The sequence below is a fragment of the Dicentrarchus labrax genome, unplaced genomic scaffold, assembly GCF_905237075.1.
Source record: "Dicentrarchus labrax unplaced genomic scaffold, dlabrax2021, whole genome shotgun sequence".
In the NCBI taxonomy this organism is placed as follows: Eukaryota; Metazoa; Chordata; class Actinopteri; family Moronidae; genus Dicentrarchus; species Dicentrarchus labrax.
Window position 1 is genome coordinate 26506991 of NW_026136713.1, and position 60307 is coordinate 26567297.

General features: G+C 41.0%; 4 protein-coding genes and 1 long non-coding RNA gene across 12 annotated transcripts; 1 reads left to right on the forward strand and 4 right to left on the reverse strand.

Annotated features, from left to right (window-relative positions):
- Positions 1-4910: 4910 nt before the first annotated feature.
- Positions 4911-6685, reverse strand: LOC127374702 (uncharacterized). 2 transcript variants are annotated; one of them, XR_007887203.1, is made up of 2 exons: positions 6443-6685; positions 4911-6050 (listed from the first exon to the last, which is right to left on the reverse strand). It is a non-coding gene; the product is annotated as an uncharacterized LOC127374702 (long non-coding RNA). The 2 variants fall into 2 exon arrangements; XR_007887202.1 differs by having other exon boundaries at positions 4911-6055.
- si:dkeyp-113d7.1 (uncharacterized protein LOC407709 homolog) lies at positions 6672-13699 on the forward strand. Of its 5 annotated transcripts, none has more exons than XM_051419994.1 (5): positions 6672-6782; positions 7753-8436; positions 9769-11307; positions 11348-11392; positions 11465-13699. In XM_051419994.1, the coding sequence occupies exons 2-3, from the start codon at positions 7978-7980 to the stop codon at positions 10855-10857; spliced, it is 1548 nt and encodes a 515-aa protein (XP_051275954.1). In that variant the 5' UTR covers positions 6672-6782; positions 7753-7977; the 3' UTR covers positions 10858-11307; positions 11348-11392; positions 11465-13699. The 5 variants fall into 5 exon arrangements, with proteins under 5 accessions (XP_051275954.1, XP_051275958.1, XP_051275955.1 ...); XM_051419998.1 differs by having other exon boundaries at positions 11582-13699; XM_051419995.1 differs by having other exon boundaries at positions 9769-11281.
- Positions 13700-14522: 823 nt separating this feature from the next.
- Positions 14523-32531, reverse strand: LOC127374556 (keratin, type I cytoskeletal 13). 3 transcript variants are annotated; one of them, XM_051420039.1, is made up of 8 exons: positions 32142-32522; positions 19546-19674; positions 17936-18018; positions 17103-17259; positions 16720-16881; positions 16497-16622; positions 15770-15990; positions 14523-14871 (listed from the first exon to the last, which is right to left on the reverse strand). In XM_051420039.1, the coding sequence occupies exons 1-8, from the start codon at positions 32442-32444 to the stop codon at positions 14790-14792; spliced, it is 1263 nt and encodes a 420-aa protein (XP_051275999.1). In that variant the 5' UTR covers positions 32445-32522; the 3' UTR covers positions 14523-14789. The 3 variants fall into 3 exon arrangements, with proteins under 3 accessions (XP_051275999.1, XP_051275997.1, XP_051275998.1); XM_051420038.1 differs by lacking the exons at positions 14523-14871; positions 15770-15990; positions 16497-16622; ... (2 more) ...; positions 17936-18018; positions 19546-19674 and adding exons at positions 28124-28331; positions 28492-28640; positions 28738-28812; ... (2 more) ...; positions 29745-29901; positions 31777-31859 and having other exon boundaries at positions 32013-32531; XM_051420037.1 differs by lacking the exon at positions 32142-32522 and having other exon boundaries at positions 19546-20100.
- An 8911-nt stretch (positions 32532-41442) lies between these two features.
- LOC127374563 (keratin, type I cytoskeletal 13-like) lies at positions 41443-45933 on the reverse strand. The gene is made up of 6 exons (XM_051420050.1): positions 45532-45933; positions 44620-44702; positions 44218-44536; positions 42250-42375; positions 41899-42119; positions 41443-41617 (listed from the first exon to the last, which is right to left on the reverse strand). The coding sequence occupies exons 1-6, from the start codon at positions 45910-45912 to the stop codon at positions 41521-41523; spliced, it is 1227 nt and encodes a 408-aa protein (XP_051276010.1). The 5' UTR covers positions 45913-45933; the 3' UTR covers positions 41443-41520.
- Positions 45934-53887: 7954 nt separating this feature from the next.
- On the reverse strand, positions 53888-58332 carry LOC127374561 (keratin, type I cytoskeletal 13). Its single transcript, XM_051420048.1, has 7 exons — positions 57896-58332; positions 57205-57287; positions 56515-56671; positions 55685-55846; positions 54949-55074; positions 54637-54857; positions 53888-54068 (listed from the first exon to the last, which is right to left on the reverse strand). The coding sequence occupies exons 1-7, from the start codon at positions 58286-58288 to the stop codon at positions 53966-53968; spliced, it is 1245 nt and encodes a 414-aa protein (XP_051276008.1). The 5' UTR covers positions 58289-58332; the 3' UTR covers positions 53888-53965.
- Positions 58333-60307: the final 1975 nt, after the last annotated feature.

Below are 60307 nucleotides of genomic sequence, written 5' to 3' on the forward strand. Positions count from 1 at the left end.
CTTCCTGTTCCCTGGAGTTTTCCGTGTACAGCGTGGACGGTCACTGAACGTAAAGTGAACTTTTTTCTACGTTTGTTTTTTATTGTTTTTAATTAAAAGTGTTTCTGGGTTTTTTTTGGACGATCTTTTGTGTCGCTGACTCGTAAACCGGAAAAACCAACAAAGGAAGATAAAATTCATCAGTGGCATCGATTGTTTGAACTCTGAATGTGAAATTTTATCCTTTTTTTTATGTTTGTTGTACAATTTTGACTCTTCGGACAGAACTGATGATGACGAAACGAGAAAGAGGAAGATGTTTAAATCCTGATTCCTTCTTTCTTTACTTCCTTCCATCCTTCCTTCCTTACTTCCTTCCATCCTTCCTTCCTTCCTTCCTTCCATCCTCCCTCCCTCCCTCCCTCCCTCGTTCTTCGGCTCAGTAACCTCACGTCGACACACAGATACCTCCTGACAAACAAACCGGACCACGCGCTTTCAGCTGGAAGTTATCTTATGTTTTTAAAACGATGTTTTTTTTAGCTTCAGCTGAACGATTTCTTTTTTTTACTTCAGTTAGTCTGAACTGTATGGAAGCCCATTACTGCCAGGAAAAAATATAATTTAAGACAAAAAACATTTTTTGGAATAGAAATATGAAAATTATATAATACTAAGTGGACATTTTGACTTAGTATTTAATTATTGTCCTGTAAGTATTTTTATTGTTCTGCCAGTAAAAGAAATGACAGATGAAATGTTAAGTAAAAAAATTGCAAACGAAAAATAAAATGTTTGATTTTATTCTGAAGGTAAAAAAATTGCTTTTATTTTGTTATAATTATAAGATACCGATCTAGTGATTACAGGATATTTTGAATAAAAACGTTTATTTTACATTTGTTTTGATTTAATTGAATTACAGGACAAATAATCGACTCTCATTTTAACCTATTTCATAAATTTCATTCATAGAAGTCATTTTATTTTTTATCATTCCTAACTTTGCAAGTGGCAGGAATGAGCTTCCATATACTGACCAGATATGAGATTATTAAAGGAACGAGGGAAAAATGTAGGTTTCCTGAACGCCTCACACAGGATCAATTACAAGCTTGAACCAACAGGAAGTTTAATGTTTTTTATTTCTTTTTTTAACCCAAATCCAAAAGGTGACTTGTATGTATGGAGGCCTTATCCTGCCAAAATACATTTAAAATCTGTAATGATAAACATACAAACTCTCATATTAAGGGACAAAAATTAGCTAATAACTTCCTCACATAGTTACAAAATACATTTTATTTTTACAATATATTAAATCAAGTTAGAAACGTACTAAAGGCTACTTCTGGTGACAGTCGATGTTACATTTTTACTCTGTATAATATTTTTATCCATTAAAATATATTTAATGGAATAAAGTTCAGTGTCAGTGGTCCACAGTGAGAATTCTCTTTAACTCGCTTAATTTAAGGGTTTATCTCTCGACTCCAACCGGACTCTGTTCACTTTAAGTGTATTTTTTATTTTAATCATTCCTACCTTTTCATCTGTTTGTGCTAAGAGCCTCAGGGGTACTCTGTACTCACCGGCTTTATCTTCTGTAGCATTCGTACATCAGGATGAGACGGAGGGATGGACGGACCCGAAGGATTAGATAAAACTATATCAGTGGCGTATTCTGATGAACTTTGATGTATCGATGTTGTTTTCCTGCTCCGCGATGCTTCAGCGCGAACAATCAGCAGTTTCCATCGTTTTTACGCTTTGTAAATGTGCGATTTCTCTCTCTCTCTTTTTTTTTTTTGAACAAAAGATTTTAAGCAATATGAAGCCAAAACTCTGCTGAGCAGCCGGAGTTTGATTTAAAGTAGAATTGTAGAGAAAAAAAAAAAAAACAACAAAAAAAACAAGATGTAACAAAAACAAGAATTAAAATCTTGATTTTGGTGGATAATGAATCTATGGAAGCCCATTTCTGCCAATCCTGTAAAGTTTCTCATAATATTTACAGACTCCTTTTTTCCCTGTCAGTTTGACAGAAATGGGCTTCCATATGAACCTGAGTGTCCTTGGGGGAAAATCTACTTTAATTTGATAATATTGACGATTAACTTGCTGTTTAATTTCCTGTCTTTGCCTCTGAATGCTGCTTTAATAACTCGAGCTTGTTGTCTGCTAACATCTGAATTACTCAACCACTTTTCTGCAAACGCTTCGTTTATTCGTTGCACTTTCAGCCTCCATACATGTTCACATACCTCATTTAAAACATTTCAAGTGTTTTATTTTGTTCCTGTTTCCACACAGACCTCATTACCTCAGTTAGACGTTCAGCGTTGATATTTGACTACATTTATGTGTAATTTTTTATTTGTTGTTTCATTTTGGATGCGTCTCAGTGTTTTTTTTATTTTATATAAACGCTGTCGGGTTAAAATAACACAGAACTGCAAACGCACAAACATACTTCTCAGGTTTAAAGATGGAGTCCTTTAAGATTATATATTTTGTAAATAAAAAATATCATCTTAAATAACAATTTTTCACATGAGTATGGAAGCCCAGACAAGGAACACAGATGAAAAAATTAGGAATGTGTGCTCGTGTAGAAAATAATGTGGAAGTTTTGAGCCAAACTTTAACAGGAAACAATAACTAAAATAGAAACTCAAATTTTGTCTTACAATCTTAAATTTTTGACTTTCACTTTTCATGAGTATTTTTATTCATCTAACTCTTTTGGGCTTCCATACTGAACTGTAAACAGCTGGCTGATGCTAAAATGCTAACGGCTAACATTAACTGAAAGGTGAATATGGGTTTTGTCCTGACAGCAGTTAACCACTCGATGCTCCTGCTCTTGTTTACAAAGTCATAAAGGAAAGAAACGTTTCTGGTCGACGAAAAAAACTAAAAAAGGGAAAATTATGACGAGAAATTTGTTCTTGAGACTAAAATCAAACCAAACACTTTCAAACTCAGTCAGAAACGCTCAAAACGGTTCTTAAAAATTGACTAAATGTTTCTGATTTTTAAAAAAAATGAATACCAATATAAATTTATTTAACTTTTGCATACGGAAGCCACAAGAGGACATCATATAGGATGATTTTTGATATATTGTTATCAGTTCTTATGTGTCGTTGACATAAAAATAAGTTTTCTCTATTTCTATTTCTAATTAAAACTTATATTTACTCGACGATCTTGATGTTGCAAAGAGCTTCTAGATGTAAAATTTCTATAAATCTGTTGATTCTGATATTTAATATAATTACGAGAGAATTTCATAATTAAACATTTTTATCTCATAATTGAGATTTTTCTGAGATTGTTTCTCGTCATTTAAGAAATATTAAATTATGTGATACGAATACATTTTCTCATAACTGACAATAATAATTTTAATGTTTAAAAACTTTGATCTCATGAGAAAAAAGATGTCTTCTCTTCACGAATATTTTCTCAGATCTTTAAAAACTTGAGTCATAATTATGTGATCTTTTATTTAAGTGACGCTAAAATCATAATGAGAGAATTATTTTTGTAAAAGCAATATTGTAATTACACAATCGTAAGGAAGGCTGGAGAAGACGTGTTTTCTCCTAATTAACACCTAATATCTAATCAGTAGAAGATCTCATAATTACAACTTTATCTCAGAATTATGAGGTTTTTTTTCTTGTAATTTAAGAGATTTAAAGTCATAATTATAGGGTGCGGATAAAAAATATTTTTAAAAGCTTTTCTTTTTATTTGTGAGGTATTAAGTTTTAATTATGTGATTCAGATCTTGTGATTATATTATTATTATAAAGTAAAAATAATTCTCACCAGATCAGTTCTGTCCTAACATTGTTTCTGAAGGAGGTTCGAGGCGTCGGTTCGTAACGCAACAGACGATATTTTATTGGAGCACTGAGACGCATTCATGTGTACATATCAGAGAAAACATCTTGACTCCTGTTGTTGTTGTTGTTGTTGTTATTTTATTGTTTGTTGGTTTGGCGGTTTTCTGAAAAGTGGTTGTGTTTTTCCCATGTGGAGAGAAGAGACTGTTATTTCAGTTGAGCCCGGTTGTTGAACCGAAGGAGTGAAAAGAGCGAAAGAAAGGGAACGAACTCTGCAGTCGGAGCTAAAAAGTTTTGCCGTGAAGAGTTTCGCTCGGAGCCCAGAAGGAGCTCGACCTGTGACGAGACCGACCCTGAAGGGTTCCTCAAAGAAACCCTTCGGTTTGTATGAGTAAAGCTGGAGTTTGTGAAGCTCCAGACGGGGTTCCTCAGGGAACGACCCGAGGGCCTCGTATTGTTGGGCCTGAGGGGATGAAAGGGATGTTTCATTGTCTGTAAGCAGAATGTATGTTTGTAAGGACGCAGGGAAACTAAAAGTTTGCATCCTGGACGGTTTTTTATTTGGTTTTAAATCTGTTTCTACGACGGACTCGCTCTTGTTTTTGTCAAAGAAAGTTCATCTCAGTGTTTTGGATTTGATGCAATACTTTTGATAACAATGTGCCCTTTTTTTGTAATTCAGCAATCTAATTAAAACCAAATCTAAAAAGAGTTTCCTGTTTTAATAATGACACCGTTTTAAAGAAGTGACGCAGAGAGTCGGAACCTTCTCGGAGTCGGTCAGAATCGATTTGTGACCGACGTCCGTTCTGAGTGAATTATTGCCAACATCTGAAGCAGTGAGTAGATTCACTGTGAGGCTGTTTCGTGCCCCGTGTTGATCACAGCAGCACCGTCTGAATGTCGTTTACAGTTACAGCTGTCTGCCATGATGATACGATATGTGCTGATGAAGGTGATGGTGTTTCTTTTTGTTTTTATTACCTGTTTTAGTCTTTGAGACCAGGTACTTTTTAGTGTTAAAATTCAAACAAAACCAATAAATGTTCACAACTACCAGCCGAGTCTGAAGAGTCTCATTTTACTGTCTGATTTTATTGTTTATAACCATCACAAACACAATATAACTGCTGCAGTGGTTTTATTCTGGGTTATAATATGAATTCTCTCTCTCTATCGAGATATATATATATATATATATATTACTGTATGAGGGTTAATTAAACTAAAGCACAATAATCAAACATTAAGTCTGAATAAAGGAATAAAAGGATCTACGGTGGCTGTGAAATGCTCGGAAAACATCCAGTGAGTGTTTGACTTCACATTTGAATAAATAAAAAATGTGTTTTACCTGAAGTGAGAACGCAGCCGAATTATTCCTCTAAATCTTCCATTAATGTTTCTCCTGTAATATTTATTATTTATTGTTCTATAAATAAAAAGTCTTAATCATCAGGGACACAAAAGATTTTACTCTCTTTATTTGACTTATTAACATCTGGACCACATTGGACCAGGTCCAGATCAGAAACCACTATAGATACACTATTATTAGATTATAAGTCTTTAAAAAGACAACAAAAGTCGATTTCAGTGTTTCGGGGTTTCAGGATCACGCCGAGGACCCCTGGTGGACGAGAAGAGAAGAGCAGCGTCTGAAATAAATAATTTCTGTCAATTAAAGGATTTCTCAATAAAATTTTTATAATTGTGACAAAATATAAATGTGAAGCTTTTCATAAATTATCTTCAGAGTTTATTTGCAGACTCAAACGTTTATTTATAAAGAATTTATAATGTGTTCATTGTTTTACTAAAATAAAAATAATTACCTGTTAAACACATTCATCAGGTTTCATTTATTAAGTGTTTAATGAATCGTATAAGTTAAGATCAATTAAACATCTCTTTAAATTTCTGCTTTACTGTTTAACAAACAGGAGATTAAGAAACTATCAGGAAGCTTCATTTACAGTTTTCATCGAGTTTAAAGTTAAAATGAACAAACTGGCTCTACAGGTGAGGAAGGTGAGGAAGGACTCAGGAGGTTGAACAGTGTTTTCTGTTTGAAAGAAGAATCAGAAGAATAAATTAAACAACTGGAAAATATGACATATTAAGGAATATAATCACGTACCGAATCCTTTTTTTGTTACGTCACATTGGCAGAAATGAGCTTCCATAGATTTGGTCCTGGTCCTGGACCTGGACCTGGTCTTGACAAGTAGAATAAAGTTTTCACAAATATTAAAGTGGGTTTCAGCCAAAGTTTAAGTTATAACAGTTTCAGTTGTTAAATCTCCCTTAAATCTGACTATGGAAGCTCATTAATGCCAATATAACAAGATAATAAAGTGATTATAAAGAGAGGGTTTCTAATATTACATTAAAATATTGACTCAGCATCTTAAAATAATGACTTTGAGAAAGTTTCTCATTATAAAGATATTTTAGATCATGTTGGCGTTAATGAGCTTCCATAAAACTTAATAATAAATAAACATATAAAGTTGTTTATATACACTAAACCACCTTTATTTAAACAATCGTCTATGAAACGAACATTATAATATATTAATTAGTTATTAATAAGCGTAATTGACCTGTTGTGACGTCAGTGAGCCGGATCAGCGCGTGCTGCTGAAACAAACGAGCGCGAGGTGACGGTGATTCCGAGCGCGCGCCCGCCCGCCCCGTTCGGGTTCTGCGCGCGACACTCACAACTATACCCACCTACTACCGTTGCCGTAGTTACCTTCATACCCGCCCGCCCGTGCACGAGCGGCCAGTGGGCAGGAAGGAGGGAAGGAGGGGGAGGGAAGGAGGGAGGGAGTTAGCGGTAGAGGGGAGGAGAGGCGGCGGGTTGTTCTGCCGAGGTGGACGTGGCGGGTCCGGCGGAGTTAGCTACCAGCGACGGGCAGCCATGAACCGGACCACCCGCAGGTAACGTACCGCCGAACCCCGCCGTCCCGCTCGGTGTCGGTACCGCTGCGTGGCTCCGCCGCCGCCGTTGTTCGGTTTCCGGATTGTTTTACCGCCGCTTTCTGCCACAAACCGACCGAGAGTGAAGCTTCACACTCGGACTCTTTTGTGCTGTCAGCCGCTTTCCCGCTGCGCGCAGTCCGCGTCAGAAAGCCGCTGAATAGTGCGCAGGGAGCCGCGGAGGAAGCCGCCGCTGTCCGCCTCTTCCTCCCCGCTTCACTCTCACTTTCTGCCCCTCATGCTAACTGCAGCTAGTTAGCTTAGCAGCGCCGCAAACGACGTTAGTGTGATAAACAAGATGGCCACTGGCTAGCTCCGTTAGCTACATGGCATCCTGCCCTGTCTTTGTACGGCGGTGCTGCGGCTGCTAACGAGCTCCCTCCGCCGCTCTCCTCTCTCCGAGCGCCGCCAACTTCCTGCGCGCTGACAGCGGACATCCTGGAGCCAGCCTGCGGGTTCCTGCGGGTTCCTGCGGGGGCTGCGTGGCGTCTGGAGGAGGGATACCTGTGTGTGCGTGAGGAGGGTTACCTGTGTGTGTGTGTGTGTGTGTGTGTGTGTGTGAAACTGCTGCTAAAGTTATACAGTTAAATATAATCAATAATCAATCATCTGCAGAGTGAATATAAAACTACATAAACACCAAAAACCAACAAATAATAAAAATCCCTTTCTTCCGACGTAGCTGATCAGTTGATATTGATGATGTGTTTATTGATTGATCGGTAATATTCAGGTGATAAACAGGTGGTCCACAGTGAGGAAGTGAGCGTCCAGGTAACTTCAGGTGTAAGTCTTCAGTTTTACCTGGATCCGTCTGTCGTCATGGTGATTTACTGTCAGCAGGCTCACACACCTTACAGTCGACCCGTTGTTCTGAGTGTTGGAGTCTGAACCTGAACCAGGTGTGTGCCGTCCCCCTTTCTGTCCGCAGGCTGGTCCCAGTCAGCTGTGGGTGGTGACATCAGCACGACGCCTCGCCGACCGCTTGTTGGATTCCCGGAGGAGACTCAGGGACGCGTCCCCGACCTCCCAGCTCCTCCCCTCAGGACGCTCTCTTCAGGAGGAGGAGGAGGAGGAGGAGGAGGAAGGTGGACTCTTTAACCTTCAGGTGTTTGATCGGACTGCGGTGAGGAGGATTAGCTCCGCCCCCCTCACCATGACAGACTTGGAGGCCGAGTGTTTGAGCCTCGGCCTGCCCCCGGAGTGCGGCTCCCCCCCGCCCCTGGAGGTGGACTGCGGCCCGGGGCCCGCCTCCTCCGCCCCGACGCCCACTCTGGCGCTCCTGTCCTCCGACTGCCCCACGCCCACGCTCAGCTCGCTGGCGGCGGAGATCGCCGAGCCGCTGGTGATGCTGCCGTGCGTGAAGAGCGAGCCGGAGGACGGGGACCTGGAGCCCATCCGGACCGTGGACCTGTCCGAGATCCAGCCGCTCTCCACCGCCGAGCTGGGCCAGGACCAGATCAAGATGGAGATCAGCGGCCTCGACTACATCAAGTCCGAGCATCACGGTCACCACGGCAACCACCACCTGGGCCACTTTCACCATGGCGACGTCGCAGAGCTGGACTACAAATCCCAGTACGAGCCGAGCTCCGTGTTTGACTACATCTCCCAGGTAAAGACACACACACACACACACACACACACACACACACACACACACACACAGTCACACACACAGTCACACACACACAGTCACACACACACAGTCTCACACACACACACACACACACACACACACACACACACACACACACACACACACACAGTCACACACACACACACACACACAGTCACACACACACACACACACAGTCTCACACACACACACACACACACACATCACACACACACACACAGTCGTCACACACACACACACAGTCACACACACACACACACACACACAGTCACACACACACAGTCTCACACACACACACACACACACTCACACACACACACAGCACACACACACAGTCACATACAGTCACACACACACACACACACACTCACACACACACACACACACACAGTCACACACACACACACACACACACACACACTGATCCTGATCCTGATGAGTTCAGTGTGTCTCCAGCTCTTAAGATCAATAACTGATGGCTGTAAATCCTTTTAAATAATCAGCTTACAACCCGAACGTACACACACTGTAACAGGATATAAATACATACTGTGGTACCGTGGTTCTGTGGTTCTGTGGTACCGTGGTTCTGTGGTACCGTGGTTCTGTGGTACTGTGGTTCTATGGTACTGTGGTACCGTGGTTCTGTGGTACTGTGGTTCTATGGTACTGTGGTACTGTGGTACCGTGGTTCTGTGGTACTGTGGTACTGTGGTACTGTGGTTCTATGGTACTGTGGTACCGTGGTTCTGTGGTACTGTGGTTCTATGGTACTGTGGTACCGTGGTTCTGTGGTACCGTGTGTAGAAAGATCTGGACCCAGCTGTTGATGTTTTGGGTTTCTCCTTTATTTGCTGTCATACGAGACAATGACATCATCACACGAGACAATGACATCATCACACTAACAACCAGAGTGACAGCTTTAAACACTGTAACATTCCTTCAAAGTAAAAGCCTGATTTAAGGTATGTTAATCAGCCTGTGCTCACCTGGTTTCACCTGTGCTCACCTGGTTTCACCTGTGCTCACCTGGTTTGGCCAGGTGGTTCGTGCCAGTTAGCAGTGGCGTACAGCTGCTAGCTAGCATCAACAGCTTGCTATCGTGCTAAGCTAGCTCTGTTTGAATCAGTTATACACAGATGATAATACCAGTGATCAATAACTCGTGGTTCTCTATTGTTATTGGAATTATTGGCTGCTGGTGATGGTTGTTATGGTAACCGAGCATCCAATCAGTGATCTGCTTGAATTTCAAAATAAAAGTGTTTCCGGGCTTTCTGCTTACCTGTTCTGTCTGTGCTGCAGGTGACGGACACTCTGGACTACATAAAGTCCGACCACCATGTGGACCTGCAGTGCTACTACACCACAGAATCCAACATGGCCGCCCACCTGCAGCACAACGGCCTGGAGTCCATCCACATGGCCGAGCTCCGCACCGAGCTCAACAAGCTGCGGCCCGACGCGCTGCTCATGGACGGCATCGGCAAACTGGACCCCGAGTTCGGAGGGGGGACGCTGTACGAGCTGCAGCCGGCGGCGGAGGGCAAGACGGCGGCGGAGGTGGCGGCGGCGGTGAACGGGCAGGGCAGCGGCGCCGCCGTCACGAGCAAAACCCAGAGCCCGACGGTGAGGAAGCCTCGCAACATGCAGGGGGAGAAACCGTTCTCCTGCACGCAGTGCGGCAAGAACTTCAGCACGCTGGGAAACCTCAAGACTCACCAGCGCATCCACACCGGCGAGCGGCCCTACACCTGCTCGCAGTGCGGCAAGAGCTTCGGACAGGCGGGAAACCTCAAACGACACCAGCTCATCCACACGGGCCAGAAGCCGTACGTGTGCGCCCACTGCCCCAAAGGCTTCACCAAGGCCGACGACCTGCGCTCGCACCAGCGGCTGCACACCGGCGAGCGCCCGTTCATCTGCGTCACCTGCGGGAAGAGCTTCAGCCAGTCGAAGGAGCTGAAGGCTCATCAGCTGAGCCACACGGGCGAGCGGCCGTTCTGCTGCCAGCACTGCGGCAAGAGCTTCAGCAAGGAGACCAGCTACCGCAACCACGTGCAGATCCACACGGGCGAGAAGCCCTTCACCTGCTCGCAGTGCGGGAAGACTTTCAGCAACTCTGGCGTGCTAAAAACCCACGAGAAGATCCACTCGGGCGAGCGGCCGTTCGGCTGCACGCAGTGCGGGAAGAGCTTCGGCCGCCTCGGCCACCTGAAGGCCCACCAGCAGATCCACACGGGGGAGCGGCCGTACGCCTGCCCGCACTGCGGGAAGTCGTTCAGCCAGTCGGGTCACCTCAAAGCGCACGAGCAGATCCACAAACGAGAGCGAGCGGACACGGCGAGCACCAGCAGCAACGGCAGCAGCACCATGGGCAGCGACAGTAGCTAGAACAGACTGCGAACCCTTTAAACCTCTCGGACAGACAAAGTATTATTCCTCTTTTTTATAAATATATATAAATTGTTTCCTTTTCAGTTTTTCTTACATTTTCATACCTTTGTGCTCTTTTGCATCGTATACGTGGGCCCGGTGGACCGACTGATTTGCTCTTATGCAAGTGTCTGTGTGTGTGTTGATGTTCTGTGTGTCTGTGGGTGGGTTGTAGATAATCTTTGAACTGGTCCGTCTCAGTACCAGTACTTATTTTGGAGTACTTACTGATACACAAGCACAAATACTTCATTATGTTTTTATTACTGAAACAGACCAGCAGCTCCTGAAGAACCAGGACCCGGTTCACGGACCCGGTTCACGGACGCGGTTCACGGACCCGGTTCAGTGACCCGGTTCACGGACGCGGTTCACGGACCCGGTTCAGTGACCCGGTTCACGGACCCGGTTCAATGACCCGGATCACGGACGCGGTTCACGGACCCAGGTTCAATGACCCGGTTCACGGACCCGGTTCACGGACCCGGACCCGGTTCAGTGACCCGGATCACGGGACGCGGTTCACGGACCCGGTTCAGTGACCCGGTTCACGGACGCGGTTCAGTGACCCGGATCACGGACGCGGTTCACGGACCCGGTTTAGTGACCCGGTTCACGGACCCGGTTCAGTGACCCGGTTCACGGACCCGGTTCACGGACTCGGATCACGGACCCTGTTCAGTGACCCGGTTCACGGACGTCGTTATGGCCGTTTCCTACAGATTGATGATTGTTTTTGTCTCAGTCACGTTTGTGGTTCTGATCGCGCTCCGTCGTTTTCTGGGCTCCTCATTGACCCGTCATAAGCCCCGCCCCCTTTTTGCTCTGCGCTCCAATAGCAGTCGAGCTACTTCCTCCTGTGCGGTACTTACATATGCTACATGCTAAGCTAAAGTTAGCTAGCGCTATGCTAACATTAGCTAACCTAAGATGTGGTTGTCTGTGCAACATAAATTAGCTTAGCATAAAGCATATAGCATATTAATAAGTACAGGACAGGAGGAAGTTGACCGAGGCTAGCTCGACTGTGATTGGAGCAGAGAGCACAAAGGGGGCGGGGCTTATGACGGTCCGTTATAATCCGACTGATTAATGAGTTTTCAGTTTTATTTGTAAATCAATAAATCAATAAATCAATAACAGAAGTTAACTCAGGACACTTTAACATTTATTTTAGTTTCAGAATCATTTTAATGTTTATAGTTTAAATGTCTGATAATAAAATATCAGCTGATACAAACGTAAATAATCATCAATAATATGACTTCTCCTCTTCTCACCGATCAATCACCGACCGATACGTCTGCTGATCGAACTTATTGATCACCTCTGAAAGTAACGCACCGACAGATATAAGAACAATTTAACTCCAGTATTCTGTATCAGATCGATCTGTTTACATGTCTGATGATAATATTCCACTAATGTTCCTGTTTACACGCAGCTGTACGTTCTGATTCAGTTAACCCTCAACAACAACAACAACAACAACAACAACAACAACAACAACACTCCCATTGGTGGGAAGGCAGCATTATATATTCACTCGTATCCTCAAACCTGCTGATATCAGGACTTTATAAAGTTCACCAGTCGCTGTGTTTCTGCGTCCTCACAAACAAACAAACAAACAAACAAACAAACAAACAGTTGGCTGGTTGTTTACTGACTGTAAACAACCAGAATAATCCCATCAGTGAGGCCTCGGTAGAGAGATCCAATCAGAACATAACGTTTACGTGAGTCTGATCACGTGTTGAATATTGTGTTCGCACTAATATTGATTATTGATTATTTACTTTGATCAATAAAACAACTTGATATCATGAAGATCAGCTCGTTAAAGTCCGCTCACTCGCTCTAAATGAAATGTGGTTTGTTATAAAGGAGGAAGTGACAGCGGTGTGCACGTGCTCAGTAGGGACCTTATGTTCTGGTCGGAGCCGCAGTGGATCAACTTCCTGTCGTGGAAATAAACGTTTAATTCATCCGGATATAAAAACACTCTACAGCTGCTTTTCCTCGCACTCGTTCGTCAGAGGCAGAACGATCAATTAGCAAAATAAAATGACCAAAATCAGCCAGAAGAACATCCGGTGATGGACCGGATCCCCCGGAACCTGCTGGACTCAACAAAACCCAACGTTCCCCTCGAACAGCGAACGTTGGAACTTTTATACGTTTACGTTTTATTGCTTTAAATCTGACCCGTCAAACACGATGCTTCTGGGAAACACCCGTTTACTCTCACAACTTCACTTTAACACCAGAAACCAGCTCGGCCTTCAGACCCAGTTGGTGAACCGGGTCCTGGTTCAGAACCTCAGTACGCGACCGCAGTACTTCTGCCAACCGTGAGTCCTCATCGAGCACTCGCTGCCAGTTTACTAGTGTTCTGCGTACAGGTGTGGGTGCTCGCAGGCGTAAAGCTGTTACTGTATTAAGAATCTGATGCTATAATTTTTATATTTCTTAGTGACCAGTATTGATTATTGATCAGGACTCGCCGCAGTGATCTTTTTTTTGTTGTTGTTGACGATAATCTGCTGACGACATTCCTTACAATCATTCCAGTATTTTCTGAACTCAGTTTTCAGTCTGGTTGGGATCCGACAGGACCAAAACTCATCAGCACAACGGAGCCCAACAGCGTCCAGATCGCTCACTGTGTACAAATCTTCTATTGATTATGTCATTCCTACAAAATATGAAAATACACACAAAAAAAAACAGCCGCAAAAAAGACAAAAGTGATGCAGCATCTTGTACTGGAAAAGACTTATTAAAGAAACTAATGACACATCGCTCTGTTTGCTTTCTTTTGGGTGTTTGAGTCTGAATCAGTGGGGGTCTCAACCTGAGGGTCGGGACCCAACTGAGGGTCGGGAGCCCACTGTGGCCTTCTTGATTTTAAGGTTTGTAAGAAAACTTATAAAATACAGTGACAGAGCTTCAGTCTCTGATCAGTTATTGAGTCATTGAGTTCACTGTTTGTGTTCATTGATCATTAGAAGATAAAGATGGAGGCAGAAGTGAAGCTACGTCAGTTTTACAGCTGAGCTCTGAAGTTTGTTTTGAGGTTTTTGATAAAGTCAAAATGTCGACGCCTGCTGGTTAAACGGTGGTATCACACCTTAATGTGAGGCGCTCCCACTTCTCTCATCACTCAGCTTAAACCTCCGGGTCCGTTCATTCACTATCCTTTAGTTTCCAATAATAAATCAATCAGTGGTTTAAATGGAGCAGCGTGTTCTTCAGGGGAAACTCATTGATAATAAATAAATATTGATAAACAGCAATAATTACTGTAATTTAACAGATAATTACTTTATTACAGTTCTATAATAATCCAATAATAACAGCACTCTGCTGTAAATGTAAGTCTGATTATTGTATTATAGCAGAGTTCACCTGGATTTATAGATCATTGTTTTACACTGTAAATATCTTTAAACATTAAAAAGACAAGAAAAAAAGATTTTATGTGAAATTAAATCTAAAAACTGAATTTTAACTATAGAAAATGACTATTTTTATTTTTACGAGTCAGTTATTATTATTACTTCTGGGGTTTTTTTTTTACAGTGTTTATGCAGCTTTTCCCTCAGAAACATTCAGACACGTTCTGTTGACTTTAGTAGACTTTTATTTGAATTGAAGCATCAGAAAGAAGGTTCTTTAAAGTCGGCTCAGACCTTCGAGGACGCTTCATGTTTCCCCTCACAGACCCAACAACCTTCAGGGCGACTGAGGTCTGAACGACAGCAGAAAGTAAAGATAATGAAGCCGGACGCAGAACAGAAACTGTCGTTCCCGATCTCTCGTTCAGCGCGCAGGAAAGGTTGAGGTTTGACTCCTCCTCCGGGGGTCAGACAGACGGGTGGTCGCGCTCAAATGGTCTCCTCGATGACCTTCGTGATGACTTTGGTGGTGGTGGTGGTGGTGGAGGAGGAAGAGGACATGCCTGAAGATCTGTGAGAGACACGGAACAGGAAGTTAAAGTTATGGTTGTTAGCAGTGTTAAAAATGTAATCTGATTACAGTCACTAGTTACCTGTTGTAGTTAGTAACAAAATCCAAGTATCACAATATTAAAGTAACTTATTTACTTTGGAATTACCTCAAATATGTAATTAAAGACGGGAAAGATCAATAAGAATAATTGATAACAGAATGATGTGACCATAGAAAAGCAAATGGAAAGAAAAACTGCTAAATAATCCCCATTTTTACTAAATGTATCTGTAATCTGATTACTGAGTAACTGCAGTAAATTACAACTGGTTATAGTAATGATTACATCATACAGTTTCTCCCCCAAAAAAGTTGAGAAAACTAATAATTTAAAGGTAACTGTCGTCACTAAATGTTGTTAAAAGTTTGAAGTTGACCTGATAATAATAATAATATAGTTTTCTTCTTAGTGAATATAAAATTAATATATTTTTTAAAAATGTTTGAGTCGTGAATCTGATTGTTTGAAAATGAAAGAGCTGGATTTGTAAATATTAAATCATCAACGGTTTTCTGATTTTTTTAATTTCAGACTTTTTGTTTCATAATCTTTTTTTAAAAATGTTTAAGTTTTTTTCAAAATGTACTTACCAAAGAGTTTGATTTTAACCTAAAATGCTAAAATGTTAATGGTTCACAGATGAAATAAAATAAATGGAATTTAGAGATTATTATATAAAATAATTTAAATCAGACTTTGAAAATGGATTACCAGAAATGTTTTTCTCACTTGCCTCCCAGAGCTTCCGTACAGTTAGAAAAGCCTGAAGTTATAATTTCCACTTTATGTCTGAGAGTGTGTTAAAACAGCGACGTCTCACTCTGACGTCGTTTCAGTCCGACTCTCTGCTCTTACCCGACTCCCTCTCCGTCCAGCAGCCTCCTGTACTCGGCGATCTCCAGCTCCAGACGGGTCTTGATGTCCAGCAGCATCTGGTACTCCTGTCCCTGCCGCTCCAGGTCGGCCCTCAGCTGCACCAGCTGATCCTCCATGCTGCTCACCTGCATCTGGTACCCGCTCAACTGCATCCCGTAGCGGCTCTGGATGTCAGCGAGTGAGGCTTCAAGAGACATTTTCTGCAGGGAGGCAACAATAATAAACAACAACAACAACACATCAGGAGGCGTCCAGATAAACAGAAATACTAATAATAGGGTAGTAATGACTAGCTAACTAGCTATCTAACGATTAATTGCCTGTGTTGTATCGCAGCCTCTCTGTGGTTTGTTTCCATAGCCGGTCTGCTCCGACTGAAACTGCTGTTTTTATCGTCTACGTCGGTGAATTAAGGATTTATTTCCACCAAACCAGAGTTGGTGATTGTTGGAAACACTAACAGAGACGCTTTAATGAGTTTTATTCTGGTTCTGTCCACTTTAATGAAGTTAACAGTTATCTACAAGATAAATTCACTGGTTTTATGAAAGGAGTCTTGTGGGCTGCAGGGCCTGGAGATGCTGGTCCTCTAGAGCGACACCTAGTGGCGGCGAATGTCATATATATATTTATTTAATCTGTAACATATTGAGTATAAATTGTGTTTCAGAGTTAGCATTAGCATTAGTTAGCGGTGTGCACTCACCATGCTCATCTGTGACTGGAGCTCGATCTCCAGAGACTGAAGCTGACTCTTCACCTCCTTCACCTCTGTGGTCGAAGACTTCAGCGTCATCTCTGTGGTCGCCACCTCCTGACTGATCATCTCCGACTGAGAGGAGGAAGAGGAGGAAGAGGAGCAGGTCAACCAAAAGACATCAAACAGTTCAGGTTCGCTGATTCTCTGAGACGGAGGTTTCCGTCCCCACCTTGGTCTGGTACCAGCCCTCCAGCTCTCTGCGGCTCTTGGCGGCGACGGCCTCGTAGTGTTCTCTGATCTCCTCCATGACTTTGGTGAGGTCTTCCTGAGGAGCAGCGTCCACCTCCACGTTCACCTGACCGGTCATCTGAGTTCTCATGGACAGCAGGTCCTGCAGGAGGAGGGAGGGCGGAGGTCAGTTAGGTTTTACATTTTCTAAAACCCCGCTCTTTTTTGCTCTGTGCTCCAATCACAGCCGAGCTAGCCTCAGTCAACTTCCTGCTTACCTGTACTCATGTATGCTATGTGCTAAGCTAGTCAAAAGACAACCACATACTGAAGATGGTTTAAGGATTAAAGAGACAGTCACATTCTTTAGATAATCATCGGTACCTCCTCGTGGTTCTTCTTCATGGACACCAGCTCGTCCGCCAGGCCGTCGATCTGCATGCTCAGGTCGGTTTTGGCCACGCCCAGTTCTCCCAGCAGCATCTTCAGCCCGGCGATGTCGGCCTCCACAGACTGACGCATCGACAGCTCGTTCTCGAACCTGCACACAGTTTGTTACGATGTCAGAGGGTCAATAAGAGTCTGACCCTGCAGAGCCTGTCGACGTTTATTAGCCTCCGTAGAAAACATCTGTACCCAAATTATATCAATAATTATATTAAATTTATATCAATTATATTAAATTTATATCAATTATATTACATTTATATCAATTATATTACATTTATATCAATTATATTAAATTTATATCAATTATATTAAATTTATATCACTGGAGTGTTTAAAACAAACTGAATAAACAATAAAAATTATAAAATAATTATTCAAACAAAACAGAATCAAATTTAAGGTTTATAGAAAAGTGTTTTAAGTAAATTTAGTTTGTTTTATTTTTTATCTCTCAAAATGTTTCTTGAACTATAAAATCTTTGTTTCTCAGCTTTAAAAGGTTTTTTAATATTTTCTTATTTTCTAATCATGTTATTTTTCAAATGAATCAAAGATTTAATTTTAATTTTAAATTGTTGCAGTTGAATCACAATAAATCCTCCTGTTGTTTCCCTCAGCAGCCAGCAGAGGGCGTCCTGCTGCTGCTCATAACTGCTGATCAATCAATGTGCTGTTATTGATTATTGAAGTGTCTACAGCTTAAAGGGGAGTAACATTAAAAAAAGGTAAACAAACAAACAAACAAAGGTAAACAAAGAGATACTGACTTCATTCTGAAGTCGTCCTGAGCCAGCTTTGCGTTGTCGATGCTCAGCATGACGGTACCTTTGACGATGATGGCGTCCTGGATCTGTAAACAAACAAACAACAAACAGAAAACAATGATGATGTCAGAGGACGGAGGAACGATCAATTTAACGTTTGATCAATAGCTAAATCTTCTGTCACATGAACAAAATCACTTCCTGTTGACCAAATAATGCTGTTTCTTTGCTGTCCACCATTTTATTTGTCTGATTCTGATTCATAAACATGTAAACACACAGAAAGTATGTTTGTGTGTCAGATATAGAAAAATGATTGTATGTGCGAACATATTAAAGTATAATAATTATATATAATATATAATATAATAAAATATATAAGAATGTAAAGTAAAAATAAAACACAAATACAGATAATAAATAGAAAATTCAAAATTAAAACATTGTATGAAGATTAAAGTAAGAAATATGTTTATTTGTGGATTTTATTTGTGTCTCCTGCAGCCAATCAGATTTCACGTCATCATTTCACACCCACAGGACTCCGACCAATCACAGCACATCGTTTTATGACCCTAAAAACTGGATCACTTACACCTGGATCAGGTGTGGTCCACATCCATCCGATCACTGGGAGCCCTGATTCATATTGATGTTTTATGGAAAGCAAGAGCTGCCAAAGTTGCAATATTTTTTTGTCGATTTTGGAGTATTGATTAATCATCAATCATCACTGATTAATCAGTTGATTATTATTATTATTATTTTTTTCAAAACACTCAAGGTCCACTTACTAGCTTTTTTTTATTGTTTTCAATTTGCAATGACATGAAACAGAAAAACAGCAGATTCTTTTGGTGTTTTTTCTTCACTGGACGACTTTAAACTTTTCATCTATTATCAGATTGTTGCTGAGTTTTTGGGTGTGGCAGCTTCACCTGGATCACTTACACACAGGTGTGGTCGACCTATTTTTACACAGACATCCATCTGATCCCCCGGAGCCCCGATTCACGCCTCACTGCCTCAAATTACAGAACTTTAGCCCCGAACGTTGAGCTGCTTATGGAAGCCAAAAGCTGCCAATAACTAATCCTCAAGTTCAGGGGTTAACAATCTTATTATCTCTTCCTTTTGCAACATATGTGTCCTGTTATTGCAAGAAGAAAAATAATTGATTGTAATTCTGGCCACTTTTTGATGGTGTTTGCTTACTGGTTCGATTTTGACTCGACTTTATTTGTTGTTTTTTGTTGAGCTTGTTATTTTTTCTCATTTTTTTGTTTTTACGGAAGTTGAGAGTTGCCAAGATCAAAAGTTAATTTCAGTTATATAGCTATAGTTTGAGTAAAATATTTATTAAATTTATTGAAATTCTGGCCACTTTTATTTTTCCTCTGTTTTTTTGCTGATTAATTTAGATGTTAGATTTTTTATTTTCTTACTGGATTTTTTTTGTTGAGCTTTTTCTTATTTAACTTCTTTTCATTTTTACGGAAGCTGAGAGCTGCCAAGATCAGAAATGTTTTGATTACTTTTATTCTGTGGTCACATTCTGAAAGGATGGACCTGAGCTTACCAACACCATTTCCCATGCTGCCCCTCTTCCTCACCTTGCCGTGCAGTTCTGTGATCGTGGCGAAGAAGGCGCTGTAGTCTCTGGTGCTGGGTCCAGTCTTGCTCTCCACAAACCCCCTGATCTTCAGCTCCAGCTCGCCATTGGCCTTCTCCAGTGCCGCCACCTTGGCCAGGTAGGTGGCCAGGCGCTCGTTCAGGTTCTGCATGGCGAACTTCTCGTTGCCGATGACACTGTCGTCCATCGCCGCTCCTCCACCGAAGCCTGCGCCGCCACCGAAGCCTGCACCGCCACCAAAGCCTCCACCTGAACCAAACCCTGCACCTCCACCAGCTCCACCACCGAAGCTGTAGCCGCCACCACCGCCGGCAGAGAAGCTCCTGCTGGCCTGGGAGACCCTAACACCGCCGCCTCCTGCTCCTCCTGCCATGCTGAAGGAGCTCATGCCACCATAGGATGCTCGCCCCAGGCCCATGCTGCCACCGCCGCCGCCCATCATGGAGCTCCTAGAGGAGTACATAACAGAAGTCATGGTGCTGATAAGGAGGAGTCTGTCTGTCTGTCTGTCTGTCTGCTCCGGTGGAGGGAGGAGAGGAGAGAAGTGAGGAGAGACAATCAGTTTCCTCCTTTTAAAGGTGCTCAGGTGGGCAGAGCTGCAGGTGAAGGGTGCAGTCAACCGGACACACCCCCCCACATGAGGAATGTCACTGTGCTGAGGACGATTTTGAAGTACTTGTACTTGACTGAAGTATTTTAATGCAGCTTTATACTTCTGCAGGACATTCAGAGGGAAATATTGTACTTTTACTGCAGTTGTTTCAGAAATATTGAAATAATTGATCAATATCAGCTCCGTCTCATCTGTTTCGACCTTTAGACGACTATGATGTTTGTACTGACTCTGCTGCTGCTCGGCTCACATTTCACTGTCAATGAAAAGAGTTTATACCTGAAACTCAACTCAGATCTAAAGGAGCTTCTGTTGGTTTCAGTTGATAGTTTTAAATCTCATTTGAGGATACATTTTTACAGTTTGACCTTTTTTTGTAATTTATTTTAATTTAATTTAATTAAAGTTCCACCTTGCAACATTCAGGAGGATTTACTGTCAGAATAATCAGCAACTTCTGCGTTGTTTCGTTACGTTGCATTACTTTATGTTGCTTTACATTGTGCAACTTAACGTTACTTTGCATACCTTTAAGTTGCATTGTGTGACTTTAGGTTATGTTACTTTAGGTTGCATTAATTTGCATTGCAGTACTTCATGTTGCATTGTATTACCTTACGTTGTGTTGCATTGCATTGCTTTGCATACCTTTTAGTTGCTTTGCGTAACTTTACATTGCTTTATGTTGCGTAACTTTACTTTACGTTACATTGTGTTACTTTATGTATGCGTTGATTGGTGCAGAAGTTTTTATTTCATAAAATTTGAGGGAAAAACAGGTAAAATTTCCCATATTTTATTAAGACTTAATTTCAGTACTTTTTTAACTTATTACGATAAGATACTCCAAGAAATGCAGAAGCAAAAATACCAATGTAGGCACTGGAGGACCATCTCTGCAGAGTTCAGAGGGTTAACTAAAGTAAAGCAGCAATATGACGGTGTACAAATACTTCATTAATACAATACTTAAGTACCAAAAATAAAAGTACTCATCATGCATTACATTACATTATTTTATTATTGGATTATAAATAGTAATGCATTCATGTGCTTTAATATTGCAGCTGGTGAATGTTTTTATGACTTAATAGTCTGCTCATACTTTAATATATGATCATCTTTTATTAGTTGATGATGTTCTGTTTTAATAATCTGTAAAGTAAGTCAAACTGTAAAATAAAAGTAGTATGCAGTATAAAGTACTTCTCCCCCTCCCCTCTAACACTTCGTTCCTGCTGGAGTTCAGTTTTCAGAGCTGCAATGACAGAAAGGCCTCCTGGCATCGAGCACTCACCTGTCTGACAGCGTCCTACCTCAGGTGCGCTGTGGGAAAACGCCCCCAGCTGACAGAGTCAGTTTGTTGTGTCGTCATGGTGACCTGTGGTATGTGTGCTTTGGTGTTAACCATTTGAACCCTTGGTTTATGCTCCCTTTATTAATAGTACAGTGACCTGCAGTTATTGTCAGAATAAACTGTTCCGTACATGCAGAGACTCCTTTAAGTAAACAGTGCTGCAAAGAAACTAAGAACATTTACTCGAGTACTTTTGAGGTACTTTTTTATGCTCAAATCAACGACACTTCAGAGGCAAATATTACGTATTACTGCACTACAGAAAATAAAAAGCTTCAGACTCACACAGGTGGAAGCTGTTAGTTACTCTTTATAACTGCATTTGAGATCATTTTGTGGAGAGAGTTGGGGGAGCTGTGAGGAGGAACGGCCCTGCATTTGTAATGTACACTGTTATATCATCACTTGCTCGAACCCACCTTAAATATTTGGACCGCAGCCAAAAAGAAAAAACAGAGAGCAGCTCTGCTACCCCTCTTTCCATATATCAACACTGACAACCTGTCAGCATCTTAAACCGCCGTTAGACAGCTGACAGCAGGAGCCTCTCTGTAATTTAACTCATCGTTTCAACTTCAACAAGTCTAATTGATTAATTCATGGTTGCAGCTGTAGAAGCTGTTGGGTGCTGATAGTGAGTTCGTACACTGCAAAAAAGGAATCTCAAAAAAGTAAAAACAAGCCTTGTTTCTGGGAAATTAGTCAATGTTTTGTCCAAAAAGAAAAAGTACTCAGGTTTTGATAGAATCTGTCTGTGTCTTAATAAGATCTTACGGCTAATATTGAGGTGGATTTAACCAGTAACAACGATGGTTGCATAATATCCCAGCAGAGGAACCAGATTATTGTCCTTATTTTCAGAGTAAGAGCACTCACACAACTTCTCAGTTTAAGAGAAAGTCGTCTGGTCCCAGTGTTGGAAATAAAGCAGCTGTTTGTTTTTCATTGTTTTAATAAATTTAATTTAACACAAAGTCACAGATTTTTACTCCAATGGTTTCTTGATTTTTCAGTACTCAGTAGTATTGACGCAATCAAAGTTTCGGATCCAGCCTTGATCCTGCATTTAGTCAGTAAGAGGGTCCCAGAATAGACCCCTGGGGGACGCCACAAAAGAGAGTCTTTAAATATGAATCTTCTGTCCATCAAAACGTAAAAGCCACATGAACTCTGATAAAGCGAGTGTGTGTTGGATGTGGAACTGTTAAGCATTTTCAAAACACAGGAATCGTGGGGGATGTAGTAAGAGCGTTACTCTCCATCTGTATTTGGATCAAACCAGATCAAAAGTGTAAGAACGAGATTAAGCAGTGTGTTTTTTTGCTCTGTGATTAGCTGTAAATATTAGCATGCTTGGCTAACTAGCTTACTGCTGTATTGTTCTACAAGCTGATGTTTTCTTCCTAGGATGACAAAGGTGTCCAAGAATAAGGACTCACATTGCATAATTCTATTGTTTTCTCACCCATCTATGAGCCAGTATTGAAGCAAAATCTGCTCTTCTTCAGTTTTTTAAACATATATTTACAGATTTTTCATGCAGCAGTATATGAAACAATAGTTTTTTTAAAGTTCACATGGACAGTAACTTAGTAACTTAATAAAAATGATTTTTTTACATTATTTTACATTGGACATTCACAGGCTAGAAAAAATCTGGAAAATAAATCTGGAAAACTCTGTAAACTTGCAGATATTTTTTACAGTGTAGATTCTGGATGCTACCAGAGTTTAACAGTTTGTGCTTCTGTGACTGTATTGGATTTGAAGAAGTTTACACTCAACGTTTCCATACGCTGCAGAACAAGGCTGATGTAGCTTCAGGGCTAATGTGGTAGCGTGATATCACATACCCTGCAATTAGTGCATATCTAAGATATTACAGTCCTCATTTTAAAACAAGCTTGAAACCATAAAAGTTCAGCCAGACATTGAGTTTTCACTCAACTCATGGACACAAAACTGCAGAAAATCAGCAGAATAAAAAGCTCAGAGTCAGAGTGATCTGTGCCGTTCACACTGAGTAAAGGATCCGATTCGGGCCACTCTCGCCTGCAGTTACAGTATGCGTGTTCAGGTTTAATAAACAACCGCTGTGTGTGTGTGAGCCTTAATCTGTTCACTGGCAGCACTGTGACTTCTGATCTGAGGGATGAAAAGATCTGATTGATGGGCAGCGATCTGCTTTCACATGTACCAGCCTCCACCCTGCAGCCAGCGCAGCACTGATCCCTGAATGATGGGAGTGAAATGTGAGTTTATGTGTCTCTACACGTAAGAGTGCAGGTATTCCCGTTTTATTATTTATATATGGACTTTTATACCTGCAGGTAGACGCTGCTGGCTAACTCTGCTCCGGGTTTAAATTGATTTATAGAAAGGTTTCGGTGATGTTCACAGGGGGAGTTTAAACACTGCTAGTGTAGCAGCAGGGGGACCCAGCAGGGAATACTGCCGGGGGGCGGGGCCCGAATGAGCCACAGAACCGGAGGTTATAACTAATACAGTAATATCAGAAACGTGTGACAATCAGTCGACTATAAGCTTTATCTAACGACTGCTAAAGCTCCTGTGCCTCCACTGTAAACACCGACACTCTCTTGTTCAAGGGCTCAGCAGAATCAGGTTGCATTACTCATCAGGTTTTGCAGCTCGTTTGTCTCCGCTGGTTTCTGGTAACTTTTCAACCTCCAAACTGTGACCACACCTCAGCTCTGAATGAAGCTTAAGCTGTATAAACCATCTGCCAATCAACTCTAACAATGAGTTCACTTTCCCTCCGAAATCTAAAGCAATACTGAGACTTCCCGCAGCTCTGAGAGATTGATTGATTGATTGATTGATTGATTGATTATGTCACTCATTCATCCAGTAAACAGCCTGAATGTGGTCCAACCTGATGTTTGAGCTATGTGCTCTAATTCACTGCACTATAACTTTCTCTTGTTCAGAGCCTCGTTCACCTGCTGGGAGACCCAGCGGAGGTTCTCAATACGTCGCTGTTAATCTACTGTTAATCACACAGGGACCCCAGAGACCACATCCTATCTGATGAGTTCAGATCAGAATCATAGAGGTGCTGACCCAGAGCGACTGGATATGAAACCTGCAGAGCTGGAGGACATTATTCATTTTAATTTGACCTACAACAATCTGAGAGCTGACTGTGTAAGGCGCTCGTTATCTCAAGAAAAAGGTAGAAAGGAGCAATATGCTGCCAGCTGAACAATAAAAGAGAACATGAAGAATCCAAACTGACAGTAAAATAATAACTGGTTCTGTAGCTGATCAGGAGTCCAGAGGGGATCATTAGGAGTGATCTTATGCTGAACAGTGATTGGCTGATGTTGGCCGTATGGTGAACTCTCAGCAGTAACAGAGGAATCTGACATTTACTGTTTCATTGATCATCACCCCCCCACCCCCCACCCCACTGCCGCCTCATGTTATATCACCTTGCTCATAAATCAGAGGGTTTTCAGGTTCTGACAGCGAGCTGCTGAGGGCTGATTCCTCTCTGAGCTGCTCCCACTGCTGAGTTTTACAGTCAGATAACTGACAGCAGAGGTCACATCTATCTGCTGCTGCAGGGAAGTTACCATACAGGTGACATCAGCCAATCACTGCTCAGCATCAGATCACGCCTAATGATCCTCTGGACTCCTGATCATCTACAGAACCGCTTCCATCCAATGTCTTCTGATGCACCTGATGACTGTCAATGAAACATCAGTTTGGATTCTTTGTGTTTTCTTTTTATTGTTCAGCTAGCAGCCAATTATTTCTGAGAAAAAGCAGCAAAATCACAGATAATATCTGCAGGGTTGTAAAATGATTTATACATTTAATATGGAAGCTACGGAAGCTGAGAACAGACGAGGTTGCAGTTTGTAGTTATATTATATTATTATGATTATTATATTATTATGTTGGTGAGGGTCCCTGGAGGTGCTGCAGATGTATATGTGTGTTATTATCACACTGAGGACACAGACCGGTTGTATTCAGTCACATTATGGGATCAACTGACAGTTTTAACTGTTGGAATTAAAAGCAAACAGGGAGGTTTGTCTCCTCCAGGCTTCCGTAGTCGCTCAGCTTCTCTCCTGCAGGGCAGAGATTACTTTATTAGCTTGTTATTGAGTTTCAGTCGGACTGAATTCACACAGAAACTGTTTCTCTGTCTGACTGCATTCAGTCATCAACACCGACAGGAAACAAACACCTGTAAACAAACAACAAACATCTGTGAACAAACAACAAACATCTGTAAACAAACAACAAACATCTGTAAACAGACAACAAACATCTGTGAACAAAGATCAGTAAACAAACAACAAACATCTGTAAACAGACAATTTCAAGCCAATTAAAAAAGAAACACTGTTCAACGCTTTAAATACCCTGTGAAAGAAAAACTCATACATTTTATGGTTTTAACTCTTTAAAACTTTTACCTTTAAGTTTTTAAATAAACTAAAAAAAGTTTTGCCGACCTAATAATAATCTGTTGTTGAGATAATTCAGTCTTCTTTAAAAAACGTATTATGTTATTATTAAAAATAGTAAGAAAAATTCTGCATTTCAACAATCTTTCACATTTTTCATTATTTGCACTGTAAAAACACGGTGAAAGCGCTCCTTAAACAACGACCACCGTTTAGGAACAAGAGTCTTTGTTCAAGGAACGTTATCTGAAGAGGTTGTTTGGAGCCACCTCTGGGTCACTGATGTTATAGCTCGAAGCTGTTTACACATATAAAACATAACAGGTTTCCAGGCTGGGACACTGGTTCCTGGATCCAGCTTCCTGTCAATCAGTGCTGTAAAAACAGAGGAGCTCATTTTAAATAGACCCACCCCCATTGATCTCACTCAGTGGAGTTGCACTGATAATACAGCACAGCTCTACTTATTAAAGTCCATCAGTGGACACTAAACACTTTCCATACTGAATTTAAGCTGCTCCAGGCCGACACTATAGAGGATCTATAAGGGATCTTTTGTACCTCATGCAATAAACTCAATGAACAATCTGCACTGAAGACCTCCCTCCTGCTGTTCACCTATAAAATTAGACTCTATAAGTGTTGCCCTCTAGAAATATTTAGTTTCTTTGTTTCCATGAGAAAATCCAATCGTGCGATCTGTCCTGAGACCTTCTGACAGCATCGAGGAGCCAAAGCAGGACGAGAGCTTTTGTTTCTAATCCGTACAGAGACGCTGAAGGAGGGACGCCCAGAGGGGTCAACAGGGAACATCTCGCCTGTAATGAAGGTGGGAAATGAAATCCCTCCTGATCCCGGGCATGAAGCAGCCTGCAACACTCACAGCGTTTTTAAAGCTCCAGTGGAGCTGCAACAAAATGCAAAATAGAAAAAGGTAAAAGTGTTGGAAAGAGGAGGAGTTCATGTCTGACGAGGACCAGCAGGGGGCAGCATCGCTCCACATCTGGGTTTGTCTGTCATGAGTCAGTTTTATTCTTCTAGAGGCCTGAAAACGATTTAATTCAATGAGTTACAACTTTATATTAAAAACTAATGAGTTAAATGATACATAAATATATAGATAATAATATATTTTATACTTTAATGTGTTCACATATTTTATTGTTCAATGCAAAAGGATTTTTAATACTATATAAATATAAATACTGTTATATAATGTGTATAAAATATTGTTTTTGTTGATTTTCAGCCATTTTCTACCAATATATAATCAAACAGTTGGACCAGCTGACGTTATCTCCGTCAGTGTGTTTATCAACACAGAGGAGTTTGTCTCCAAAGGGGGGCGACGTCTCTACAGTGCAGAGGTCACAAGTTGGAGCTGTTTCCTAAATGATTCAACAATATTTTCCCAAATAAAGAAAAATGTTGAGAAAACCAAAATCAGAAATACTTATTAATACGATCGGAAGGAAATAAATAATCATATTTAATATATTACAATATTTCATCATTTTAAAAGCAACTGTCTTTAAATTCTTAAGTTTTAAGTCAAACTATATTAACTATAATAATTTAGTCAGTTATCAGTTAATTTAACTGTTTATTATATTGACAATTTTAGTAAAACTAACTTGATCAGGTAGCTTTAGTCATTTTAAGTCTCACTGACTTTATTAAAGTATTAAATCAGGAATGTTTTTGTTACAAAATAAAAAAAAAAAAGAGTGTGTTACTTAAAATGTTTTTTGAGTTAAAATAACTTTAATAAATTCGTATTACAGCGAATAATTTACCTATGCTTTAGAAACACACACATCTTTAAGTTTAAGCTTTAAGTAACAAAAAACTTGCTGTTAGATTAAAAATGTAATATTTTCAATTGCAAAAAATTAAGTTTGTTTGTTTCTAAAACTCAAGTTTCTACAAAGAAGAAATCGAAATTACCTCAATAAAAGACTTTCTTTGGTCTGTAGACCTGCTGAGTCTCATCATCAAGATTTTAACAGTTTTTAAAAATTAAAAGTAGACGTACAGGAAACCATTTATAAAGAGTTTGTTCATCTCACAATGACTGACTCAATCTGACCTCTGACCTATTAGTAACCATAGCAACAGGACACACACACACAAACACAGATTTTATTTGGACTCTCGTTTTATTTATTTTTAACGTCAGATTCTCATCAGTGAATGATGATGATTGGCTGTCGCCCCCGGCAACGTCTCAGCGGTACACAGCGGAGGAAGAGGAGGAGGAAGAGGAGACAATCTTCCCGTCGACGACCTCCTCCACCACTGTCACCACACGCTTGGTGGTCGTGGATGATGAAGTGGAGGTGCTGATGCTGTGGACCAATCAGAGAACAGAGTCAGAGTCAGATTACTTCCTGCTGAATATGCGGAAGATGAGCAGGGCCAATTCTGAAACATGTATTTAAGTTAAAAGAATAAAAGCTTTCTGAACCAGGTTTTATCTGTAACCTCCTCAGGTGTGATCGCTCTCACCTGCTGCTCGCCTCTCCGTCCAGCAGCCTCCTGTACTCGGCGATTTCCAGCTCCAGACGGGTCTTGATGTCCAGCAGCATCTGATACTCCTGCGACTGTCTCTCCAGGTCGGCCCTCAGCTGCGTCAGCTGCTCCTCCAGGGACGTCACCTGCAGGAGGAGAAGAAGAGGAAGAAGAAGGTTCATCGAGTAGAAACGTGAAAAACGCTGAGTCACTTCTTCAGACCGACAGGTGGGAGCTTCTCACCTGCATCTGGTACCCGGAGAGCTGCATGGCATAACGGTTCTGTGTCTCAGCCAGCGTGGACTCCAGCGACGCTTTCTGCACAACAAACACATAAACTCGGTTTACATCCTCAGTAAGAAACATTTATTTATTTCCAGTTTATTATTGTTGTCGAATATTATTATTTCTTTACCATCTATTGAAATCCTGCACTTTGTTTGAATTGAACTGGTTTATATTATATTAATGGGAGTGGAGGGACTCGTGTTTAGTTTGTCACCTTAAAAGTCTAAAGTACGGAAGACAATTAGCGCCACGTGTGAAAAACGTTGATGTTGGATTTTCATGTCCTACAACAACTTTGATGACCCCAAAATATAACGAAAAAACTAAAGCTAAACATTTTAAAACAATAAAAACTAAACAGAAAAATCTGGAATGAACTTTATAAACAAACATTACATTTTTAAAAATTATTATTTATTAAATATTTAAGAAAACAAAAATAAAAACAATAATAACGTTGACACTCACCATCCCCAACATGGACTGCAGCTCGATCTGCAGCGACTGCAGCGTCCGTTTGACCTCTGTGATTTCTGTCTTTGATGTCTGCAGGGTGACCGTCTGAGTGACCACCTCCTTGCTCAACGCCTCCGACTGCACACACACACACACACACACACACACACACACACACACACACACACACACACACACACACAGGTTCAGTCTACACCTCGACACAGGAAGTGATCTCCACAGGAAGTGATGTCACGGCGTTACCTTGGCCTGGAACCAGCTCTCCAGCTCTCTGTGGTTCTTGGCGGCGATGCCCTCGTAGTACTCTCTGATCTCCGCCATGACCTTCGACAGGTCCTCTCCTGGCGCCGCGTCCACCTCCACGTTCACCTGACCGGTCATCTGAGTGCGCATCGCCAACAGCTCCTGCAAACACAACCAGAGTGTCACTGCGTTCACTTACTCACTCAGTGATGAAGATGAGCCTCCTCCTCCTCCTCACTGACCTCCTGGTGGTTCTTCTTGAGGAAGATCAGCTCCTCCTTCAGACCCTCGATCTGCATCTCCAGGTCTGACTTCGCCAGAGTCAGTTCGTCCAGGACTCTCCTCAGGCCGCCGATATCGGCTTCAACCGACAGACGCATCGCCATCTCGTTCTCGAACCTGCAGGAGAGGAAGAGGAAGAGGAGGAGGAAGAGGAAGAGGAGGAGGAGAAAAGCATCAAACATCAGCACATAAATGAGCTGTTAACATCTGGATTTATTTTTAAAATAACTATAAATAACTTATTTATTAATAACATTAATATTACAGTTTTTTATTAAAATGTGTTCAAATCATCTCTGCTCCTTAGATTCTTTCTGATCGTGTTTGAACATTCAAATTATCATTAATTATTATTATTAGGGATGTCCGATAATATCAGAGGGCCGATATTATCGGCTGATATTCACTAAAAACTTTAATATCGGGAATTATCGGTATCGGGTTTTTATAACCGATGTTTGTTCTGTAGGCTTCAGCATTTCCGAGCCTGCATGAACGCAGCATGGGACGTTTACCGGCGCGCGCTAGATGACGTAACAACAACAACAACACTAGACTGGTTGGTTGCTAACTGTGGCTAACAAGCAAACAATTTAAAGCTGAATGATTTTAATATTAACACAAAATAAGTTCAATGCACCTTAAATATTTCACCCTGCTCTGAGCTGTTCCTTAACCAAACTAACAATTGGCTTAGAATTTACATTAGCACTCCTTCAGGTGAATAATACAATTAAACACATTAACCAAAGCTAGCGATTAGCTAGCGCTTAGCGTTAGTGCTCTTTTCAGTATTAATACAATGAAAGTTGAAGTTGTTCTTTTATTTTCCACAGACAGTGTTTACATTTGGAAAGCCATGTTGCATTTATGTATGTATCCAGTGTGTCGGGTGGCCATTCATCCAGCTTTAGGCCGGACAGTCCGGTTTTTAAACCCCCTGTGGACACTCGTTTGTCCTCCTTTTGAGAAAATCACTAAAAAGCCTTCTGACACATTACCTCGTTAGTTTAATACTTATTGGCTAAAAAGCTGTCAAAATAAATAATTTCATTGGTTACATTTTCATGTCCTGACCTACCAACACATGGCTAATTTTAATACTCAAATGAGCCATGTTTGATTCGATCACCCACCAGGCTGTCAATCAAGCTCCCAGGGACAGAGAACATAAGGTGAGCTAACGTCAGTTGTTGGACTGAAACTCTGAAAATGCTCATACTCAGATGTAGATAGGTAAAGTCTATACATCTGAAACAGAAGGTGCTGCATTTGTTTACCCTTTATCTATCCAGATAAAAACAAAAGAACAGTTTCTGTATGATGGTTATTAGACCTATGTAATCTGAATTGGAAGGGCACGTTGTCATGAGCTGTATCTTGTATATTTATTATTAGCTATGTGGTATGTGTATGCACCTTTATGTAATCTGGTGGAAAAACATTCAAATTTAAAACCGGATCATACCAAACAAATATCTGCTTGTGTGTCCCCGTGTATACAAAGTGTCCTCCTTTTTGATGTGAAGGAAATGGCCACCCTAGCAGTGGGGCATCACAATAAAATGAGGCATAATGTGTTAATTCCACAACAGGAGATATGTTTGGTGTAAAAAGCCTGCATATATCGGTATCGGGTGATATTGGTATCGGAAATTGAGAGTTGGACAATATCAGAATATTGGATATCGGCAGAAAAGCCAATATCGAGCATCCCTAATTATTATTATTATTAATCTAATAATAAATATTATTATTAATGATCATTAATTACTCTTAATGAGTCCTTATTTTTAGAGCGATAATGAAGTGGAATCATCCTGTAATCGATCAATGAAGTTTAAAGTTGAAAGATTTCCTTTACTGGAAGGTGATTGACAGGCGAGGCCCTCAGCTGTCAATCAAACTCACACGTGGTGTGTGTGTGTGTGTGTGTGTGTGTGTGTGTGTGTGTGTGTGGTTTGCATGCTGCTACAGTTTCTTGGTACTCACTTGGTCCTGAAGTCCTCTGCAGCCAGCCGTGCGTTATCGATGCTCAGGTGGATCGCTCCATTCGTTCTGACGGCACCTTGAATCTGACATCACAGTGACATCATCATATCACTCACAGGTCAGAAACAGAACCAATAATCAATATCTACACCCAAAGGCCCCGCCCACTGAGCTCACTCTCTGGCCCTGGCTGACGTTGCTGCACCTGCACCCGTGAGGATGAGGAGGAGGTTTACCTTGGTGGTGATGTCAGCGATGGTGGCGAAGAAGGCGCTGTAGTCCCGGGTGGAGGGGCCCACCTTGCTCTCCAGGAACTGTCTGATCTTCAGCTCCAACTCGGCGTTGGCCTTCTCCAGGGAGCGCACCTTGGCCAGGTAGGTGGCCAGGCGGTCGTTGAGGTTCTGCATGGCGAACTTCTCGTTGCCGATGGAGCAGCTGTCCACGCCGCCGGACACGCTGTAGCTAGAGGAGGACGAGTAGCCTCCTCCAAAGCCGCCGCCACCCATGGAGGCCGAGGAGATGCGCACCCCGCCACCTCCTGCTCCTCCGTGCACGCTGCCGGCCCTCATGGAGGAGATGCGACCTCCGCCGCCGCCGATGCCGATCATGGAGCCGCTGGAGCTCCCCATGGAGGACCGCATGGACATGGAGGAAGTGCGAGAGATCATGATTCTGCTGTGGCTGCCAGAGACGACACAGTGAGGAGAGTGAGGAGAGTGAGGAGAGTGAGGAGCACACGTCTCTCGCCTCCTATTTAAGCCTCCTCCTGCCAAAGAGTTGTCAGTCACCCTGCAAATACCATGATGACAGGTGAGGCGGGGAGCCAGGTAGTGGAGGCCTGTTGTGGGCGTGGCAGCGAGGGATGGTCATGGAAAAATGTAACCTTCAAACCTGCTTATTGATGTGACAATGATGGCTCTGCTCAGCGCCGGGGGGGAAGGTCTCCACAACCTCCAGGCCTCCTGCGACCTTTCAGGATTCAAACTACCGAGCTGGAACTTGTGTAAATGAAGCCGTCGGGACAAGCAGAGAAAGTTCATTCAGGGAAGTTTACTGTCGGTAAATGTCAGCGTGTGGAATGAGCGTGGGCGTAATTATACAGTAACACCGTATAATGATAATAACAGCCGGTAACGTTGCATCCTCACAAACAAAGAGTGCGTTTAATCTGAAGACCTGCAGCAAATCTGTGCAACTAATAATGAAATATTCTATAATGAAAATACAGTTGTTAGGTTTCTTTAATATTTCCTCACTGTGAACCAGAACTGTTGGGTATAAAGTTTAATGTTAGAACTGTTCAGGGTCTGACTGATGCTAACCTGCATATGTTGGACAATTAGCATAGTTAGCATCAATAATCAGCTATATGAACAATATCTCAGCAGCTGATTGGCTGATTGGGACAATAAAGAAGGTTTTGGGGTTATTGAGGATGATGAATCTATTTCTGACATTTTAAAAAGGGGGCGTGGCTTAGGAAGGGTCAACTGTGAGGAGTTTGCGTTACTGTACAGCATGAACGATTTACCATATGTTTATATATATATTTACTTATACCACATAGAGGATGATGATGTCTTGCAGAGTTTCAGTTGAGTTTGTCTGTGAGCGGTTGGTGCTAGAAGTCATTTATCATGTTATGCTGTGTATAGTAAACCCAGTCACTTTGCAAACATACACACTGAACTTGACCCGTCTGAGGACAACGGCGCTCCAGCAGCGTCTGTCAGCTCGCACTCAGATTTCAGTTGAGCGTGAAGTCAGACAAAGACGAACTCATCAGAGCTGATCCTGAAACACAGGACGGTTGAATCAACACCACCTCCGACTGGATCAACAGTCTTCAGTTAATAAGAATAATAATAATAATATTAATAACATGTGTACAGGCTCTTTTTAATTTCTCTCTCTCGGGCTGCTGAGGAGGGCGAGCCTCCTCGTACCACAACAAAAGGATTGTTTGAGTCTGTAGTTGTTTATTGAGCTGAACATGGACGTAATGACGACACCTTCCCAAAAAAATACGACCCTTTGTTCATTTAATCTGAGGGAAGCTGTTACATAACACATACACAGTGCTATTCAATGCAGAGGTAGTAGTCCGAGTGCCCCCGGACGCTGAAGGTGTGATTCCAAACACCTTAATGGTCCAGTAGGTAAGTTATACACAATTATGACTCATGTGACATAAGTTTAATGTAATACAAAATTCTTATTTTGCATTTCATAGAAGATTTAGGGTTGTTAGACTCTGACCACCTGAACTGGGACAGCATGCAGCGCCTCCTGCTATCTATCTTCTATATATTGACATATATTGTATTATAATGTACATACGACTCAATGTTAAGGGTTTTTTTGGGGGAAAAATCATGTTTTTGAAAACAAACAAGGGAATAAAGGAACAGTAATGAATCATGGAGGTGCAGAATTGTCCTGTATTAATAAATAAATTAAATAATTATCATCACTGTCATAACTTCCAAGTATTTTCACACCAAGTTGGAATATTTTATGTGTGAGAAACCAAGCAAACCAACTGAATCGCCGTCTGTATTTGATGACCTGGGAATGAGAACGGGCTGCAAAGTGTGTAGAAGTTAATGCTGTGGTCAGGAAAGGCCCGATCTACAGCTGGTGTTTGGTTTGTCTGTTCTGTGCTACTGTAGAAACATGGTGGACGCCATGGAAGGCGAGCTGCAGTGTCTGTAGATACAAACATCATTCTAAGGTCACGAAAACACAAAGATTATATTATTATATTACATTTCTGACAACGTCACACACTAGAGCTTTAAGAATATAACCTTGTAAAATAAAAACTTGAGGATTCAGTCATCATCCTCTCCTTGTTGAGCCACATTCAACTGAACCCAAACACTTTCTTTAGGACCAGAGTGTGAAAAGGTAAAATATCACAGCTTGGACCGTCGTCAGGTTGGGACACGTTGGAAATATCAACATCAGCAGTTTAACCTTTTAAACGTCCTCCTCGTGTTACTGTAAGCTCAGAGATGAATCAGTTAAAACCAGCTGAGACTGAAACAGGATCAAGAGATCAGAATGACAAATATAGTAGAAATAATAAAAGTTCTGGTCCAGAGCTAACAAGAGAAAGGTCACCCTGAATCCTCCTGGCAGCGGTCCCAGTAGCTCCAACTGGAAGACATCAAAGCTGGAAGTGACATTTTGGTTTCAGGGCGTTTTTCTGTCTGAAAATGTATCTGAGACTGTAGAGACTTAAATAAAAGGTTAAACACAGCCGCCAGAGGCAAACAGCAGCAGGAGGTGTGTTTTTACATGTTTTTACAAGAGTTTAAATGTCAAAAATCACAGACAAGTTGAGCTAGTGTGAAAGTCTCAGATTAATTCTCCTATTCACAGAGTGAGACCTTCCAACAGCTTATTATTCACACTGTAATCAGATTTAAGAATGCTTTTGTTCTGGCAGCGGTTGCGAGAGACATTTATTGTCCATCAATCGGCTCCCATTCTGGATGGATTCATTAACGGTTGGTAGTTACTTTAAAAAAAACAACATATATTGTCGCATTCGGTTGAGACCAGCTAAGGTAATCTAGCAAATACCCGCGAGTCCGAGACAACAGACCGGACTCGAGTACTAAAACACCGGCTAGAGTCCCAAAGACATAAACAGGGTCGAGGCCGAGACAGAAAAACAGAAAGCTTTTGACAGCGGTCAGTAATCGGGTGCAAGAGACACTGAATGAACTCCTGGTGTCAACGCCGGTTCCAGATGGATTTCAAATGAAACCATGAATTGTCTGCAGGGTAACAAACTCGAACACAAACTCGAACCATGAGTGTCAGCAGGTCTGACTATATACACTATTATATATATATATACCTCTATACAGCTCTTGTAATGTTGTTTTAGTAGTTAGAGTTTGTTAATTGAGTTTTATAAGATGTTGATTTAGATTTTCTCTTTTTAAGAAATGGTTTTCCAGGACATTTTCCAGGAGTTGTTCTTTACAATACAGGACAGCACAAACGGTGGTCACCTATGGCGAGCTGTGATTCGTTGCCCACTCTTGGCTGTTCTCAATATAGTACATTTTTCCACTTTCCGATTACACCTTTTTCACAGCAGCCATTTTGACATGAACATAGTCAGGTAAACACAAGCTCTTCCTGTCAGACTTTATTGGTATCATTGGTAACAAATGTCTTTACTCTATGATTTCATGTACAGCATAAAATACAATTAATATTTTCCAGGATAACATGACTCAATAACTGGTCTCTAAATTTCCAGGTTTTCCAGGACTCGTAGGAACCCTGAAAATATAACTGAACCTAATTCAGACTGTAGGAGACAGAGACGTTACTGAAGGAGCTCGCTGTGAACACAAACCATTATTAGATAATAAAACAGCAGATTGTGAGCAGCTGCTCCACATTCACGCTGCTAATGGTTACGTAAGAATAGTTTTCTTTATTTCTCCCATTGAAGTGTCAATCAATCTCAGGTTGGAATTAAACTCTGAATGAGTCGTTGTATCTGACCTCCGCACCCTTCGTTCAATCAGTGCTGTTTGCCAACTTTATCTCTCGTTAATAATTTCTATGGAACATTGTTTAAAGGCTCACTACCAGTTCATTCCTCGGCACTATCCGCCGGTTTATGACCACCTCTCCTCATTCCAACCTTTGTTATGGACCACACACCCTGTTGACAGCGTCCCATCTTTCATCACCAACTCCGAGCAGATCACGCCCTGGTTCAACAGCGCCACAAACAAACCACATTTCACAGACTGTAGAAACTGCTGCCATCAGTAAATCTTAAATCTTTTTGTTAATGAACCTGTTTGTAGACCCTGAGCCTCACCTCTTACCTCTCTCGGGTTCCTGCCAGTGTTATGCATGACTTTCTCTGCTCGGTGACACAATGACAGCAGTGTGGCGGAGAAGCGACCCATCACTCACCTGGATGTTTTTAACCTGTAATCCATCTCTGCAGGCCCAGCCAATCTTTTTGCAGCTCGGCTCACCTGCCAAACCTTTGATCTATCAGGTTTGTGAGGAGTGTCGGGTGTACAGAAAGTTCTGTATGTGCAAAAGTTTCATTCCAAGCTTGAACATCTAATATATGAAGAGTGACACTTTCACTGACGAGATGACAGATTGTTACAGTTTATTAGTAAGAAAGCGTAACGTCAAACTGGTATGTGTTCCATGTTGATAGACTGGCTCCTACATGACAACTGTATAATGTAATAAACTGAAAGAAATAACAAACATATCTTTCCATAATGTTCTGCACAGTTTAACAGAACATAATGTTATTGGTAATTCTGCATAAAGGAAGTCCATCGTATAAATAACTAATTCCTGAAAGAACAGAACATATTTATCTTTATGAGCTGGTGTCAAAGCTGATCAATTCCTTGTATTGATCCCAGCATGTTTTTCTGACAGTTGCTGATGTTAAAAAGTTTCCATGCAGAAAGCTGATCAGGAATCAATAAGGGAATCGATAAAGAACTAAGATGATAAGCAGAATTGATAATGTTAATGTGGAGGTGGGTGTGGTTTACACTCTGCTGCAGGAGAGAGATAGAGAGAGAGAGAGAGAGAGAGAGAGAGAGAGAGAGAGAGAGGTGGGGAAGGCTTGTGCCAGGTGAGTTGATGATCACAGCTGGTTCTCATTGAGTAATCACTCTCTCCTTATATTGCAGTAGTGAGCTGAACCTGGGTGGAGGAGAGACACGTAAGGGGAAGCGGGAGAGAGTAATGAAGTTGTTGTCTGTGGTCTCAGCTACGATTCAATAAAGGTTGTGTGGTACGACGGACCCGTGTTGCCAGATTGCGTGCTGACGGAACCCACAGTATCATAGAGACCTGCTACAGTTAACTATTTGGACAAATATTAGCTTCAGTTAGCTATTTGAGCTAATGTCAGAGTCTCATACACTAATATAACAATGCTAATATTAGCTGCTGGAGCTAGGACTGGACTGACAAACAACCGTTAGCTGCTTAAGCTAACTGATAGGTTTTCAGAAGCTAATACTGCCACAGTTATGGAGAAGCTAATGCTAACTGCAGGAGCTAACATAACAGACAGTTTTCTCTGCTAATATTAATAATGAACTAACCTACAAGATCGATCCCATCGAGCTCAGTGAAATAAAGGTGAAGGACCCTGCAGGGGCATAACTAGTTTGAGTAGATGAGACGTTTCAGCACTTTATGGCACTTTAGGTTTTATCTGTTTAAATCCCATGTATGGGTCAGTGACGAGTGCTCACGGTTCACTGCACCTGAGGAACGATCTCTGCAGGGTTTCACTGACAGATTGCCATCACACAAAGCCTGTAAACCTGTTTCTCACCTGCAGGCTGTTGGATCTTCTCCAGCATCATTCATGCCAAAGAAAGAAGAGAAGAGAACAAACCGCAAACTCTAAAGAAGGGAAACAGGAAATTGTGTCTGATATGAGGGAGCGGCATCAAAGTATCCACACAGAGAAAGTAGGTTGTTTGTATCAGAGGTAGAAAAACACCCAGAAGGACTTTAAACACACTTTAACTCAGAATCAGAAGCTCGATGAAAGGAAAATGACTGTTTGCCAATAACATATCCATCTCATGGCAAGCTCTCTGACCTCTAATAGGCCTCAATTAGCTCCTCTTACTAAAGTTTACATCTCTTCTAATTCACTTTGACGACTCATACGTTCAATAATCCAACTTCATTTATAGTCAGAATGCGTGTGGTATTAACAGATGTCATCACAGCGGTTAATGACTGAATCACTGTCAGGATTCACACACACTCACATCCAGTAATACAAATACCACAATGCAGAAATAGGTGGTCAAACACAATACGAGACAGCAGCTCGTGTCCCATCGTGAAACCACTAATTTAAACTTTATTTATTTTAACAGGTGTTCGTAACGGATATAGATATAATATTATAGTAATGGATCCTCAGTGTTACACACTGGAGCTTTACATTGATTTAAACAAACACATCATATAACTGACTTTCACTCAAACATCAAACCAAACTACGACTGTTTCATAACGTTAACCCCGTGTTTGACTTTGTTTCTTACATTATATTCTTATTCAATTCAGTTGTATTTGTATAGTGCCAATTCATAACAGAAGTTATCTCAGGTCACTTTTCAAATAGAGCAGGTCTAGACCGAACTCTTTATAACATTATTTACAGAGACCCAACAGTACCACCATGAGCAAGACCTTGGTGAGGTCCAGTGTCACTGGTAATCAACAGATTGTGTCCTCAGAGTAAAGTTCTGTTACCTGATTATAAAGTACAGCAACAACAAAATGTGCTTAGTATATCAAGGTAAAAGTTCTGCATTGAAGTGTCACTGTGACTGATAGTATTATAAATAACATTAGGAAGTGAAATACAGTAATAATTCTGTAGAATTGTGGCTCCTGTCCTGTCTCATATAAACAGTAAATATTCAGACTGCCACAAGCTGAACCCAGTTCCTCTGCTGGTTTGTAGGACTGACGGGTGAATGCCAGGATATTATTGGTTGAAATCAGTTCATGCTGACACAGAAAGACACAATGATTGGATTCTGATATAAAAATACAAATAAACTGAGTTATTTGTGAATCTTTTGTCATAAATTGTTTAATATGGGAACAATATAACCGAGGATGAGACCTTAAAGGGTTAAAATGATATTTTCCATTTCACCTGGACTTTAACTCAGACATTTTCAGATGGGTGTTATTTTATCTCCACACCCATATTCCATGAAGACCAATCAAGAAGACCTCATACTGTTGGCCTTCGTGTGACACTTCAGGCTCCACCGCCCCGCAAAACGAAGGCTAGTTACCTTAACCTGTAAAAACTATAAATATATCAAATGTAAACCATAACATTAAATCATTAAAAAATACCCACATCCATCCCCACCCCCTCCCCTGGGCGCCCCTCCTCCTTCTCTGACGCCTCAGGATGTTTCTATCCCTCTTCATTTAGCTTTCTTTAGTTTTCCATAAGTAGTTGTTTCTGTGCCTCATATAATTTAAATATACTTCATATAAATATAAATATACTTCATATTATATTGTGTGAACCGTGCAACTGACTTGTGAAAGACAAGAAATCGTCTGACCAGCAGGGAGCGACAATACCTGGATAGGAGAGGTCTGAGGAGGAGGTGTGAGGTGGTCTGAGGAGGAGGTGTGAGGAGGAGGTGTGAGGAGGAGGGAGGAGGTCTGAGGAGGTGTGAGGACACAATAGTTTCAACCTTCTGAATGAAAGTGAACCTGCAAAATATCATAAAACCAGATCCATGAACCCCCCGGGACCCCTACAGCCCCACTGAGTGACACTCTGATTAATGTTGGTTGAGAGATATAAGTGAGCAACATTGGACCATGTGACCACACCAGAGCATGCTGGGAGCTGTAGTCCTAAGAGTATTGTGATTATCCAGCAGTTCCTCACTGTTGCCACAGGAGGGCGATCTTCACCAACACAAACTGAACCCCTGATCTCAAACCTCCTGTTTCCACCAGTGAATTATTATAAAACATTATAAATATGTAGATTATTATTATTATTATTATTATTATGCAGACAATGCAAAGGCAGACTAAACTTAACTTTTCAAAAAATGCTCAAAGATGAAGTTAAAACTCAAGACTTTTTAAAAAATATATAAATATTTTTATTAAAACATCAGTTCTCAACAAAATGTAAAAAATGAAACCTCAGCAGAGACCAATGCTCGCTGTGTCTGGTCCTGTCCTCAGATCCAGTCAGGATATGGAAGAAATTATGGCTGTTTGCTCCTGGGTCTCCTGAATCTTCTGGGTCTTCTGGGTCTCCTGGGTCCGGTGTTGGTGCTAGTTCTGGCAGACTGTACGGTGTTCTTACTCAGATAAACAACAAACCTCCCACTGAAGCAAACCTGATACCTGTCGGCTTCCTGAGGAACATGAAGATCTCTACCTGTCGAACCCGGTTTAGGACACTGTTGGACAGCTGCTTCATCCTCTGTACCTTTTTTATTAATGCTTTGTGCTGTTATTTATTTTATGTTTTCCATCATATTTCTCTGACCTTTCTTCATTAGGGGACCTTTTCTATTATTTAATAAACTGACTCAGTGACACTTTATAGATATTTCACATTATTATATTTTATATTAAAACTGAACATTGAACCCAAAACAGTGAACTCAGTAACTATATATATATATATATATATATATATATATATATATATATATATATTAGTTTCAGATGCTCTGAAGGAATGTTTGTGAACGTTGCAATCTCTCGTTCTCTGGTTCTTTCTGTCTGTTTTAGCTGAACATTAAACCCCCTCTGAGGATCATTCAGACCTGCTGCAGACTGACTCCTGATCAGTGGTTGAGGGCAGCTTCCTGTCAGCCAGAAACTCCGTTCTTTGTGTTTTATTTAGTCTAGTTTTCCCGGCGTTAGCTGCAGAAAGAGCTGCAGTTGTCAGATTGGCCACAGGAGGCCGGCATTCACCAACAACTGCAGCAGTAACTGATCTCACCCTGCTCTGATTATCAGCTGATGATCCCGCTGTATTATAATCTAATCAATCACAAATCACCCTCAGTGCAGTCTTTAATAAAGTGTGAAAATAAAAACTCCACAGAATCAAAGTCAGACATTTTATTTTTATTGATCCTCAGACTCAGTTTACAGATGTGATCGGTTCGAGGTTTTGATTCTGGCCTAATTGGAGTTGGTGCTGATCACTTTCCCATTGGCGTCCACTTCCTGCACGATGGTCACCACCCGGGTGGTCTTGGTGGTGGTGGTGACGGGGGTGCTGCAGAAACGGGACAGAGACAGTTATTTGTTTGTTTTCTGAGAATTAAACTGATGTTTTTAATTATTATAAACATAAATATGATGTAAAGTTTTAAAAAAAGAGATTCAACTGCATGTGTATGGGGTTCTTTTAGTGCATACATTATACATTTTGCGTCAAAATCTGTAGAGGCTGAAAATTTGTGCTTTTTAAAACTGAATATTCTGATATAAAATCACTGTATCATTTAATTTTGAATCAGGTAAACATTATGGACTGTGGTTAGAGACGGTTTTCACCTCTCAGCGTCTCCGTCCAGCAGCCTCCTGTACTCGGCGATCTCCAGCTCCAGTCTGGTCTTGATGTCCAGAAGGGTCGTGTACTGGACTCTTTGTTTCTCCAGGTCTCCCCTCAGGTTGGCCAGCTGTTCCTCCAGAGCCACGACCTGCCTCTGGTAGCCCAGCATCATGTTGGCATAGCGGGATTTGGTCTCAGACAGACTCACCTCCAGAGCTCCTTTCTGCTCCGGAGGAAGATCAACAGTGACTGTCAGTTTCATATTAACAAATATATGGAAGATCTTTGATGACTGACAGTTTATATCAATACATATAATTGAGTCAATAGATTTATTGATTTATTTGCATCACCTTGCTCATCTGAGCCTGCAGTTTGATCTCCAGAGACTGTAATGTTCGTCTGACCTCTGAGATCTCAGACTTGGACGTCTGCAGGGTCTCGGTGCTCAGAGACACATCTTTGTTCAGCTCGGCCGTCTGTGAAGGACAATCAATACAGTTATTGATCAGATATCAGGCTAGACAGAGTGTTAAACATCCTGGAAGAAATCCTCCTTTACAGCACCAATGTGAAAGAAAGTGATTGCTCGACTTTAACACACACAGGTCCTTCAGCGGTGGTTCTGGCTGATGGCTTTTGTTCCCTGATGTTTTTATCCACAGAAGTGGACATCCCTGAACTAAAGACCAAAGAACTAAAAAAACTTAAAAACTCAAAAACTCAAAAACTACAAAACAAAACCAACAACAGCAAAACTATTGAAACCAGTTCATATAAAAAAACCTTAAATTATAAAACTGAAGAAATGAAAGAAGAGAAGAAAAATGATTAAAGAAGACAAAATTGTATTAAAATACAACTAAAAACCAAAATGTTTTACTAAATATATAAAATGATAAAAGTAGTTAAACTCTTAAATTAATTTTTAAAACTTAAAGGGACACTTCACCCATTTGCATTAAGCTTTGTATCATTAGAACCCCAGTCATGTTTTTGAATGGTCGTCCATCATTCCCTCACTTTCCCTGAGAGGGGAGAAATAAGGATTTTAGTGTGTCACTTCCTGCTTCCAATGATGTAAAAATCGTCATTTTGCGTCATTGGAAGCAGGAAGTCTGATATCTCTGTAGAGGGGGTGAGACTACAAACACTACTTCCTCTTTTTTTTCCCACTCATGCTACAGACCTATTACAGATCAGTGGGTGGGACTAAAAAATATAACCGCCATCTTGTTTGGAAGCTAAGCGGAGGCGCTGTGGAGCCAGACGTTACGACTATGTTAATCAATGTAATATGGAAGAAATTTCGAAAGTATGATGGTCGAATCAGATGTTCGAGGCTACCTTTATGAGCCGCTGTATATATCAGATGTTCGAGGCTACCTTTATGAGCCGCTATATAGCGAGCAGCGTCTGAGGCTGCTGCAGCCGAGGCAGAGGACCTGCCTGTCGCGGACGAGGAGCCCGGACTGGTTCGAGCTGGGGCGGACTGCTGGTGCCTGTGCTCTCGCTGTGCGCCTACGGACACACGGACGTCTGACTGTAAAGTGAGTGTTTCTATTTTCTGTCTTATAACAACGTGGCATGTATGTACACAATTTGTTCAAGTATTATCACAAAGTTATTCCCGGTTAATACGTAGCGTCAGCCAACTGAACTAACGTTAGCTTCTTTACTGCACAAACAGCTTGCAGTTGCATTGCTAACTACTGTGGCACGCTCAACACAAAGACCATGTATCTCTAACTGTGTGCTCAATGTCTTGTAGACAATATCGCCTAACAGCCTTTCTGGAATGGGTCCTGCAAGGCGAGAGATTGGGTCGAGGTGTAGTTTCACCCGCTGATGTGGTGCAGGCTCTCCGACAGTATCCAGCTCCAGATGGCCAGTACTGCGGCACCGAGACGTTGAGGACGCTCAGGAGGAACTACAACTGTCATTGTTTACATATTTATTGTTGTTGTTGTTGATATATTTCTGTAAATAAATGGTTTACATTCACGTTGTTGTAGTCCTTGATAGTGTTAGTGGGAGCGGCTTGCGGAGCTGTGCATTGTGGGAGTTGATGTCTTTAATACAAATGCGCCCTAAAGTCACTTTCTGCCTTTTCTCGGTCAAATAGGCACCAAATTCAAAATGTATGTTACATTTCGACTACATATATAACCCACTTTCAATAAATATTAATGTTTCCACGGGTGAAATGCTCCTTTAAAAATGTGGAATAATTATTGAACTTTTGAAGTAAAACTTGCTGGTTTTGGCCTGTAGGGGGCAGCAGTCAGTCCAGAGCAGAAAACTGGCCTTTGTGGTCTCACCTTGGTGTGGAACCAGGTCTCCAGGGCTTTGCGGTTCTTCTGGCCGATGTTCTCGTAGTGCTCTCTGATTCCAGCCATGACGGTGGCCAGGTCCTCCTGAGGGGCGGCGTCCACCTCCACGTTCACCTGGCCTCCAATCTTGGACCTGAGAGCCAGCAGGTCCTCCTCGTGGTTCCTCTTGAGCTGCAATAGCTCGTCCCTCAGACCATCCACCTGCATCTCCAGGTCGTTGCGGCTCAGATTCAGGTCCTCCAAGACCCTCTTCAGCCCGTTGATGTCCGCCTCCACCGATTGACGCATGGCCAGCTCGTTCTCAAACCTGCAGACCAGAACGAGTTTAGGAACCCGTCTGAACACTGAAGTAAAAAACCACAAATGTAATCAGATTACTTTATTACTCACTTGATTTTGAAGTCCTCGGTGGCCAGCTTGGCGTTGTCAATGGCGAGGTAGAAGGCAGCGTTTCCACGAGTAGCGGCGTAGATCTGAGAAGGAAGGAAGAGAGAATCAGTGGAGCTCTGCGGCCACCGGGGGGCTCCAAAAACATTTCATGACCTTTAAAGTATTAATTTGTTTTTATTGTTGTTTTATATTTTTATTATCTCCGATAAAGGAAAAATTTTCTGCGTTTCTTTTTTATTTAAATGTACATTCTTTGTTTCAAACTTAAAATCCTGTTAATTTACAGGAAACTTAATAAATTACTTTTAAATTTTAATGTTTTAATGATAATGTTAAAGTTTATATGCCGAGGTGATCGGGGGCCATTTAGTTAAAAAAGTTTACTTAAAAAAGTCTCAAAAACAAAACCAACAACAGCAAAATTATAAAACTTCATATAAAAAGTTATAAAACAAAAAAACGATATGTTTATTAAACTTGTTCCTTTAAAAACTTAAATAGCTGAAATAACTAATAAAAACTAAAACAAACAGTTGTTTTTGAACACATATTTACTGAGAACGTATTTACACACATTCACTGTTTGTCTCATATTACAAATTTACAAACCGGTGTTTTGCCTTTCAGGGCTTTCACAGGTGAATTTTTTTAACTGGACTACAATGTGGTAATTAAAGAAAAGAAACAGCAGGTCCACAGTTTAAGCAAACAAAATCAAAAACGTGCCTTTCACAAGTGTATATGAATTTTTTCAACCTTTAAAAAAAAATAAGTTTGAAAAATTATAGTGAGAAAAACAAATCCACCATTCAGGGACTAAATCACCCAAATGTCTTCAGACATTAATATGTGTAACTTTATCTGTGACCCTGGTTTCCGAACAGCTGAGTTTGGGGTAAAGTCTGTCCTCACCTTGTCCTGCATGTCTTTGATCTCGACGTTAAAGCCACAGGAGTTATGAGCCTTCGGGGCCACCTTGCTCTCCAGGAACTGTCTGATCTTCAGCTCCAGGTCCCCGTTGGCCTTCTCCAGGGAGCGCACCTTGGCCAGGTAGGAGGCCAGGCGGTCGTTGAGGTTCTGCATGGTGCCCTTGCCGGCATCCTCGATGCCTGTGGACAGGTTGGCAGAGGAGGCCTTGGAGACACGAACACCAGCCCCTCCGGCTCCTCCGTACATGCTGCCACCTCCCACACCGTTGAACCGGCCAGAGGAAGTGGACATGGCGGGGCCCATCATCATGGAGCTCCTCATGGGGGAGGACACGTAACTGCTGCGGCTGGAGGAGGAAGACATGGCTGAAGGTCTGAGACTGAGGAGCTGCTGGGACGTGGCCTCCTTTTATCCCTCACAGGGAGAGAGTAGTCAGTCAGGTTGTGATGCCAAACAAGCCCGGGAAGTCGCAATGCTGCCCCGGGGGCCGGAGGGGGTAACAGGTCGGAGAAGAGCAAGTTGAGGTCCAGCAGGTCTAGTTGGTTTACAGCCAACAGAAAATACTTTCTAGGTTCCCTGTCCGGGGCCCTCGGGGCCCTAAAGCTCTTTTGTTTTGCCTCCCCCACCTGATGGTCCGGTCCAGTCAGTCCACACAAAGCCCCGAGGACCAGACAGCCAGTCAGACCTCAAACGCCCCGCAGAGAGATTCAAGCACAACCAGAGTGTCGGGATGTTTGGACACATCAACACATAGCTGAAACCAGACGGTTCCTGTAGCCGTACATCAATGACATTTCAGTAAAACACTGAAGCAGAAGCAGTTTTATATTTCTACAGCTGTGAACACGTAAAGAAACTGAAACTGTCCGATGTTCCACAAAAAAACAGCAGAATAAAGACAATATCTGAAATAATGGCCCTAATGAAAATATTCTTTTATGTTTTTTCGTATCAACGATTTGTTCTGTTTTTCTTAGCACTCATTGGTTAAGAAAATGTTATGAGAGAGCACTCTTATCAACCCTGTAAAAACAATCTGTTTACAAGTTTTTCCTGTTAATTTTACAGATCTTCTACAGATATCTTGTGTAATCTTCCATAATTATACAACAGAAATGTTGAATAAATGTTGTTTATCAGTGTATAAGCATTGGTAACTGTCCAAATACAGCTTTTATCAGTGTAAAGAGCAATAATTACTGTAATTTCACAGATAATGACTTTTATTACAGTTCTATAACTTATTAACTTATTCAGATTAAAATAAGAATAATCAAATAATATCAGCACTCTTGTGTACGTTTAAGCCTGTTTATTTGTATTATAGCAGTGTTGGTCTGTATTTATAGCTCATTGTTTTACAGTCTAAATATCTTTAATTATTTTTTGAAAAAAATGTTTAAACGTTTAAATGTTTAAAAGAAGTAAAACAATTGAGGATTTTACAAGAAAACAGCAGAGACAGAAGAAATTATTGCAAGTCATCAATAATTTTAAACATATTTCAGTCAGACAACTCATGTTTGAAATGTTTATTACAGCAGTATTGCATATTTAGATTTTGGTGTCTAGGCTCCGACCTCATCACTCCCTGCAGATATTTGTACATAGAGATATTGGGGAGTGATGAGCAAATACCTTAAAACCCCTAGTCGGAGCCTACAGGTGGATGCTGGGGTGGTGGTGGGGCTTACAGCGCAGCAGGCAGCAATAGCTTACAGAGCAGCAGCGATGTGATGCAAGGCAACAGCGGCATTGACAGAGCAGAGGGACAGCTGGGAAATTTTGCAGTTTAAATAGACCGCCGGATTGAAAGGGTGCGCTTGGTTAGTGATTATGGATAAGGCATGTCATGTGTGTGTATATCAGCGCAGCTCGAGTTGACTGCCTGAACTAGCTCGTAGGCTTGCTCCATTTTAAAAAATGTTCCCAACGTCAAAAATCTTGTGAAACTTCAGATCTATCTTGTGGTGAAACACAACCTACAGAGTACAAATAAAAAGATAATAATAAATTAGTCTGGTCACACAGATACAGGTTATATATTACACTGAGTGTTCTGTCGGTGAACACCTGATGGATTAAGGAGCAGGAATGGAGCCTCACCTGATGGTCCTGTTCCTGTATGTTAAACCTGCATTCTCTCTAACAGCCAGCAAGGGCAGCTCAACTCTGATAGTATTGAGCCTTATGGAGAAGTTGATTTATGAGCTCAGTATCACAGTTTCACACAAAGAACACAAAGAACACATGGCAAATACGCATGTAAAATACGTGAAAATGCATCAAAAGATTTACTGAAAACAGATGAAAATGTGAAAAACTGACAAAAAATACTTGAAAAAAACAATAAAACACACAAAAAACATGAAAATGCAACAAACTATCAAACCAAGAGCAGCCAATGAGAGCAGCTCAACTCGCAGTACGTTACCTCCACTGGCTCCGACAAACTGTCTTGGCAACGACCGTAACGCCAATCTGAAGGCTTCAAAACGGGACTTTTTTTTAATGTTTTGATACTTAAATGTTTCTGAAAAATGTGAATGAATGTAAAAATTAAATATCTGTGTTTGACACATTATGCAATTCAATTTTTCAATTCAATTTTTTTGTAACAAAGAAGTTATCTCAGGACACTTTCAAAGACAGGTGAAACTTTAACATTAATTACAGAGACCCAACAGTCCACCATGAGCAAGCACTCACAAGGGCAGGAAAAGCCGTAAAACGAAACGGCTCGGCTCAGTGGGGGTCGTCGTCACCAGTGGGGGGGGGGCCACACACGACCACAGCAACAACAGTATGGCATGGCACAAGCAGGACCAGGCAGGGGCCCACCAGGATCCACAACCGCAGACGAGCACAAGAACTCGGGAGGGAGTAGAACATGCATTAAAGGGACATGAATAGTCAAAGGGGAGGTAGCCAGGCACCAGGAAATCCCCAAGTCAGGCCTATAGCACATAACAAGGGATGGTTCAGGACACCGATCCAGCCAACTAAAGCTTTATCAAAGAGGAATGTCTTAAGCCACCTAATGGGGAGGGTGTCGCCCCCAACCACAACGGCTGGTTCCACAGGAGAGGGCTGACAAGGCTCGGCCCGTTCTACTTTAGAACTATAGGAACCACAAGTAGCCCAGCATCGGCGTAGTGTCTAGTGGGGAATAGGGACTATGAGCTCTTAAAAGGGCCGACCGAAGAGCTTATAGGTGAGGAGGAGTATTTTAAATTCAATTACATTTATAGGCCAATGCAGAGTAGCGTACAGGAGGTGGATCCTTCAGTTCCGTCAGTACGTGGCACAATAATGGAGCTTAATGGACTATTGGGCAACCGATAATAAAGAGTCAGAATCACCTAGTAACAAACATGGTTAGTTTTCCATCTGTCGGATAGTATGTGTCTAATTTTCTAATATACGTAAAAAGAAGGCAGTCCAGAGGTGCTTATGTGGGAGTTAAATGACAAATCCTGATCAAAGATAACCCAAGATTCCACATGGTGCAGAGGCCAAGTTAATGCCATCAGAGGACTATATCTTAGACAATGAGTCCAAGGTTTTGGGCCAAGAACAAGAATTTCGGTTTTTCGAGTTTAACATCAGAAAATGCAGGTCATCCAGGATTTTATGTCCTTAAGACATGTTTGTAATTTAGATAATGATAATTTCATTGGGTTTGATGATAGATATAACTGCGTATCATCGCATAACAGGAAAGTTAATGGAGTGATTCCAATAATGTGCCAAAGGGAGCATATATAAAGTAAATAGTATGGTCCAAGTACAGAACCTGTGGAACCCAGACTAACTTAGTATTTATGGAGGATCATTAACATGTACAAACGGAACGATCGATAAGTATACTTAAACCAGGTTAGGGCAGTCCTTAATGCCAATTGATGCCAAGTCCTGTAAAAATACATGGTCAATGGTGTCAAATGCAGCACTAAGATCTAATAATACAAGTACGAGACAAGTCCATTGTCAGAAGCAATCAGAAGGTCATATAACTTAACCAGAGCTGTCTCGCATGATGAACTCTAAATCCTGACGAAAATCCTCAAATAAACTATTGTTATGTGAAAGTCACACAACTCTACACTTTCCCAGAATCTAGAGAGGAACGGGAGGTTAGAAATCGGTCTATAGTTGGCTAAAACCCCTGGGTCAAGAGTAACTTTTAGAGGGGTTTAATACAGCTACTTAAAGGCGTGGTCATATCCTGATAATAAAGAAAATTAATCATATCCAGTAAAGGTGCCAATAAGGACAACTCAAGCAGCCAGTTGGGATCGGGTCTAACAGACAGGTTGATGGCTCGATAAGAAATATTGAAGTTAACTGATGAAGATCGATAGCAAAAACAGTCTAAATAACATCTAAGTTTACATACAGAAGTCCCGAACTGGAGAGCCACTGATAACTGTTGATGGCAGTTGTATTAATTTTTCTCTAATAGTAATAATTTTATTAAGAAGAAGCTCATGAAGTCATTGCTACTTAAGTTTATGGGGATATGTGGCTCGATAGAGCTGTGACTCTCTGTCAGCCTGGCTACAGTGCTGAAAGGAACCTAGGGTTGTTCTTATTTTCTTCTATTAGTGCTGAGTAATAGGCTCCTCTGGCATACGGAGGGCCTTTCTATAAATCTTAAGATCATCTGCCAATTTGAGCGATATTCTGATAATTTGAAGAGCGCCATTTCCTTTCAGATTTCCTAGCTATTTGCTTTAACTGCGGGTTTGGTGGTTATACCAAGGTGCTAGTCTCCTATGTTTAATAATTTCCTTTTATAGGAGCGATAGAGTCTAATGTTGATCGTAGTGAGCCTGTAGCACTATCGACAAGATTATCAATTTCAGAGGACTAAAGTTTATAGGACTCTGTTAAATCAGACATGGCATTAATTAAACACTAAAAAAATTTCCTCTTTAATTTTTTTTTATGATTTTTTAAAATAAATTTTTTTTTGGGAGTTTTTTTCTTAATTTTTTATTTTTTAATTTTTTTTTTTAAATTTTTTAAAAATTGGGGGGAGAGGGGAGAGGTTTGTGGGAAGACTATTAAATGAGTCACATAATGTTGCAAACACAGATATTTATTTTTTACATTCATACTCAAGAGTGAAACATAAATTACATGGTAAAAGACTAGTTTTTCACGTTTATTTTAGGTAGGCCACTAGGTGGCACTACTTTTAGGAAAAGTTTGATAGGCTAATAACTCCTGCATACTTTGTCTCACATTCAAAAACCTTATATCCACGCGTTCGGTGAATGGAGCTGAATCTCCCCATATAGGCCACGCCCACTTCTGCCTAAATTTTTTTTTGCTAGAGTGCAAAATGTCAAAAACTAGGTTTTCGTGATCCATCCATGCGCTTTTGTCCAATTCGCACGAAATTTTGCACGTAGCATCTGGAGACCGTCCTGGCAAAAAAAGTAATTTAAAGTATTTTTATATTTCAAAAAATAAGGAAGTTATAAAATTAGCACTTCCTGTTGATTTTTCGTCAAAAAAGGAAGTGGGGTATTTCTCCACATTGGTATGTTCGATTTACACCAACCTTGGGACAATAGTTCCAAATGTCTTCATTATGTATCATGCACAATTTCAGGTCATCACCACAAGGTGGCGCTCTTTAAAATGAAGAAGTTTATATCTCTGCATCGGCAAGTGTGATTAAAATGAAACTTGGTACGATGCTTGCCCATGGCTCCCTGAGGGTCCCCTAAAAAGGAAAAAAAATCACGCCACTAGGTGGCGCTCTGGTGGCAGGGTAAATCACTCTGCAGAGACCGTAATAGTTATGAATATGAAATTCACAGGACACGTGTAGACTGGTGCCTGTAGCTCACATACCAAAAATCGTGTTTGTCGTGTTTGTTGCGCCCCCTACAGGATTTTAAAAAAGCAGCCCCGGCGCCACGTTTCACCGATATGTACGAAACTCGGTAGGCATGTGTAATGTGCCGAGACGTACAAAAAAGCCTCTTGGACCCATACCGGAAACCCACAGGAAGTCAGCTATTTTAATTTAAAATTTTCACTCTTGGCGGCCATTTTGTGGTCATTTTCACTTTCTGGGCTTGTATTTGAACGAACTCCTCCTAGGGAATTTATCGGATCTGCTTCAAAATTGGTCAGTACAGTCAAAACATGGTGCTGAATGAACGCTGTTAAATTTGTAACTGTAGGTTGAAGGGCGTGTCCGTGGCGTGCCGTCAAAGTTGGCCATTTTGAACAAATGTCACACTGTGATGTCATTTTTGGCATTTCAGGGCCTCTATTTGAACTAACTCCTCCTACAGGTTCTATTGGATCTACTTCAAAATTGGTCAGTACAGTCAGTTTTTTTCGTCCAACATTGTGCCCGTGGCGTGGCGTCCCGTGGCACCCAATTTCAAACCTTCGCCATGAAAGAGGGATTCGTCATAACTTCTGCGTACATGATCCGACTGCAACGAAACTTCACATGTTCAATAAGAGTCCCGCCCTGAACATGTCTATGTGATAATATTAGGTAATAGTCAGAGCGCCACCCAGTGGCAACAGGAAGTATCACGTTTTATACTTTCATGTTCTACTCCTAGCAGGATGATCAGATCCAGCTGAAATTTACTTATAAAATGCAAAACACATTGTTGATTATATGTGATGACTGCGGTGAGGGGGCGTGTCTAACGAATTTGCTATAACTTGAGTGTACATTGTCCAATCGGCTCCAAACTTCACTTGTCTGATAAGAGTCCCACCCTGAACACGTCTATGTGATAATATTCAGTAATAGTGAGAGCGCCACCTAGTGGTGAAAGGAAATGTCATTTTTTTATACTTCCATGTTCTACTCCTAGTAGGATGATCAGATCAAGCTGAAATCTAGTCAGAAAATGGAAAACATGTTCTTGATGATATTTCTTGATTGTGGTGAGTATTTGTTACAGGGCGTGTCCGTTGCGTTAAACTTTGATGTACCGCCAGAACACACAAAGTTGCTATAACTTGAGTGTACATTGTCCAATCGGCTCCAAACTTTACATGTCTGATAAGAGTCCCGCCCTGAACGCATAGTGATAGCGCCACCTAGTGGCAACAGGAAGTAAGTGCTGCGTGGCGATTTTGAGCTGATTTACGTGAGATTTTCATGTCGTGTTCCGCACGTGTTACGACGGCACGTGACGTGGCCGCAGCATGCCCCGAGTTGCGTGGAGTGCGAGGTCCCATCCATCGCTGCTTGCAGCTTTAATTTTTATTATTTTTCATTAATATTTCCATGTATTTAAAAAAAAATCGAAATCAAATAAACGTAAAACCCTTTGTACAGTGTACAACGGCGAGCTCTCTTATTTTTAAAAAGGAAATTAAAAACTCTGTTTAATCAGGATTTTACTTTGGAGTAATGTTATAGTCTTAGTGTTCAGGTTTTAATCTTTGGTCTTTACATTATTTGTCTCCCTGGTGTTTGTTTTCACAACAACGTTTATTTTTTATTTATTTTATTATTTTTTTTTATGTATTGTGTTCTTTTTTAGCTTTGCAGTTGTATTCATGGTTGTTCCTGTTGAGTTTATGTGCTGTTTCAGTTTGCTCTGTTCAGCTGTTGGCATGAGTATGTGTTAAATGTTCTGTATCAATAAAGTTCATATTATTTCCTAAGTTATTATTGTTCTTCTCAAAATGCATTTAAATGCACAGATTTAACCTGTAGTCTCCCAACTGACACCAAATACTGCTCTCTGTCGCTACCTGCTGGTTAAAATTTGCCACTGTCCCAGCTTTTACTTTGAAAAGAGTCTAACAGGATGACCCCTCAACTGCATTTCCAAGTAAAATTAAATAAATGTTTGATTATATTGTTATGTTATGTTATGTTTTTATTTTCACTTTGTCATCTCTGGTTTTGATGAGTGATATATAAATAAAAGCTATTCATTTTCAGTGTTACATTAACACATGTTTTTGCCAATCTTGCACAAACTTTCTTTTGTACATTGCACATATCTTTATAATGTGAACATTTGTTTATTCACACTCTTTGTTTTAAACACTGACCAGCACTTTAAAACAGATTTGTTTTGCATATTTGTATTATTATTATTATTATTATTATTATTAGTAGTAGTAGTAGTAGTAGTAGTAGTATTTTACTTTTTAATTCGTCGTATGTCTAAGTTAATTCTGCTTCTATGTTTATAATGACCATTATTTAACAAAATACCAAGGCAAATTAATATAACGTAATGTAAATTAATATAATATAATATGATGTAATCACGATATGAGTTGTCTTTATAAACATGTACTAATACACACAGTACACACACACACAGACTTGTGTCAGTTCATCAGAAGCATTTTATTTTGTGTATTTCTGAGAACGGTCAGCAGCGTGTTGGTGATGTTTGTCGTCTCACTGAGCCTCCTTCTCAGTCTCAGAGCTCTCGTCGTCTGTGACCTCTTTAGTGATGATCAGCACTTTACGATTTGTACTGGTTGAAGAAGAGGCAGGCGGCCTGCAGGGAAACACACAAAGTTAGCATTTAATACTCTGAGAAACTCATTTTAACTGTAATTGTAACTGTACTTTAAATTAACGGTGGATTTAATGTGCAGCTACCATTTCATTCTATAAACACGTTTCTATATTTATACTTAATTACTACTTTATAATTATTTTTGTTTATATTTATTTCAAAATCAGAATTGTTTTGCTCACTGGTTTTGAAACCCTTTACAACAGGGTCTTCTTACTATTCACATTCTGTACATAATATAAGTAAAAATAATAATTTTATTTAAAAAAGAGACTTGAAAAATAGATTTTAATACATTATCATTTAAATGAGACTATGAGTGACTACAGTTAATCTACTTTTTTTCCCTTTATTTTGGCCAAAATGGGCCTCCATAACAATTACGCTCTTTAAAAAATTACTAAAAAGTTACTTAAAAGGTATAAATATTAACTTTTTTCTTGACCATTTTCCTAAAAAAATAAAATCTTAATTTAAAAGGTTTAACATGTTTTTATTGATCCCAGTATAATCCTAGTATTAACCCAGTATGGACTGGTCCACTCACGTGAACAGCTCTCCGTCCAGCAGCCTCCTGTACTCAGCGATCTCCATCTCCAGTCTGGTCTTGATGTCCAACAGCATCTGGTACTCGTGTCCCTGGCGCTCCAGGTCGGCTTTCAGGTTGGCCAGCTGGTCCTCCAAAGTGGTCACCTGCCTCTGGTAACCTGCCAGCATGTTAGAGTAGCGGCTCTGGGTGTCGGCGAGGGTTCCTTCCAGAGAGGCTTTCTGAAGGGGAGAGGAAACAATGTGAGGAGATTTAAAAAGACTGTAGATTCACATGAGATACCAAGAATACCAAGAAATGGTAGAAACTCACCATGCTGAGCTGTGCTTGGAGCTCGATCTCCAGACCCTGCAGCGTGCGTTTGACCTCTGTAACCTCGGAGCGTGATGAATTAAGAGTCTCTGTGCTCACGGCGACCTCCTTATTGAGATCCTCAGACTACAAAAACAAACAAAAAAACAAAGATTTAATGTCAGAAATCATGTCGGACAGAGATCAATGTGTTTTAAAACTGCTCATGAATCAACTTGTATGCAGATGACACTCTTCTGTTTGTCACTTTTATTTCACACGCTTGTATGTTTTAATTTCTCACTGTACTTCTTTAATTGACCTTAAAGTACTAAAGGACTAGTAATTTAAAAAATAGTCTACATTGTCGTGTTTATGAAAAAATATATTTTCTCAGTCAAGTCTTGGGCTTTCAATGATACGATTTTGACTTACTTTCTCGCAATTATGTCTTGAAAAGTTCATCTTTATATGTATTTTATATCTTGTGTAAGCCAGTGTTTTGGTGTCATAGACTGCAGTTCCACTTAAAGCCACTAGTTTCTGCTAGAAAACTCCTAACTGTATTGAAGTGAATGGGGAAACACCCAACTTTTCTCTGGAAAGGAAGTTAATTTCACTTTTAACTCATCACATCATTATAAAGACATTAAAGCTTAAAGAAGGTTACATTTGGAGGTGGGGTTGCTTTGATTTGCTCAGTCTATCTTACTTTTAGTCACAAGGTTCCCGACTTTTGAGGGTTTATATCACTCACCTTGGCCTGGAACCAGGTGTCCAGATCTCTGCGGTTCTTGTTGGCGACGGTCTCATAGTGCTCTCTGATTCCAGCCATGACGGCGGACAGGTCCTGCTGAGGAGCGGCGTCCACCTCCACATTCACCTGACCTCCCATCTGGGTGCGCAGACCCAGCAGATCCTGCAGGAAAACAGAAATTAGTCGACAATAAAAATAAGAAGTAGGGATAGAGAGATTCATCAGTTCGCATTAAAGTTCAGGATGCAATTGCTGCGATTAGAAAAGTGTTTCTCTAGTTGGTTATTGAGAACCAAAGAAATAAAATCAAACTGTCTGTACCATATTGAAGTGAATAGCATCATATTTTCTTGCATTGCATCATATGTCGTTGAATCGTATTGTATTCAATAAAATTGTGTTGACTCGAGCTGCATCACATAAGCAGTTAGTTGATGTGTATCTTTGCTACATTTTTGTTGCTCTATTTTCAGTTTTTTAAGCTGAATCCTCTTTTGATTGATCTTCAGACAAAATCTTCCAAGACTTTGGACTTGGATTTGTCAAATGTTTGGACATTCTGAGACAAAGGGACTGAATGAAAAATAATAATAGATTAACCAACAATGACTCACTTTTACGAGTAACTCTGATCCAAGAGACCTTTGATGCCTTAGTGTTGATTCTGCTGTCTGCGTACTGTGACTTTAATAACCAAAACACTTTTTTGTGTGTGTTTGAACCTACTTAATGTCACTAAGGATGATTTTTAACAGTATATATAATATCATTAAGCAGCTTTAGTTGAAGCACTTCATAATGAACTTGTTATTTTGCAGTTTGGCGCCCACCTCCTCGTGGTTCTTCTTGAGCTGGATGAGTTCCTCCCTCAGAGATTCGATCTGCATCTCCAGGTCGGATCTTCCCAAAGTCAGTTCGTCCAGGACTCTCCTCAGACCGGCGATGTCGCCCTCCACCGACTGACGCATGGCCAGCTCGTTCTCAAACCTGAACACCAACCGGCAGCAACAATCCAATCAGCTGCTTCATCCAAAACTCCAGCAACACTCACACCAGTAGAACACCTTTATTGTAGGACTGTTGTCTCCATTTCACTGTAACTTCATTAATTATTTATAATTATGAATTATCTCAGACAGGACCTGATCAATCTAATTGACCTTCTGTACTGCTTCAGACAGAGCAGCTCTCACACACTGATCCAGAGTTTATAGTCAAATTATTTTAGGTCCTGAGCTCCATCAGGGCTGGCGGGACACGCCCTTCCAGCCATCTGAGACCAAAAGGAGCATTTCTGATCATTTAAAAAAAATATTTTCATGTTACAGAACATACAAACTTTTCTTTTTCTAACAATATATTTATCTTGTTATGATGTGAAACGTTCAATGTTATAATAATAATAATAATAAAGTTCATGATGTGAAACTGATCTGTTTTTCCTGGTGTGGCAGCATTAGGCTTCTGTGTGCAGCTGTTTGACATTCATCATGTTTACAGCAGATTATCTGTTTACTCACTTCGTCCTGAAGTCATCAGCTGCCAGCTTAGCGTTATCGACGGCCAGATAGAGAGATGCGTTAGTGCTGGTGGCGTAGAGGATCTGAAACACAAAACAGGAGGACAGATTTAGGATGCATGTGTCTGATTTTATTTGGTTTTATAAATGTAACTTGTAGTGAGACTCAAAGACAAACAGCTGATGCAGCAGGGGAAGCAGCAGACTGCAGGACGTGGCTGCACGTTGTCAGACTACAAAATAACTTTTTGGATTTATGGATTTATTGGTTTCTTCCTGTCCTAAAGAGACAGTTTGGTGTCAAATGCTGTCAAATTTAACATGTTAATTTAGATTTTAAAAATAATGAATGAATGAAAAAAGCAAATTGATATCTATTCCAGCACATATTCCAGCCTTTGTTATTGCAAAAAAGAAATGCAAAAATGATGCAAATGTGAGTCAAATTTCGCCTGGTGGGTTTAGAGCTCTTCTGTTCTTGTGCCAACAGAATGCAAAACCAGAGCCAGAGGCCTCGGTGTGTTTAGGGTGTGGCTGCACCTGTATGTCTGCACACCTGAGTGTGTCTGCAGGGCGTTTCTGCTTTTGTGCTCAGACAAACGGAGCATCTTCAGGTTTCAGGCAGAAATCTTACATTTCACATGATCTCACACTCTTTTGTGCCTCCACTACAGTACAGAATCGTGTCTCACCTGGTCTTGCATGTCGCTGATGGCGGCCTTGAATGCAGTGCAGTCGTGGCCCTCAGGTTTGGTCTTGTTCTCCAGGAACTGTCTGATCTTCAGCTCCAGCTCGGTGTTGGCCTGCTCCAGCCTGCGCACCTTGTCCAGGTAGGTGGCCAGGCGGTCGTTCAGGTTCTGCATGGCCATCTTCTTATTGTCAGTGACGTCGACGGCGTCAGACAGGTTGAAGCCACTACTGCTGGCAGAGAACCCCGCACCGGCGGAGGAGGAGAAGCTCCTGGGTGCGCTCATGCTCGAGATGCGCACCCCGGAGCCTCCGGCGCCGCCATACACGCTGGGGGCCCTCATGGAGCCGAGGCGGTTGGAACTAGAATAGTTGATGGAGCGAGTGTAGGAGGCCATGGTGGAGGAGTCTGCCTGCTCTGGATGGAGAGGAGAGAATGCAGGAGAGGTTGGACTCAGCTCCTTTTATGAGGGAGGGCCCCTGCGTATGGCCCCTGCGCACGCCTCAGGGCAAGAGACACAAGCACATGACAAACAGATCACATCAGGAATGCTGACTGCAAGCTGGTTGCACAATGATATCACATCCAGAACCTCAGTGTTTGCTCTGCCATCTGACTCACTCACTCAGCTCCCATCAGATCAATCAACTTTTATCTAATCTGCATCAGATTTTTGCACAATTCAATCATGTAGAGACCCTAAACCGCCCTGTGTCTCCACCTGGATTCCTCTCTGCATGTTCAGACTTGTGTGTTATTTTGGGTCAACATTCAGACTCCCCTCTCAAGCAAACAATGAAACCCTCTGTGCCAGCTCTTCTTTACCTCTGTTTGCTGTGACAACACAGTGTCTTTTTACCCCGGAGCTGTTTTATGGTGACAGATGTTTCCTGTAAAGTTTAGCAGGAAAGAAACAACAACACAAACGTAATGCATTTTATCACCACATTAAATCCCCTCAACACAAAGTATCACACAAATAAAAACACCAGTAACTTCAACAATAACTGGAACTGGAATGTCTGGATGTTTCTTTGATAGAGAGGTGGAAGATCTTTGGAAAACAAGTAAGATGTAAGATATTATTCAGTGACCTATATTACCTTTGGACAGAACAAGGCTAGCTGTTTCCCCCGCTTTATGCTAAGCTAGGCCAACCGGCTGCTGGCTGTGGCTTCATTATTACTTTATAGGCAAGTGGGGGCGTTTCCAGACTTTTCTGTCTTTCAGGCACAAGTGGAGCAGTGACTTAATGCAGGGATGGCATCAAGTTTGTGTCTCAGCTTTCCCTCTTTCCTAGTTTATGTAATTCCATCACTGTTTATGGACCCAGTCTGTAGAAATATTCTAATACACTAGAAGAAAATTACACATTTATACCACGTAAAAAACAGCATGATTTTTGCCTGATGGTCAGAGGTCACTGGAACCCTTTAAAAATGTCCATTCTAAGCTTATTTAGCTTCCTTCCTAGCATGCTAGCATGACATGGTCGGTTCCAATGGATGCATTAAGTCTAGTTTCATATGAAAGTTTCACTCTACATTATAAAAAAAATACTGCAGAATAACAGACTAACTAATTTGTAAAAATACAGTAATTTTCTATAATTACATTCTGTTTGGCTTTCATTTTACATAACAATAAAATGATCAATAAATCCAGGTGAACTCTGCTATAATACAATAATCAGACTTACATTTACAGCAGAGTGCTGTTATTATTGGATTGTTATTATTTTAATGTGAATGTTAAAAGTTATAGAAGTGTAATAAAAGTCATTATCTGTGAGATTACAGTAATTATTGCTGTTTACACTGATAACAACTGTATTTGGACAGTTTACCAATGCTTATACACTGATAAACAACATTTATTCAACTTCCATCATTATACAACATATCTGTCAGTTAACTAACTAATACATTAAAATTACACAACTAATAATTCTTACTGTTAATGTCTTATTTATTCAATATAATTTTAGAAATGTATTAGCAGTAAATATCTGTTATTTGTAAATGTATTTTAATCTTTTTATGTGAAAAAGAAATTTTCTTCAGCAGCAGTAATTTTATGATTATTTACAGTTACAGATTTCCATGTTATTTTACATTAAACATGTAAATTCACAGGATATTTTTCTAATTTTATTAATATTTCCATGTATGTAAAACCTCTTATGTGACGTATAACAATGCGTTGGTGGTGCCTCTCACGTGTACCTGAGGATGATACTGTCATCTTAAAGAAAGGGGCGTCATTCTATGTCCTGTTCCTGTGCATCTGCTCTATGTGTTTGAGTTCTAGGTGATGGAGGACACCTGTTTGAGTTTGTGGGCTGAGTCTATATAAGTGGCTCCACCCTCCCTCCCTGGAACAAGACCAAGCTCTTTGTTAGTTCTGTTGGTTTAGC

Coding starts and splice junctions, on each gene's coding strand:
- LOC127374563 (XM_051420050.1), bottom strand. CDS start 45,912: ATGTCTTCCTCCTCCAGCCGCAGCAGTTACGTGTCCTCCCCCATGAGG. Junction 44,537..44,619: donor ACCGAGGACTTCAAAATCAA/GTGAGTAATAAA, acceptor TCTGGTCTGCAG/GTTTGAGAACGAGCTGGCCA. Junction 42,120..42,249: donor TGCAGGCTCAGATGAGCAAG/GTGATGCAAATA, acceptor CCTCCGGAGCAG/AAAGGAGCTCTGGAGGTGAG.
- LOC127374561 (XM_051420048.1), bottom strand. CDS start 58,288: ATGGCCTCCTACACTCGCTCCATCAACTATTCTAGTTCCAACCGCCTC. Junction 56,672..57,204: donor GCTGATGACTTCAGGACGAA/GTGAGTAAACAG, acceptor GTTGGTGTTCAG/GTTTGAGAACGAGCTGGCCA. Junction 54,069..54,636: donor CTGGACGGAGAGCTGTTCAC/GTGAGTGGACCA, acceptor GTTTCCCTGCAG/GCCGCCTGCCTCTTCTTCAA.
- si:dkeyp-113d7.1 (XM_051419993.1), top strand. CDS start 7,978: ATGACAGACTTGGAGGCCGAGTGTTTGAGCCTCGGCCTGCCCCCGGAG. Junction 8,437..9,768: donor TGTTTGACTACATCTCCCAG/GTAAAGACACAC, acceptor TCTGTGCTGCAG/GTGACGGACACTCTGGACTA.
- LOC127374556 (XM_051420037.1), bottom strand. CDS start 20,040: ATGACTTCTGTTATGTACTCCTCTAGGAGCTCCATGATGGGCGGCGGC. Junction 18,019..19,545: donor TCACAGAACTGCACGGCAAG/GTGAGGAAGAGG, acceptor GTTTGTTTACAG/ATCCAGGACGCCATCATCGT. Junction 16,882..17,102: donor TGAAGAAGAACCACGAGGAG/GTACCGATGATT, acceptor CTCCTCCTGCAG/GACCTGCTGTCCATGAGAAC.